We start from the raw sequence: 60,652 nt of genomic DNA on the forward strand, positions 1-60,652 counted from the left end.
GAGAAACTTGAGTATTCAATATAATGTGAAGGGCCAAAAGGGTTGGTAATAGGTTACCTTGATAAGTTGGAGAGTGCTCAACACAAAAAATATATATATTTCTAGAAAAATGGCAAATTTGTAATATTTTTTTGGGTTGCCCAATGCAATTTCATGAGTGTCCCCGAAAGTAAACTACCTTAAATATTAATAAATGCGGTTTTAGGGTTTTGGGTCCTCCTAATAATAGCATAATTAGGCTTTGGTCAAAACAATAATCGCTATTAGGTTTTTGGTCTTGATCGGAAGTTAACCGAAGTCGACTAACTATGGGCTAGTCAATCTCCTATGATTTTCCTATCATCCATAATACCTCCACGCGGCCTTACACGCCGTACCATGAATAAACATAAATTAGTTTTGGTCTTTCCTCGAAAATATCTTCGCTTAGGTTTTGGTCCTTCAAAATATCTTCATTTAGGTTTTGGTCCTTCCGGCAGCGAAAGTTGATCGTGCTCTTTGCCCCGCCGGGTTCTTGGGGAAAGTCAATGAGTTTTTTAAGTTGTTGGTTACCATTTTTAGTAATAATTTCTAAATGCCGATGTGCAGGCATCATATAGACACAAAATCGTAGTAAGGGCTAACCTTGATGTATATGCATAACAACAAAGGAAGAGGCTTCCCTTTGGCCGTAGATGTGCCCATGATATTATGGTCAAAAGTCAATGGTGGATCTCCACAAGATTGAGACGATGCTACACTTAAAGTGATTAAAGGCTTATATAGTAAGTGGCTATCATTGTATAAACGATGGGCATTTAATGTCCGGGATAGTGGGATCTCTAGACATTGTATATTCCACATACCCATTGGAAAAAATCCCGCCATATAAAAGGAAGCCTTATGGGTTATTGAAAGCTAAGTACAAATTAAAGCTTAATTATAGTTATAGTTTCCCAGCTTGAACCCGGGCTAAGTTGAGAGTATCATTTAGGGTCATCCACCGAACATATGATTTGGGTATAAAAAGAGGTGAAAATCAAGATTGCCTCTAAGTTATTTATCAACAACAAATGCTAAAATGTCGCCAAAAATTGTCTTCTCATTCCGTTGTAGGGTGTGTGGTATCGAGAGCAAAATGAAGTGCAAATAAATAATTATTTTGGGTTCGATATTAAAAAATCATGTGTGATCATCATACATGTGTTTCATTAATTGTATAAATGCCTTAACTTATTTTCCACAATTTATATTTAAAGAATTTCACTGACTTAAAGATTCTACAAAATATAGTGGTAGTGTTTTCTTTCGAAATAAATCCTCGAGTATGTGCTTCACATCTATTACATCTGCCAAGTATAGTCTCCCCATTCTTTTCTTTCGAAATGTTGGAACTATCTTCCTTATGCTTAGAATTACATCGTGACCCAGTAGTCTTGGCATCAACTTTTACCGCAGTATGACTAAAACCTAAATGAAGATATTTTCATATGACCAAAAACTAATTTATGCAACTTTTTTACCGCAGAAAAGACCAAAACCTAAACGAAGATATTTTTAGAAGGACCAAAACTAATTTATGTTTATTTCATGACTCAATGTAAGGCACGGGAGGGGTATTATGGGTAATAGGAAAATTATAGGAGATTGACTAAGGCCGGTCAACTCACAAATGAGGACCAAAACTTAATAAACGCATCATTGTTGACCAAAGCCTAATTATGCTATTATTAGGAGGACCAAAACCTAAAACCCCTAATAAATATTCTAATGTATTTGAGTATTTGACACCAAGGTTATCGAAAAAAAAAAAAGTATTTGACACCAAGATTTGATGCTAAATACAAAGAGACCTTTGGCACCGGGATGGTTAACCAAGATTTATTTTAAAGTGGAGTTGAATTCAATGATTTTGACCGTGTTTCCATTTTAAAGTGAACCAAACTGAATTTTTCCTTTCCAAGAAAATAAATACTTTCTTTTCCCTCACTTTCCTTGAATCAAACACAGCCTAGGAGAAGAGGGTCTTCTCATTTTAAATCCTCAAAAATCTTCTCGAACAAGGTACGTCATCACATACTTAAACCTTAGAATAATGCCTTGTTACCTGATCAAGTTAATTACAATTACAGGTCTTCATTTGTTACGTTTAGTTTGTTTACAATAGGTTTTTACAATTAAATTACAAACCTAGTTGGGATTTTGTTTTTTAATCCAAATTATTGTTTATTTTGAGAATGAGGTGGAAATTAATTAATGCTGGTTTTATCTGTTTAATTGAGTGTGCATTAGAACTCACAGAGGCTATAAACGAGATGGAGGATCAGCAGGTTCCACCGCCACAACAGAAACAAGACATGACTGAATATGTCGCTGCATTAGAAGCTGCTCTTCTTCCTTGCTTGCCAGCTCGTGAGCTCCAAGCTATCGATCGTTCTCCTCATCCTACTCACCAAAGTAAGTGTATCTACTTTTACATAACATTGTCCTTATGGTTCAATTCATTGTAGCATACCGGATTTGAATGTGCTTCCGCTCTTTTTATGGCTACTTGGTTTTTAAAAAGATACTGTAAGAGTTCTAGAAACAATTCTAAGAAGAATAGGGTTTAACAAAGCATAAGGAATTACATGTAAAATGAATAAAATTTAATTACGTAAGCAAAACTGAAAGCCAAAACTTCCAATTTTAATGTGATATTACATAAATAAATAAAAACGGCAAGAGTCACACAATGAAGACCTGCAGGGCTATCTTGAACTTGAGCATGAAAACTTCGTATGTGCTGCTGTCCATGTGCGTTTGTACATTTGGATGTTTAGTGATATGCCTAGTGTTGCAAGCAATTACCGCGAATCTCGCGAATCCCTAACTTATCTCTTGGCCTAGTACCTATGTGATACATCCCTTAGGTTTACCTCAATATGGCTACAATACATACCGGTAGTCTTCAGATTTATCTCAGAACCCATGTATCCCCTAATATGGCACAACTTCCCACCTTCCCCCTAGTGTGTTCCTTAGCCTCGTCGCATATTGAAGTACTTCTTCTAGATTTAGGCTCTTGCTCATATGCACATATAGCATGCTAATTCTTGTTTAGTCTTCAATCCTTGGTGCTTGGCGTTTGGTTGATTTTGCATGTGGAAAAGTGGTCTGGGATGAAAAACCTTTCTTGGTGCACGCACAAAATTTTCATCCCTAGTGCAATCATTCGCCCAATCACATCTAGAAGTACTTCTTTTGAACCTAAATTGTCCACACATATGCCTTGCAAATATGTGCTCTAGGATGTAGAAGCTTTCTTTGTTCGCACTCAAAATATTGTTATCTGTGCCAAACACCATTTCATCACGATTGGTTGGTCAACTTAACCTGCGAATTGTCATCTTTCAAAGTATTAACATTACATAAAAAGTTGTCCAAACTATTATGGTATAAAATCAAAGCATGTTCATTGCTAACTTAGGCGGCTGTTTACTTAGTGAAGCAATATGTATTTACATTGATACAAAGTGTGCTCATGCAAGTTCCAAACTGAGTTATTAAGTAGATATAGCATGAAATGAGATTGGGGAAAATAATGAGAACCGATACAGTGTTTACCAACCCGCAGAAATTTAAAAATTAAATAGGGTATTCAGTTCTCTGCGAACCTAATGATTTAAACGACTATGCGGTCTTGTCTGATGATGATGGAAAATACATCATCGGATATCCCATGTTGAGTAGGATGTGGAGATATAAGAAGTCAATAGACAAAGTATAATATGTTCTCTGAACCGAATAGTATAATTCTAAAGGATTGTACGTCATAATAACCAACTCTTTGGGCTAATCCCTATTATGTAAGACTGAATTCCCAATATTCATGAATACTTTTCTTGAGAAACAGAACAGAAATTATTGTTAAGGAACTTGTTTGACAGACCATGGCCAATCGTGTTGGTAAAAAAATATTGGGAGGCAAACCAGTCTGTTTTATCCAATCTATTTGTGCCTCTGTCAATGTTACTTTTCTATAAACATGGAGTTGATCATAAAAGAAAATATGAAAATAAAAGTATAATTAACACAACGTAGACGAGTATGATGTTCCTCTATTCTCAAAGATGCAATTGATACTCCTTGAAAAACTTTTACCTCTAGGGCAAGAGTCCCAACCCGAGTACTTAGTTCTTAACTTAACTATCTCCCCCCCCCCCCAGAAAAAAAGTGTGTTTCCTCTCCATCATTTAGTGTATCTGTCTTTTTTGTTCATCATAATATGCCTCTGCCTTTACAGTAAGAGAAAGATGTATTGCTAGGTATAGTGATCTTTTTGCTTCCAGTTGATGTAGAAAGGCACTAAGAGAATTCATGGAAGCTGCTAAAAAGCTTCAACTGTATTTTATTGGTTTGCAACAAGAAGAGAATCCAAGCGAGGTCGAGACACTCCGAAGGTAATCCAAGTCAAATGAATGCAATCGTTTTGTAGGAAGCAGCAACAGTTTTCCTGGTTGTGTAGGCAGCAGCAACATTTTTCTGGTTGGACCATCCTTTTCTCTTACAGAGTACCTTTAAGACGTTTTTATTGTATTTTCTTAGGAGATCTCAGCTATGGAAGAAGAGTTGAAGACTAAGAGTGAGCTGATCAAGAGGCATGAAAAATTAATTCAAGGTTGGAGAACGGAGTTGAAAGAACAGCTGGGTAAACACGTTACGGAGTTGGAGAGGGTTTAAAGTTGTCTTTGGTTAAACAAATCAAAATTTCTCGAAAATGAGAAAGACGAGGAGAAAACAAGCAGCAAAAAGAACAGAATAACCCAACTACTCCTTGTAAGGAAAATGAGTATTGCTTTCTACAACCCATCTACAGAAGAACAGAGATACCCTTTTTCAAAATGAGTATTGCTTTCCATGACTTCCTTACTGTTGAAAGAATGTGGATATCAGTTCCTTGTTCTCTCGGGCTCTCTCTACAATCTACTCATAATTTCACTTCTTTATTTTGTCTTTACGAAATTGCGGATGATATTCCAGGAACCTTAATTTGTTCAGTTTTCTAGCTTTACCCCCAAAAATTGTAGCAGCCATTGTAAGATACGCAATGAAGAGGAAGTTGATTTGTAGTGCTTCTTACGTGGTTCTTTTCTTTTTCTTTTCCTTCATTCAAAATTGTGCACTGCTTAGGTGATTGCTATAGTAACTTGTTTGGGGTTCTTCTTTCTCGTTGCCATGCATTGGAGTTGTTTTTAGCTCAAAAGAAATCTCCGAAACAAAAATGACCCATGCAAGCGTATCGTCCTGTACCACCACAACATCTCGTTTAATGGTACTGATGCTGCCAATGCAACATTTCAGTTCAGTGGCGGTGACAAATGCAATATGCAACTAGTCAAGGATTCTCCATTCCCGCCCCGTATGGGTACCGGGTCCCCATACCATCCCCATTCCCCATTAATCAATTTTGAAAAAAAAAAAAAATCATGCATGACTTGTACTCATTATACTCACCTAACTAACTAATTGTACTAAAAAAATGTTAGACATTTAATAAAAACTATTAAGTTTTTACATTAGTCTATGTAGTAAATTAAATTTGCAATTACAAAACCTATATTCTAGCTCAATAATATTTAAGTCTAAGTATCTAACCAATAATTAATATCTTTCATATAGTATAAAGTGGCTTTGGTCTAGTGGTTTGAGAGTTATTTTTCCATAAGAGGGTTCTTGTGTTTGACTTGAATACAAGTGAAAATAAATAATAAAAATAAATAAATAAATAATTGGGTTGGGTCAGGGACCCCATTTTCCATCCCTGCTCCATCGTTGCTTGAGACTAGTCGGGAATTCTCCATACCCGCCCCCATACCCATTTAGTGCCCCTCATACCCACCCCATTAGGGTCGGATCCTCATGAAACCCCGTACCCATGGGTAATATCTACTATCTATATACTAAAGCAGAGACCTTTAAAGAAAGATTTTCTCTCTCCTATGTGGCACTCTAATATGAGAGTTAGCTTTTTTTTCTATCTTATGTGGCACTCTAATATGAAAGATCTTTGAAGAGTTTGAGTGTATTTCTAATTCTTATATTTGGAGAGTTTGAGTGTATTTCCAATTCTTATATATTTGATCAAATAAATAAAAATTACTAAAAAAATAGGTGATTTGTAGAAATATGAATCAAACACTTTTAGTGTTCCAATTCTTATATATTTGATCAAATAAAAAAAATTGCTAAAAAATAGGTGATTAGTAAAAACTAATTTATATTTGATCAAATAAAAAAAAAAATGCTAAAAAATAGGTGATTTGTATAAACTAATTTCCTATTACAAATCATACAATTTTAGTATCTATGATAAAACACCGACTTATTTCGAATATATCCTTAACATGGCTTCAAAATATAGTTAAAAATAATTATACAAAATATATAATAGAAAATGAAAAAAAAATAATGGCAAAGCAATAATGACAAATATTTTAAAATATATATAATATTGAATGAAATTAACGACAAAAAACAATTAATGGGGAACTGGATGCAAATGCATCGAACTAACCTCAAATAATATTTAACGGAAATTCCGAACTAATGCAAATGCAAGCATTAAACTAATCTTAAAAAGTAATTAATAGAAAATCTCAAAATCAGAATATGGATACAACTGCATTAAACTAATCTCAAAGAATAATTAATGAAAAATCAAAACTTGGATACAAATACATCAAAAAATAAAAATAATTGTCGGAAAATCAAACCTGATGCAAATGCATTGAGCTAACCCTCAAAGATTAAATTAACGGGAAATCGAAAACTGGATGCAACTGTATTGAACTAACCTCAAAGAAAAATTAATTATAAATTGGGAACATAATGCAAATGCGTGGAACTAATCTTAAAAAATAATTAACGGAAAATCGAAAACTAGATGCAACTGCATTGAACTAATCTCAAAAAATATACTGGATGCAAAACCTCAAGAAATAATTAACGGGAAATCGGAAACTAGATGCAAATTCATTGAACTAACCTCAAACAATAATTAATGGAAAATCAGAAACTAGATGCAAATGCAACTTTATCAAATAATAAACACGAGAAATCGAAAACTTGATGCAAATGCAACTTTATCAAATAATAAACACGATAAATCGAAAACTTGATGCAAATACATCAAACTAATCTCACATAATAATTAACGGAAAATCAGAAACTGGATGCAAATGCATTGAACTGACCTCAAAAAACAATTAATAGAAAATTGGGAATTTGATGCAAATGTATTGAACTAACCGAAAAGAATAATTAATGATCAATCAGAAACTGGATGCAACTGCATTGAACTCATCTCAAAAATAAATAATGGGAATTGGAAATTGGATGCAAATGCATTGAACTAACCTCAAAATATAAATAACTTAAAAATTAGAAACTAGATGCAAATGCATTAAACTAACCTCAAAACATAGTTGGGTTATATGTTGTGGGAATGTCTCGATAAGTATAGTTTTGCATTTAAAATGATGTTTATCTTATCTCTTTCCGTATGATTGGGAACTCCTTGCTATTCAAGTAGCTTCAATATATATGAACTTCGCCTTATTAGGCAATCTCACAAAAATTCAATCAAATTTCTATTATTAAACAAAAAAATGAAGTTGAAGAATTTTATCAAAGGTGAGTTATTTTTTTTTTAATGGAGAGTGAGGTTTTCACGTTATAAGAAATTTGGTTGAGTGATCAATATAATATTAATATATAATAGTTATGCATATTTGCAAATATTTTTTTGAATAATTAATATAACAACACCCATTCATAGATAATCTTTGAAGATTCCACATAGTGAGTCATGCATAATTTAAAGAATAATTAACGAGAAATCGGAAACTAGATAATCTTCGATGATCCCACATAGTAAATTAAATATAATTTACTTTTTATGTTATATTTTCAATGACACTACAGATGGATCAGTAGAAGTTGGTATTACACACCACATTGGATAATTATATGGAAATTGGAAACTGGATTCAAATACATAATTGAGCTCAAGGAGTAATTAATGGGAAATCATAACCTTTATGCAAATTGCATTAAACTAATGACAAAAGAGTAACTAACGGATAATTAGAAATTGAATGCAAATCCTTGAAAAATATTTATTGGAAAATCGAAATGGTATGCAAATACATCAAACAAACCTCAAATAATAATTAATGCAAAACCGAAAACTGAATGCTAATGCATTGAACTTATCTCAAAAAATAATTAACATAAAATCAAAAACCGAATGCAACTGCATTGAACTAACCTCATAAAATAATTGGTGGGAAATTGAAAACTAAATGCAAATGCATTGAAATAACCTCAAAGAATAGCTAACGGAAAATCAAAAACTATATATAATTATATCGAACTAACCTCAAAGCATAAATAATGAGAAACTAGATGCAGATGTATTTAACTAACCTTAAAGAGTTATTAACAGGAAATCGGAAACTGGATCCAAATGCAATGAACTAATCTCAAAGACTAATTAATGAAACATTAAAAAATGGATAAAACTGCACTGAACTAACCTAAATGAATAATTAACGGAAAATTATAAATTTGATGTAACTGCATTGAACTAACCTCAAAAAATAATTAACCGGAAATCAGAAACTTGATGCAAATGCATTGAACTAACATCAAAGAACAATTAACATAAAATCTAAAATTATATGCAACTGCATTGAACTAACCTCAAATAATAATTAACGGAAAACTAAAAACTGGATGCAACTGCATTAAACTAAAATCAGATATTAACTAACGGGAAATCAAAAATTGGATGCAAATGCATTGAAATAACATAAAAAAATGGTTAACTAGAAATCGGAAGTCGGATGTAACTGCATCGCACTGACCTCAAGGCATAAATATTAACTTTTTTAGCCTTCTCATATGAGTAATTACAAGTAATTACGAACCCAAAACGAAAGTGAGTTTATAAAAATAGACTCTTACATGTATGCAAACTGTATAGAAATTGTAAACTATCGAACTAACTTAGAAAAACAATTAATGGAAAATCAAACCTGGATGCAAATATATTGAACTAACCTCAAAAGAGTAATTAACTTTAGATTTGAACCCGGATGCAAATGCAATGAACTAATCTCAAAAGACTAATTAACTAAAACATCAAAAATGGATGCAACCGTCTTGAATTAACTTTAATGAATAACTAACGGGAAATCATAAAGTGGATGTAATTGCAACCGTACTAACCTCAAATAATAATTAACGGAAAAAATCGAAAACTTGATGCAAATGCATTGTACTAACTTCAAAGAATAATTAATGAGAAATTAGAAACGGGATGCAACATACTATATTAAACTAACCTCAAAGAATAATTAATGAAAAATCATAAACTTGGTGCAAATGCATTGAACTAATAACCCTAAAACATATTTGTATTTTATGTAGGGGGAATAAATGTCTCAACAAATATAGTTTTGCATTTTAAGTATTGTTTATTATAATTCTTTTTTGATTGGGACTACCTTGCTATTCAAGTATCTTCAATATTATCTTCGCCGCATTGGACATTCTCACAAAACTTCAATTATTAAACCTAACAATAAAAAAAAAAGTCGATTAGTTTTATCAAGATTTGGTGCTTCCTTTTTATAGAGAGTGGTGCAAGAAATTTAAATGAGTAATTAATATAATTTTCATATCTCATATCTCAATTTGATCAAATAAAAAAAAATTGTTAAAAAATAGGTGATTTGTAAAAACTAATTTATATCTGATCAAATTAAAAAAAAATAAAAAATAGGTGATTTGTATAAACTAATTCCCTATTATAAATCATACAATTTTAGTATCTATGATAAAACACCGACTTATTTAGAATATATCCTTAACATGGCTTCAAAACATAGTTAAAAACAATTATACAAAATATATAATAGAAAATAAAAAAAAAAACGGCAAAACAATAATGACAAATATTTTAAAATATATATAATATTGAATGAAACTAACGACAAAAAACAATTAATGGGGAACGGAAAACTGGATGCAAATGCATCGAACTAACCTCAAATAATATTTAACGGAAAATCGGAAACTTGATGCAAAATCAAGCATTAAACTAATCTTAAAAAGTAATTAATAAAAAATCAGAATATAGATACAACTGCATTTGCACCAAGTTTATGATTTTCAATCGACAAATATAGTTTTGCATTTTAAGTAGTGTTTATTATAATTATTTTTATTGTGATTGGGAATACCTTGCTATTCAAGTATCTTCAATATTATCTTCGGCATTGGGCATTCTCACAAAACTTCAATTATTAAACCTAACAATAAAAAAAAAGTCGATTAGTTTTATCAATATTTGGTGCTTCCTTTTTATAGAGAGTGGTGCAAGAAATTTAAATGAGTAATTAATATAATTTTCATATCTCATAACTATGCATAGTTGCTAATATTTTTAGAATAATTTAATATAACGCACACGTTAAGTAGGACACGCTCATATGATAAATCTTTTCAAGTGGGAGTAGTGTATTATTTGAGAATATGGAAATAATCAATCTGTTTTAGTGATTTGTACACATTAGTACGTAAGTTTTAAGCGATGATGATTTACCGCTAAATCACCATAAATCTAATAAAACTATTATACAAGCTAGATCGAGTTTAAAATAATTTTATTTGAAAATTACAGATTAATATTCTAAACCACAAAGTGAATAGACTATCTCAATTTGATCCATTAGTTTCCAAGTACTTATGCACCATAATCGTTGCTCATTAACTTATTTCGGTTTATTTTCAATAAAAATATATTCGATTCAAAATTTGCCGCTAAATCACCATAAATCTAAGAAAACTATTATACAAGCTAGATCGAAGTTTAATATAATTCTATTTGAAAATTATAGATTAATATCCTAAACCACAAAGTAAATATAGGCTATCTCAATTTGATCCCTTAGTTTCCAAAGATTTATGCACCATAATCACCGCTCATTAACGTATTTCGGTTTATTTTTTAATAAAAATATATTCGATTCGAAAATTTGCCGCTAAATCACCATAAATATAATAAAACTATTATACAAGATAGATCGAGTTTAAGATGATTCTATTTGAAATTACGGATTAATATCCTAAACCACAAAAGTGATGAAGCTATCTCAATTTGATCTCTTAATTAGTTTCCAAAGACTTATTATACACCATAATCGTTGGTCATTAATGTATTTGGTTTATTTTCAATAAAAATATATTCGATTCGAAAATGTGTGTGAGACATTTTGTAAAAGCATTTTCAGCCCACAAAATATTTAATAGATCCCGGGCGTATGTCCGGGTCCAAAATCTAGTTTACATCCCTAAAAACGAGTGCATGCTAATAATTGGCATTTGGTATTACCTTTACCTTTGCGTGTTCAATATATGTCAAATTGTCAATGCTTCTGAGATCTCACTATCTCAGACTACTTTCAGTCCACCACAATCAGCCCAACTCGACCAATGGCCCCATGTCCGAAATTACGATCAAACAATTATCCAATACCCATCGTTAGATGAGTTAACACGTGTTACCGTTTCATACAACATGGGACCACATAGACTGCTGCTTCTTGCATTTAAAAAAATTTGCTGTTGGATTTCAAAATTTATTGTAAGAAGGCTCCGCTTGGTAGCTTGGAATGAGAAGTAAATTTGTAAATTTCTGTTTTGGAAACTTTTCTTTTGGAAAATTTTGCAAAACAAAATGTTCCACAAATTAAGAAGTGATTGGTGTAGTGGGAAAATATCGTGCTTCTTGGCATTTTATCTGATATTTTCAGAGCTTGAGATATCAACATAAGGGTCGATATCTCGGGATATTCTCTATATTTCAAATATTTGCAGGTAATAAACGGGAAAAGAAAAGAAATAAAATGGACACGTGTTGATCAATGACGGGAGATGGTGACACTATATAAAGAGAAGATCAAGAAGGAAACAAAATCTGAAATTCATGAACCACTTTTATTTTCTAAAAATATTAGAGTGAGTATCGAGAGCTAATTCATGAGTGTGTAACTGCTTCTTTACTCAATAAAATCATTCAATTCCAAAATCAATCTTCTTTGATCATTCAAATTATATTTCCATCATTCATCTTCAATCACAAGTATTAATTCGAGTGATCTTAGAACAATTAACAAAAATTGTTCTAAAACATCACATTGGCGCCGTTTATGCATCGAGAACAAGAAAATCTTAAATTTTCTTCTTATTCGATTTCGAATCTGTTGTTTTCTAAGTTTGGGTGAAAGAAGAGCGATTAGTGGATTGGAAATTGGATCACAATGGCTCTAAAGAAAAGAACAAACAACAAGTGAGTGGATAATGATAATCAATCACAGACAAAGAATACAAAAGCTTCAACAAGTAAGCGGTATCAAGAAGAAAACAATGAAACAGAAGTTTCACTTCAAAAAGTGTCGAAGAGGTTGAGGGAGGTTGAAAAACAAAATGCACTATTAATTAAAGAGAATCAAGAGATGAAGAATGCAAGTCCAAATTAGGTTTTAAAAGATCATAATGTTGGAAAGGAGGATGCGTGCATAAGCTTCGGGAGATAGACCATTCTGTAACTTCCATAAAGTCAAGAATCACGAGACAAACAAGTGTACGCAGTTGATTAGAGAGGTGAACAGATTAATGAGGGATGGAAAGCTTAAGGAGTTCAGAGCCGATGCTAGGCTTGAAATAACAGCTATGGTGAATGATAAGCCCCTAGGGGTAATCAACATGATATACAAAGGGGTCATCCCACAGAAAAAAATTATAAGAGACAAGATTCGGAAGGTCTCAACAGTCAAGGAAGTACTAGAAGTAAATGTCGAACCGATACCAGTGAACCCTACCCTAGTATCGGCAAGCATATCGAGAGCAATTATGTTTGTCCCTGATAATCTATCCAAGGTAATGTTTTCTCATGATAACGCTTTGTTAATTACTTTGAGGATATCATGATATGATGTACAAAGGGTGTTGGTTGACTGTGGAAGCTCGGTGAACATTCTTTTTTGGAAAGCTTTCACGGGTATCGAATTTGATAAGTCACATCTGAAATAACCACAATTTTATCTATTTGATTTCAATGGAAGCTCCACTAGGCCAGCTGGAGAAATTAAATTACTAGTGAGAGCTGGTCCGCAGACGATTATGACTAAATTTATAGTTATTAAGCATCATTCAGATCATAATGTCATTTTGGAAAGAAAGTGGATAATGCTATGAGAGCAGTTCCAAATACTTTCTACCAAGTTATTATATTTTTGAATGCTCATGGATTACATGAAAGAAGAGGTGATCAGTCATAATCCAAAAAATATAACTTTGTTACTGTCAAAGGTATGATGAGAGAGAAGCAAGTAAATACTGGGGGCGTCTCAGAGAGCACTAAATAGCAATTAACAATCTTCATCTCTAAAAGCCGATACAAGTAAACATCGAGAGGATTTTAGATTCACCTCAGAGATGAAGACAAGAAATAGAAATGGTTCCAAGCAAAGCAATTGAAAAAGTACAAAAAGTGAATATCGGATAGGACAATGAAAGTTGCTACACTTTCATTGGCACAGAGATGAATTCAAAGATCAAGCAAGATTTGATAGAGTTCACGATGACAAATAAAGATGTGTTTGCTTGGTCGATGGCCAATCTTCCTAGTATCGATTCTCTTATATGCCGATATATGAAAATGCGATGCAAGAAGAGATTTAGAAAATGATGATGCAAGAAGAGATTTAGAAAATGATGAAGAATGGGACCATTAGGCAATAATTCAGAATGGGTAGCAAATATTATTGTTGTCCCAAAAAAGAATGGAAAACTTTGAGTTTGCGTAATGTCAATAAGCAATATCCCAAGGACTACTATCCGATGGCAAAAATTGATGAATTAGTCGATCAAATAGAGTTCAAGTTGTTGAGCTTTTGGAGTAGACCAACTAAAAACAGTTTGTAGAAAGAGGTCTTTATTAGTGCCCTAATGAATTTGAATTTATAATTATAGCCTAATCTAAAACTTATAAATGCCCTAATAAATTTGAGTTTGTTTGCATGTTTTTATAAAATATGTCCCTCGAACACCTCTAAAAGAAATAAGGAAAAAAAATTGCTAAAAATAAATGATAAGCAATGTTTTCATGATTCCAGTTTAGAAAGTATTGAAAAGAAAATAGCCATTTTGTATCTTCTCATCCAATTCATTATAAAAAATCAATGTAACAAATATCAATTCAATCCTCATACATCCTTATCAGACAGTTATAAAAAGTCAAATTGAAAAAGACTATTAAGTAAACCACTTAGAGACCCGTTTTTGACAAGTTCACTCTTCAATTCAATCGAAGTATCAAACACGTCCAAGTTCCAAAAGCAATGGGTACTCTTATCAAATAAAGTAATTACTGATTATGGGAAAAAAAAATTCAAAACACATTAAACAGATAAACGAAAACAAACAGCAACTATGTACCAAGCAAATTGTCTTAAAATATCAAATGCAACAACCGAGACTTAAACAATTCAAAATGATTTATGACAAATTTCTTAGAATTTAAAAAACCTACACCAACAACCCTCAAGACTATGATGTAATAGATATCTATTACATCTTTATCTCAACAGCAAACACCTTACCACGCTCCACAAACCTGATCTATTTAATTTTTTTCTTTGGCCTCAACTGCAAATCAAATAAAGAAAAGATTGTAAATAGGGCAATCCACAAACAAGTAACAAGATAGGCTATATAGATCTGTAGCAATAAAAGTACCTGGTTGCTGTGCCCACACTTCTTTTTCCTGCAGTTCACTGCACGGGGATGAAGACGCGCATAACATCTGCCAAAAAACAATACATCGCTGTGTAAGAGAACTCATAACAGATTTTTTGCAGGCGAAAACAGAACAGGCATGGTCTGAAAATGTAAAAAAATAAAAGTGAGGAAGGTAGGTTTCCATTCGTTTTCAAGTGGTCAAAAACAGACTCCAAATTATTTACAGGTAATCTATCAGTGCAGTAAACTATGCGTAGCAAACAATACCCAAACCAAAATTGAGATTAATACTTAGTTACATACTGTTTCTAGAATATGGATGTACACAATTATGAATTTCAACCATCTAAAACTTGCTCAGACAGAACAAATTCTTCTCCCTGATCACAAAGGTCTCAACGAGCTGAGATAGGTTGTAACTCCTAATATAAAGGTAAATTACTCTATGTTTTAGCATTGTCTTAAATGTGGCAAGCTATAACAGCTTCGTTGAAAAATGCAGGTAAATTTATTCATTTTAATGGATTTCAACCACCAAAAATTTGCTCAGACATGGTACGAAATCTTCTCCCTGACCACAAAGGCCTCAACGAGCTGGGATTAGTATTTGTCATCATTGCGAAGATAACCAAGTATTTTTCATAGGACACTTGTGGGTGTAGTTACATGTGAGTTCCATAGAGCATCAAAACCACATTAAAAGAGACTACAACTGTATCAAAGACTAGGATCTCTTAATCAAAACACATCGTCTCCTCTCCTTACAAAAGAATGCCAAATTTGTTTTTCTACCCAACGAATTCATTTTAGCTGTTGCAAAATACATTTTTGCATTTTGGTCAACGGTTTAGAGTAGGATGATTCAACATTTTAACCAAATGCTGCCACAACATAAACTCCGGATGTCACAAAATGTCCAATCAGCCTTGAAGTTAATCCCAACAGATTCAAATAGGCTAATAGCACCTCAACAACAGAGCCACTTGGAGGCAATCAAAGTTGGGCATCCCAATACTCACAAAAGAAGCCTAGCAAAATTATAGACACCACTATCACTATCAGATCCTAACCTTAATACTCAACAAAGACATTTTGTAGGTGATGTCCACCTATCAAGAAACCAAACGTAGTCTCCTTCATGGTGCACATATACCAAATTCATATAGGTGCGCTTACTGACCAGTCACATATATAGAACCAATAAAGCCCTTATGTAATTGGCTAATTAGTCACCAAAAAAGAACCTAAATTTGGTTCAGATCTGGATGTAAAACACAACTAATCTCATTAGCATAGACTTCAATATCATTTTCAAGCACATCATAACTTCACTACAATTAAGCACACTTGTACAAAAACATTTTCCTTTCCTTAGTTATAAATGAATGGGACTAGACCATTCATCTGAAGAAACACACTTGCAAATCCAAAACATATAACTCTGTTTAAATTTCTCTAGGACTTCTAAAATTACTAACAATTGCATTGATAATATAAATGCAATTAAACCCAACTAGTATGATTGATTATCATAAGAGCAAGAAACCATTCTTATATATAACTGATTTACATATATAACATTTTAACAAAAAAAAAAACATAACCTATATTCTACCCAAACTCACGTACATAAAAAAAATATAAAAAATAAAATGGTAAAAGAAAATCATACTTGCGGCAGATCATTTTGTCTTGATTATACTTCCTAGCCAAAGCCATCAAAGACGGTTCAATAATTCCACCACGAAGCCTCAAAACAAGATGCAGTGTCGACTCTACACCAAACCAATCATAATTAATCAACACTTGATTACTCAATTAATAAAAAAACAAATCTTTATTCAACAAACCTTTCTGAATGTTGTAGTCAGCAAGAGTCCTTCCATCTTCCAACTGCTTCCCAGCAAATATCAATCTTTGCTGATCCGGAGGAATACCTACACAAATAACAACAACAAAAACAAATCAGAAATGAAAAAAAAAAAGGTTTAGGGTTTAACGAGAGAGAGTTTTAAAGGAAAGATATAAACCCTCTTTGTCTTGAATCTTGGCTTTGACATTGTCAATGGTATCACTTGATTCAACTTCAAGGGTTATTGTTTTCCCTGTTAGGGTTTTCACGAAGATCTGCATCTTTTCTGCTGCTGCTGCTCACTTTTTTTTTCTGTCTTCTGTTTTTGCATTTGATAATGAGATTTTATAGTGGTTTTTGGATTAGGGTTTTGGATGTTCATGGATATGGGCTTACACGACATTCAAAAAAAAGCCTGGTCCATTTACTATGTCAATCGAGCCCATAGTTTAAAACGTATCTCGAGATAGGGATGTCCAAACGGGTACCCGACTCTGCCCGAACCTGACTTTTTGGGTTTTGAACGGGTATCGGGTTATCTGAACCCGGATCGGTTTTCAGCGGGTCGGATTCGGAGTTGGGTATTTTGTTGAGAACTGTGATCAAACCCTACCCTAACCCTATATTTCGAATACCCATCGGGTTCGGGTTCGGATATGATAAAGCCCGATATAAATGAAAAAAAAATACAATAAAAAACTTTATTTGAAATATATATCTACATTTTATTCTTTATTCGGTTATCCACCAATCCTTCAAACAAAATAAAACTTGTAATGAACTTGGAAGTAATTATCACTTATATTCGGACATAATTATTTGATATGATTTAAAAAAAAAATAAACTTCGAATTTAACTATGTAATAAGATCAATCATAATTAACTATAAAAAAATCGAAATCACAACATAAAATATTTCATAATCCAATATATTAAATAACTCATTATTATAAACATGAATAAGATCATAATCAAAATACTTATCTAACTCATTCTTTTATATGAGATTAGTAGTATGCAATTGAAACTGGATTTGGGGTTCGATTTCGGTCTGGGTTCGATTTCGAATTTTTTAACCTTTTTAACGGGTTTAGGACTAAATTATCAGGTTAGGATCGGGTCGGTCTGGGTTTAGAGAGTGTGACCAAACCCTACCCTATGTATTTCGATTTGGGTTCGGGTTCGGGTTTTGTCAGGTTCGGTGCAGAGTTCGGTGTGGGTATTTTGTTTGGGTTTGGGCGGGTTCGGGCAAGATAGACATCCCTATCTCGAGATATTATGCAATTAAAGCTATCAGAAATGAGTACAACAACAACAAGATTGATTGATGATCTCTGTTATTTGCTTTCACTTGCGTCAAAATGTTGTTTAGATAGAGTATAATCACAGCTTAGAAATAGCCCACTTGCACAGCAAGGAATGAATTGAATCTTCTACTTCCTAAAGTATTCGTTTACCCCCAATGTACAAATAAAATTACAATGGAACGAGAAAACTAAAATACATAATGAGTTAATGGCAATAGTTTTTATGATCTTGGTTTCACAACGCCACCAGCTGCTGCAATCTTTATCCTCTGTTGATGCTCTGCAACTTTAAAATTTACGATTTCCATGAATAGATGGGAATCTAGTACGCAGTCATGGGTTCCGTAGACGGATGCTTGGACACTTGCCACAAGCTTTGCTATCTCTCGACCAGAGAACCCTTCTGTCTTTCGAGCAGCCACGCAAATTACTTCTTGAGGCAAATCCTTTACGATTTTCTTTGATTTCTTGCCCTTGAATGGTCGCCACCAAGACTTGGGATCATCTTTCTCAGATAGGTATTTGTCCAAGTAGAGAGTCAACAACTTCGCCCGTTCCTCGGCCCCTGGAAGAGGGAACTCAATCACCTCGTCTATACGGTCTGTGACAGCACTATCAAGATCACCTGGCCTGTTGGTTGCGAGCACAAGAGCTACATCTCGTGATTGGTCTCCTGTTCGAAAGAGCAATGCATTGAGAGCACTCCGTTGAGCTTCACTCATATGGATGCTGTTACGCCTGGCATTGAAATTCAATACAAAAAAGTATAAGAGTATAAAACTATTGTAACTGGAATGTTCTGTGGAGAACTAGCTCCGAAGTACAAACTGTCAATCACTTTTGAAGGAATACTTCATAATAATAGGAGGTAGAACATCACAAGCTATACTCAAGCCTCAAAGTACACTGACTAATGGTCCATTATGCCACTGAATCGTCTAAATATGCTCTTCAAAATTTTCGGACTTTACAGCCTACAATTGGTCATTTTCAACTGGTTGTCAGTTGTCACAATCAACAACCAAATCAAATATATTTACTTCATATCTGGTTACTAAAAATTTTGTATAACTAATATGTAAACACTGCAAAGTAAGTGTCAAATAAAGTAAATATGACACACAATTAATTAAGACGCTACAACCATGCAAGAACAATCTGAGGTTGAGTGTAGGTTTCGAATAAATCTTTTCTACTTCACGTGTGTGCCAAGGATTCTGCATATGCTGTGGTAAGGATCTTGGTTGAGAGGGAAGGTGGCTTGAGGATCAATTAGAGTGAGTGTTGAGTGCCTAGCAAGGTCGAATGCAAGTCCATAGCACGGTGCACTATTAAAAATTCTATATTGAAGTCTATTACACAACAGGAAAATGAAATGAAAGGTAACTGACTCAAATCCTTATAAAAAAAACTCAGTCAACCATAATGCACCTCTGTGTTCATAGCAGTTTAGATCAACCTAGGCAAAGCTCATCCTCAGATTATGGTGCACTCTTTCATAATTACACTGGTAAATACAAGTCAGGTGAATAGAAACTTACTCGCATAAGAAAGCATCGGCCTCGTCAATAAAGAGTAGTAGGCCTTCCTTTGATTTCTTAGCCCAGTCGAATATCTGATGAATCTTGGTAACAGCCTCTGCACCCAGGGGTGCAACATCTCCACCCGTCATCATGGCATAATCTAAACCCTTTTAACAACAACAACAAAAAATTAAAAACAGTAAGTGAAGATTGTTGAAATATTAACAAATGTATCCCACATCAGAAATAAATGATAGAAGACTGAAAGCTTTAATGATAGGGAACATCATAAATTATAAACAGTGTTTTCAATATAGGGACGTGATAAAAAATTAAACACAAACTCAAGTACGAAAATATATATCATAGTTTGTGACAGATACTATTATAAAAATAAATCCAAGAAACAAAAGATAATGAGATACCGATTTCCGCGCTATCTCCTTTGCAACCATAGTTTTGCCAGTCCCAGGAGGCCCATAGTATAGCATGTTAAGAAATGGCGCCTGATGAGCCTTGGTATTTGCAGTAGCTCCAGCAAGTTGCTCTATCCTCCTACGTAAAGAAGGGTGGAGCACAATATTTTCCAAACTTGGTTTACTTTCTGTTTTTCCACTACCAGAAATAGTTTTCAACCCCTTATTGTAAGCACGAGAGAGTGGCCCTAACAAGGGATACTTGCCAATTGATGATTCTCTAATTAAGGAAGGCTGGCCCAGTATCCGGTTTATGTAACCCCACATTACTCTTGCACCTTCTCTGAAAATAGAAAGGAAAATTCATCGTATATTAGGCAGTGTGAAGCTATTAGAAGGTACATTAAAAGGAGACAATTTTAGCCAGGAGGAGAGGATAAACATGGCGTGTAAAAATATGATTACAGCCAAAATCTTTCATATTTTTACCCTTTTCCTATCAAAATAGATAAAGGGAAAATTAAAAACTTGTGTCAATATATTCCCCTCATTACACAATTTAATTGGTGTTTTATGCGACAACACCAGAGAAAGACCCTGGGAAACTGCCTTCCTAACTCCCTCGGCCTCAAAACATAATGTCCGAGAGTTCGAATCATGTCCATACAGATCGACTAGAAATTTATGTAAAAAAGCATGTGATTCCGATAACAATGAATTAATCTAAAGCAAGTAAAAATGTTACTAGTTACAATAATGGCACGTGACATAAAATCACGACAGTTACAATCCGTTCCTCGCAAGATTTTGGAAGCAATAAAATCAAGTCAAACAGAAGATAATGATAATATATAACTCACACCTAGTCGTGTAAACTCCAGCAGCTACCGCAGTAACTCCTCCGACAGCCATGATTAATTTAGTACGGTCTGTCAATAACACCCACACACCATCTGCAAATTGTTGTTCAATGATCAATAAATTCTCATGTTCCAACAAAATTACTAATATTGGAGAGAGCAACAAAAATGCATGTCCATTTTGTTCACTAAACATTTCATATCAAGAGCATGGAATAACTATTCTTCTCTGCATCGAAACAATATTATGGAACATGTAACTTCAGGAAGATACCAGAATCAAAATTGAATGCCAAGTAGCAGAGAACACAATTTAGTGCTTAAAAGTAAAACCTGTGAGTATATATAGCTACCAAAACGAATACAATTACACTTTTAAACAGCTTATAGAGCCGCCTGGACAATATCTGCTGGCTCAGCTAATTTCCATGACTCTGATTAACATACTATCCATATGGTAAAATAAGATCAAACAGAGGACAGAATAATAATTTCACACCTTCAATGTGCTTGAAAGTTGTGTGAATAGCAGCAAGCCACTTATCTTTTTCCCCTTTCAATTCTTCTTCAAGTGTTCTCATTTTCTGTTCTTCAGTTAACTTCTTCTCAAGAGCCCGTGCTTCAGCTTCAGCCATAGTGTTAACCCTAATTGTTTCTTGTTCTATTTCAGCTTTCACTTTCTCCGTATGGCGCTTCTGAGCTTGGATTTGTTCTTCTGAAGTACGCCTAGCTTTTTCTGTTCGTTCAGAGGACAACTCTTGCATCTTAACGAATTCAGCGTTTTGTGACCTTTGGGTTTCATGCTCGGTCTACAAAAAGAAAAAATGCATGAATGCAGCAAGCCATTAGCAAAACCAAAAGAAAACACACGAGGCAAGACTTCCATAGTTATAATTTGAAGGATTTGATTTGTCATTGTTATTTTGAAGGACAGGACATTGCTATTTTGAAGAATTTACATTAATTTACACCTTTTTTGAGTCACATTTCCACTACAATAAAGTCTAGACCTAAAAGCAGCCATTCATCATATTTAAGAGACCCAATCAAACCCGATTTTTATCTTTTTGCCTTTGAGTTCAGAAAACATCCCTCCCCCACCCTTATCATATAGATTTTTGTTCCAATGACATTACTCAATCAAAATGTGACTCCTGATACCTGCATTCTCTTTCTGTCAAACTCATCTTTTTGGCGTAAATGTTGTGCTTTTGCTTGCGCTTGTTGTGCTAGCAAATTTCTTTGTTCTTCAGCCATTTTCCGTTGCCGCTCCTGCCATTGCAATATAGCTCATTGTCATGAAATAATAAAAAATCCATAAATCAGCAGAAATCAGCAAATAATAAAGAATACCAAGCCCTCATCCACCCTTCAACCCTGACCTGAAGGCTTAAGGGTTGAGAGGACTATTTGATTTTTTTGAACTTCTACTAAAGATTTATAACAATGTAATCCATATGTGAAGAGCCAGCTTCACTTCAATAGTTTATTCCAAATTCAATGTGAATAACATACTGCAGACCTAACCAAAAACAAAGCCACACTCCCATATTAGACTTAAGAGAAATAACAATGTTTGACCCCTTTGTTAAAAAAAAAATGTGTAGCCCAGACGCCTAGTAAGCAGAGCTCCCGCCATTGCAGGCTCTGGGGAAGTCCAAATGAGCGCAGCCTTACCCCCACATGAGGAGAGACTGTTTCTGTGGTTTAAAGTCATGACACCCAGGTCAGTGGAGCAACTTTACCTTTGTGCCAAACCACACTTTCGTTTGACCCTTTTGATACACTTGTACCATTTAGTGTGTTACAGAAGATAGCAACAACGACACACATGGCAGATACAGTAGAAACTTTGTCACGGTATTTGAAACTGAAATCTCAAAGATCTTCATGTGAAAATAAGGAAAAAAGTCAAGCATATCCACTTGTTAGCATTTATCTAGTTTGAGCATGCGGCTGTAGTTTGTAGTGGAGGCCAAGTATGTGGGTTTTGTAAGTACTTGGATGCAACTAATACCGCCAAGTGAACATACATATAATTGAGGTGCAACCTAGGGTTTTCAACATTGCAGTCACTTTTCACATTCTCTCTTCTGTCACAATCCTGAAACCATGATGGCTGAACCATGGGTTCCTAAGTCCTATTTAGGTATTAGTTTAGTAATTACTAAACATGTTTCTATTCTAGTAGTTTTTATTTGTATGAAATAGGATTATTAATAAGTTTCGAATTTGTTGTCCTATTCTATTTAGAAGTAGGTGGTATTATTTAAAGGCATCCTAGGCCTTTAGTGTTAGATGGTTTTTATTGAATAATTGTTTTAAATAATTGTTATTCTAGTTGAACAATTAAACCATAGATTTACGTGTTTATCTCAATCAAATCTAATATGTATTTATTATTGATTTATTGTTGTTTGCTTCCGCCGACGTGCTACACCATAGGCATATTGATGGAGGGGCCCTAATGAGGGGACTTGTGAGGGCCTAAATCCATGGTGTACAAGTTATGAGTTTGGGCAGGCCCACTCCAAACCAACCGAAAGAAAACCGTAAAAAGAAATGAAAATAAAATGGGAAGGGACTAAGATGCTTAGAAAGAAAATAGTAAGAAGTGATGTAATGAAATAGGAAGAGATTTTAGCGCTCTAAGTAAACAAATATAGCAAAGAGGAAAAGAGAAGTTAATAGGGGTCAATCTAACCCACTAGATGGCAACCAACTCTTCCGCATTGCGAAGCTTTTCCTAAACTGCTCAATCATGGATACCCATGTAGCCATATATTTCTAGTCTACTTCTATAGGAAGGCCCACATACAAAGACGAAAAAAAAACATGCCGAGAAACCATTAAAATAAGCAAGTCCTTCCACCACAAACATTTGACTCGAGAGCATATTAAAATGAAATCTAGACACCCAGACTTGTCAAATAAAAAAAAAATTGCCTCTCAACATCCTAAAGTGAATAGGAAGGAAAAGTTTCACATCGTTCACAATGAGAAATAACCAATCCTTCCTAAAGCATTTTGAAGTATGAAACCTTCTATCGCACCTAAGTATTCCTAAAACTACAAGGCCTCCGTCCCATTTTTTTTTCTTTTGCACAGTGGCTTCGCCCGTAAGTTACTACGCTGTTAAATGAAACTCCATACATATTTCTCTACCACGCACAAACTCCTTGTTCTTGTGTTTTCTCCATCACTCATTCTATCACTATTCTCATCAAGCAACTATTTTGTTACTAATACTTTCACTGACTTTCATAATGAAAATGAGCCCATAGCAAATTCTATTATCCCCACTCAAGTTTGTTTTTACTACTTCAAAGTCTCTAAAACTATTAAATTTCTGCATCCAACTCAAAACCAATTGGCAATTAGTATTGCACCGCCAGCCGCATGATCTCAACAACTAGAAAACCACTAAAAAAATTTACTCACAATGTCTTGCTCAGCTTGATGTTCTCGATACTGCGCTTTCTCAAAATCCAACTCCGCAAGACGAGTCGCTTCTTGCAGATTCATAACTTCAAAAATCTAACAAACAGAAAAACAAAAAAATAATTTAACACTTCAAATTTTATTTTAAAAAAAACAATAAATAAAAGAAAACAGTTAGTAAAGACCTGTTTTTTAAGCCGACTGTTATTAATATTCCGACTAGCTTTAGCAGCTCTTTCTAATGAGTCAGCATCCAAACCAGACATAGTTGGTTGGGGCTCAACAGTGGGTGAGTTATCAGCGTAAGCTCGATTGTGTAATACGGAGTATGAAGTGGCTGCAGCTGTGATGGCTGCATACGAAGCTTTTTTTAATGCAGAAGCAGCCATTGCCTAATAATAATAATAGTAACAACTGTGGTTTATTATGTGGTGAACATTTTCTTTTGTTTTCTTGGGGAAGTGTTAAACCTCCCAGTAGGGTTTAACACAGAGTTGGTATTGGGCTTTTTCTGTTTTATTTTTCTTGTATGGGCCCATTAGTAAGCTTAGGAGGCCCAATAGGTTGGGCTGGCATGGTCCATTAATATGCACAAGTCTACAACGTCTAGCGCCTGGGCCTTCTAGACGCTAGGCGGTTTTATTTAATTATTTAAATGTATATATAATAGTGTACTACTTGATATATGTAAATTTACTACCTAACTTAAATCTATTATGTCCAAAATTTAAACAATAGCAGGTAATATATTCTTGGAGTGATACTGTTTATAATTTATTTATAATTGATTTGCTTTTTTTTTCCTTTACAAAAAAAAAATGGAAGATTAAGAAAGAAAAAAAAATTACCTAAGTGGATAGATGAAGAGTGCAGCAATCCATTTTAGCGAAGAAGAAGACCACAATCTATTTTAGCCTGCCCAATTGGACCTTTTATGTTAGCATGTTCTATTGGGCTTTTTATGTTTTTTGTGTGGGGCTTGTAATATGATTGTTTAAAACTTAAGTTCCTTTTTATTTTGATTGGATTTTATAAATTTTACTTAACAAAGCCCAACTAATCTGTCCAGTCCTAGGCTGATTTATCAGCGGCCTAGGCCTGCCTAATCGGCTCACCGATTACTTCAACGATTAGATACTAAATCAGTTCCGCTATACACCGCCTAGCCACTGCCTAGCCCAATTTTTAGAACATTGTTTGCAATTTTGCATACCCTACTCTAACTCTAAACAACTTGACTAATAAATGACGCAATTTCTATCTTATTTTGGGGCGAAAATAGCACCAATCAATTTGGCCAATTGGGGAACAAATGAACAATGCAAATAGCATGGGGATTATCACTTAGGCCATTAATTGGATTCATTCCAAAACACATGAAACTAATATTTGTCGATGTTGGGTCCAGGTGTAACCATGAAACCAGAGCTATTTGATTGATTTGAGTGTTAATAGAGACTAGAGAGAGTGTTGAAGCTTCACATAACTTTGTTTGTAGAATGAGTCAATAACACTTCAAAAATACTTCAGAAAGTGTTGGATCCCAAATATCATTCCCTCACACCTTGCGAAATTATATATTCATGTGTAATTTTATTTGAAAAAAAATAGCTTTGTTTCATAATGAATGAATAATGAAGCCAATACGCTATCCTACAGGTCGGACTATTAGAAGCCTGTTGACGAGATCATTGTGTGACCAGACGCACTAGAAGATTCTAAATCCTTTGTTCTTCCGCTCTCAAGATGCTCTAGAAATTCCATTACTAGAGTATCAGTCCAAGGAGCTCCTAATGGAGCTTCATCCCCTGCCACCCATCCCAGATGACCACCTTTTGGAGTAACTACTAATACACAATTGGGGTTATCCTGAAAAAGGTTTCAAAAAAGAATAAGAGTGAATTAAATCTCCAGATGAATATATATTAGAAGAAGATACTGAGAAGATGAAAAATAAATGGGTATAATCAACATAGTGACACACAAGGTGAAGTCTAACTGCGAAGGTGTAGGACTAAGTGTCAGAAGCAGAAGTAGCCAGTGTGACTTGGATAAACATGTACCTTGATATCATCATGAGGAATACCCCGAGCTGGTGCAATTGGATCATTTGCAGCCTGTGAGCCAAGGAATTAGTATTACTCTCTTATTTTTGGTCGTCTGAACACTAATGTCGAATATAATGGTCCACATTTTCACTTTGAGCAATTGAAATATCATACAGATAGATATCTTAGCAATGCGACTTGTCTACTTTTGGTTCTTATCACATCATTACTTATAGAGTTATGAACAATAACATGTGAAGGTTGTATTAATGTCCATTTTCCAATACACCACTTTTTTTCTTTTTTCTTTTTTGAGAAACCACTTCAATACTCCCTTTTACATCCGCTTGTTAACATGTGATTCTATAGCAGTGAGATATGATTACTGTTGAGAACTACTTGCTCTAAACGCTCAAACTTAGAGAGTGAGCTTCCGCATTATATACCAACACATGGTAGGCACATACCATACCACAAAGATGGAGTGGACTCAGATAACACTCCCACAAACATGGAGTGGACTAGCTAACACTCCCACAACGGGAACGCAGGTCGCACACATACGACAACAATTACACATTCACATATCATATCTAATATTGAAGTGCATTAAATATTTGCCTCTCAAACTTCTAGAGCCAAGTAAATTTGTCCCGTGCGTGTGCATGGCCGTTTGCTTTGTCTGTGATGTCTAATTGGTTTCAAGCGGTTAGACAACTTTCGTTCTCAAAATCTTGGAATTAAAAATTAAGAAACAATCCCATTCTTGTTACACAATATATAAAACAGTTGCAGCATATGAATCAGAACATAATGAGTTGAAAGGGATATGAAATTAAAGTAGTATGGAAAGGAACAGAACACATAATCTAGTCATCCTTTTTCCTAGTGAATCTAGCTTTCACTACAGCAGGAGAAAATCATGGTTTCTCAGAATATGCTATTAGTTCAAATGATTGGAAGCTGAATAGCATGGATTTTTATGCTTCGGTCTTATAAAACAAACGAACGTAGAGTCAAGGTGTAACTCTAAGATCATTTCAATTTTTGTGCTGTACCCCTCTTATTATTTTATAATACTTACTTGTGTCCCAAAAAGTGACATGAAGATTTTGTTTCAGCAAAACAATGTTACAGAGTAGAATTTAAAATCCTGTTAAGAGGTTCTAAATCATTTGCTTATCTTAATGAGATGCAACAAGGTATTACCTGGACACAAAGCAAAGGTATACGCACATCCTTTATAGATTTTGAGCTGCTTGAGTTATAGTAGTAGTCATCCACTGACTTGAAACCAAATGAAACTGCAGGGAGTGATAGATTTTGCCCTAAGCATAGATGTGTGCAACTATATGGCTAAAGATAAGTATTTTTTAAAATGTACATATACCCCGTGTTATTCCTTCATCGAAATCCCTGACAGACTTGGCATTGGCAGCAAGCTGAATGTTGTATTCACCTCCTATGCCTTCAAATAGAAGAGCATGCCTGTGAATCCCGTGTTGTATAATGTTAGAGCAGTATTTATGAGCATTTTAAAAGCATCTCTGTATTATACATTTATACCTAACGTATGACTTCATGTTTAGCATATAATTTGAACTGAAACAAAGTTACCTCATAATTACCTCTTGAAAATTTTGGCGAGTGATCTAGCAAGAGCTTTGTCATATATGTTGTTGAATCCTTTATGAAAATCCTCATCTGCAATGACCAGGTTAAAAGGGTTGCACAAGGATACTGCGCCACGGAGAGAACAATTATCGGATTCCTGAAAAAACACGGTAAAACTAAAAACCGTGCATGACCAACGTGAATATGATGAGGCTGTGTATTTAAAAAATAAAAGCTTAATGAGCAACATTAACTATCCAAACTTGTTAGGACTAGGTGCAGCAGGTCAGAACTCTAACAGAGAGTGGTTGAATATGATGAGAAGAGCAAGAGCTAATACTACAGAATCAGATATCATCAGGAGCATGGTGTGTGTAGTAGGATGCACTGTGGAATGAAAGGAACTGCAGAAGATTCAAGGGTAAGAAACACACTCAACATGTCACTAGGATTTGCTCAAGAAATTGAAGATGTATATGAAGTAAGTTCTTAAGAAAGCTCCTGACTCACTGTTTCTAGGTGTATCCTTGATCAGATGGGATCCAAACCTATAGTGCCAACTTTTTGCAGCTTGAACGGGCCACAAGAAGGGACAATCATAATCAACACAGATGGTTTCTGCAAGCAAACTCATTCAGTTTTGGAGGACTATTATGGAACGCTGTACTCATGACGTTCAAAGGCACATCTAGGGAAGAGGTAAGTACTTATGTGGGAACTACAAGGCCTAGAGGAAGGATTGCAGCCTGCTGCATCACTGAACATCAAGAAGGCACTCATCAACACTGACTCTTTAAGAGCTAACATTTTAAAGGATAAGGAGACTTGTCCTTGGTATTGTCAGAATGTGATACAGTCTACTAAGACTAAGTTGTTATAACAGAGCTGCTGACCACATCGCCTAGTCAAATTAGTATTATGTATAGTACATTAGTACCCCTCCACTAGATGAAAAGTTATATGTACTAGGGGAGGATAAATACTAGGGGTGTCATGTATGCAAGATTTTGAATTCAATACAATTTGGGGTCTGCCTAACCCCTACAGGTACAAATAAATAAATAAATAAAAACTATCCAAATTTGCTGGTTATTGCAAAAGCATAAGAGATGTCATATTCACAAAACTATAGTACTTGTTTAGTTAGTAAATGTGCAGCCACACAAAAAACACTCTTGGCGCTAGCTAATAAAACTAATCATGAAGAGGAATAGGTGGAATATAAAGAAGTTTTAGCAATCTGCAAGGACCTCCTGGAAGCCATGAGATGAAAACAATAGCAACAGAAATATTTTTACCTCACCCAAATACCGGACAAGAATATTTGCTCCAAGAGACCAACCAATGGCATATAAGTTTGAACTTGGGAAACGACTTTTGACGTGATTAACTACCTCACGAAGATCTTCTGTAAATGAAGCTGAATAAAACTGCATGTCACAGATCAGTCATCACATGATTCTTGCTATGCATCTAATTAGTGAAGAAATTATCAAAGTTTAAGCATTGAAATGGTAGACTCTGCAAATTTTTATCAGCACTGTACTAGCAACATTTGTTTTATCAATTTAAAAGAGACAAAAGAAATGCTGAGTTCAATCTCTTCTACTCTACTATATCTTTACTAGAATTCTCCTCTTAAATTGAAAAAACCTCCAAACACTATGAAACTCAAAAAAAAAAGAGTTTGCAGCAGTTTCTTTCTAGTTTGTTAATTGTTACTTGCAAATTAACAAAAGAAATAACTTAATCAATCGGAATGCATGAGTTTTACAGAGACTGAGCATTTAGTCCATGAACTTAATGAAGACTGAACACATTAAGTAACAGGGCAGTAAAGACTGCTTGGCCTTTGTTGAGCCTTTGATAATTAGAATTTAGGCTGTGCGCGAATAGCATATGAAAATCTTCATGGTGAGTTTCAATTCTTTTTGTTTTTATTTATTTTACTTTCCATGTGAACCATCAAATTTCTATACACCCCCCCCCCCCCCCCTCGAACACACGCACACATAAGTTTTGATTCCTTCACTTCCACTGTGATCTCAAAAAAAATATTTCGTGGTACACTTTCCATAGGGAGTGCGAAGGGATATTGTGTTGCCTCAAGGCATGAAATTTGCATGTGCCAAACAGAACTTTCCTGTTTTCTGCGTATTTAAGAGAGGCTTTCATGAACAGATATAGGCAAAAGAGGAAACAGTAAACTAAAGTTTGTTGGGCTGATCACGCAAAACACAAGAGTAGATTGTTAGCAATTTTTAAGTTTGTTGGGCTGATTAAACAAAACATGAGTTTGCTTATTTCTCAATCTATCAAAATCAAGTACCTGACATGTAGTAACAGGACTATTCCCACAGCCACGGCTATTGAACACCACGACACGCCATTTGTTACTTCTTGCTCGAACAAGCATATGCTGAACATAAGTATCACCGCTCCCTCCCGTTAGACCTGGCTGCAATAATATACATTAGTGATCTCTAACTAGTATAAAAGAACATCAAAACATGGGGATTGATAAAAAAAAAAAGATAACAAATTGCAGCTAAAGTGGCATTCCACCAGGCTTCCAGAGTTGAAGTCCTCATTTGATTGGAGTATTGGACCACTGTATCAACACTGACCTAATCCTTTTTGTTAGTACTATGCCCAAACATACATACCAAGCCATTTAAAACTAGCCTAATCGCCCCTTCCAAGGTTCTAACCTAGGATGGGAGGGTTGACCCTGATACCAATGTTAACCATCCAATACTTGTTTATTGCTTATATACCACCTCAAGAAGAGACAAGGACTTATTTTAACTTAAATAATCTCAACTCATAATCTCATGATATTACACTATTAGACATGTCACTTTGGTTATGAAATGACATTCTTTTGTTTCATTTCATAATGCGCACCATCTACAGACCATCCAATAATAAAACCAAGCCGGCCTACCTCACAATATCAGTTTAATAATAATAAAAAAAAAAACTTTGTCACTTGGTGAAGTAGTTTCAAATAAATAAACTCCATAAAGTATTAGCAAATATTTAATTTAAAAAAAAAATGAATTCTTGGACTAACCAGTAGAATAAGAACTGGAGACTCAGCCGGCAAAGCAGAATCATCACCAACAACCCAATCAAGAGAAACAGAACCATCATCAGCAGTTCTAAGACACTCTCTACGCAACTTAACACCCGGTAAAGACCGGTAAAACGATGCAAATATTGTCTCCAAGTGCCGGTTCCAACAGATAATAGGAAAAGGATTGTATGGAAGGTTGAGTGACTTGAAAACGGACAAGTAAGTATCACGAGCTCCACCAGTTAGTTCGAGAGTTTGTGACATGGTTGTGAAGGTGTTGGTTATGTGAAGAGAAGGGTGATGTTTTTTTGAGGAATGGAGTTGAAAAGAGGGGGAGTTTTGAGGATGGGAATGGTGAGAGTGAGAGTGAGAGTGAGAGTGGAGAAGGCGGGAGTTGATAGATGTGGGTCTCGCCATTGGTTGGTTGGGTGGAGCCTTTTTATGAAATTGAGTGGGTGTGATAATACAGCCAATTCAGTCTTTGTTTAATCAATTAAACAGTGCGACTCGGGTAGGTTTTGAGTCCAACCCGAACCCAATAACAGTTAGTAGTGTGGGAGACCTACCAAACTATATTTTGGAAGACATACCCCCACCTCTCCCAAAAAAATTCGCTTTGCTCACTTGACTATAACAAATGCCAAGTACAAGCTTGAGAATGGGTTTTGCCAGAGGCAACATGATGTATACGACACCAAAATAAACAAAACTGGTCACAGCAAATACAGCAGATGTCAGGAAACCACTGACAACTACTGCTGCAGCAACCATTAGAGTTGTAAGTGTCCCAAGCTCCACCATCATTTTGCTAGATATCGAAGCTGGGTGGGGATAGTGAGGAAACTTCCCCACCACATAAGACTGCACGACAAGATCCCATTTGTCAAATAGAAGTTACTCAACTTTACTAGAAAGCTTTAGCATGATAACGATTTTATCAAGGCTGAAGATGGTGCATAAGATGTGTGTAAGGCCGGAGAAGGCTTAACTCGTGCATAAGAGGATTACCAACGGGTTTATACAGCCATGTAGGCTCCATATGTACGTTTAAAAGAGATTTACGTAATTAGTTGGGTAAAAAAACACTCAGGAGTAAACCAACGACATCTTCTTACAAAATAAAATGTGCAAAAACAAATGGTGTTGGTTTCCATTAATGAGAATTAAAACTTTTAGAGTCCCACTTTTTGAGGTAGTGGATAGTTAGAACTAATTGAGTTTGAAAATGTGTAAAACTATGTTCATGTTTAAACAATCATTTAAACACTTTTAAATTAAGTCATTCAATTGATAGAGATTTTTAAGTAAAAATTGTGTAAATTTACACTAAAGTGTTTTCGGACTAAAGTGTTTTCCGCAATCCCATTGGTGATGCTATGAGACAGCAAGACAAGATTCAATTGTCAAATATAACTATAGAAGTGTCACATCCCACTTTGGAGCATCGTGGGACGGACTCGGTGACTTGAAATCAAAAGTACTCAAGTTAATAGTTAAAAAATACGCTCCTAAATGTCATCCTGTTTTAGATAGGATGTTTGAACAATCAAAGACCATTAATACTGAGTAGTTGAGAATGCTCCCAGTGACCCACGTCAGCCCTCCTTTTTTCTCTCAGACTGACACATCAGATTTTATATAAAAAAATGAATTCTACGCCCTATTTCAATTGTTCGTAGCCCAAAATAGTTAAAAACCTATCTCTATACTCTTTTTTCAATTATACAAAACACTCCCAACTCTAAAAAAAATAAAAAATAAAATCATCTATTCAAACTCTCTCTTATTCTTCTTCCAAAATTAAACTAGGAAATTTAACTCTCAAAAAATAAAAAAAATCGTCTCTTCAAACTCTCTCAAGATGACGCCTTTCTCAGAATATCCTCCTCTGAAGTGTTGTTAATGACCCTGGTAGATGAACCACCGCATTTAGAAGATGCAAAAGACAAAAAGTTCTCAAAGCATTTCAAACAGATGACTGCGATGTGTTTAGTAAAAGATCCATCAAAACAACCTTCTGCAAAGACGCTTTTGAAGCATGCTTTTCAGGAACTGCAAGTCCAACAGCGAGCACTTTTGAAGAAGCTTCCTTCTACTACTCTTGGGGAAAGTATGAAAGCATTATTGAAGGTGAAAAAAGTTGAAGATATGCTCGCACATGATAAGCTTTCTGAGGTGCAAGTACATAAGAGGAATATGTGACTGGAACTTCAATATTGAAGGTATTAAGTTACAGGCGGCACTAATTGAAGAAGTTAGAGAGGAAACTGTTTCAGCTGAGATTCTTCCAGAAATGGACGACGATTTTGGAGGAAGAGCTGACGGCAAATTCTTCAGCAAAGGGGAAGGTTCAAACTTCAAAGTGACATCAGAGAAGGAATTTCCTTTTCCTACCTTGGGCTGCAAAAGAGTTACAGTGATCTGTTAGAGGAATCATATAGAAGTACATGTCTTTTGTTATTTCACATTGTTTTTAATTGAAAAAAAAAATACGCGGCAGAAGTTACTTGGGTGCAGCGGCAAAAAAAAAGAAAAAAATAAAGAATGTTTTCTTTTTTGTGACTTAGTGAATTTTTTGGATTTTTCCGGATGAATCCTGATCTGTATCTACAAGAAGAATCTACACTGCTAAAGATAGATATCCGTTGTCGTGTTCAAGGAGATGTGGTTCTCGAATGCATCCACTTAGATGAAGATCTCATATGTGAGGAAATGATGTTCAGAGTTATGTTTAACACTTTTTTTATACGATCAAATATTCGTGAGGAGATTTATGCACTGTGGGATGCTAAGGACCAGTTACCAAAGGACTTCAAAGCAGAGGTACATGACAATCATTTAATGGGAGTATCTATTGTTGAAATTGGGAATTGGGTGTTTATCTCTTAATCATGTACTATTTTCGAACTTCGATTCTATTGCGTCAACACTGAAGTGGTAAGTGAAAGGGAAGATGAAACATAAGGTGCAACAGAGGAGTTCTTTGAGGCGGAGGAGATCTTTAGCAATATAACCGTAGCCAGGTACATTTCCTTTTATTCCCATTCAATTCATATATTCATATGACGTGGTATTTGCTTAGGCTACTTCGTTCTATGCAGTCAAAATAGAGTAGATTAAGTTTTCCATTGGCTTTTCTTCATGGTGCTAGAATTTTATTCAATTCTTTGTGCTGAAAAATTCACGATTTACTTCTGTATATTGATGTCTACAATGATTTTGGAGTTAATGCAGGAGAGAGGCCTGAAAATGCAAGATGGCGTGCATTATTGTTGTCTAATCAATGATCGAAAGTAGCGTCGTCAACCTCAAGTGTATGGTATTGGTATGTCTATAGTGTTACGAACTTACGATCTATCTTTTGGTGGTCTATGTCTTTGAATCTTTGATTTCTGCAATTGATTTATTTACAACCCACCCCCCTCATACACATATTGTTATTGATTTAAATTGTTTAGGATGATAGAATGATATCAAAATTACAAAAGATGTTGTTCTCTGGCAACACCTCTTAAATACCTCTGTACCGAATTTCATTTTTGTTTTCTGATATTAGAACTCATACTTCAAATTTATCTTCTTCTTATTCGGTGGCATCATCATCTTCCTGGATTCATTTGAGATCTTTAAGGTATTGTTAACTCATTCGTCTTCATTGCATGATATATTTGATGTGACCGGAAAGAAATTGTGAAATTGAGGATCAATGTCAAGTAATTGGAGAAGAACAGTTGGAAATATAAGGTCATTCATTGGTAATTCAACAGGTGGATTAAGAGGTGGAAGTAATTTAGCTTCTTGGTCTGTTGCTGGTACTTTAGCTTATTTCCTTTGGGTTAAACCTTCTCAAAATCTCAAAAGAGAACAACAGGTTTAAACTTTTCTCAATTTCTCAACTTGGCTCACCTCTTTTTTTATATAATTGATAGCAATTTTAAATGATTTTGTGGATTTGTTTGCAGTTAGATCCTAATCGATACATTGAAAAGAGAAAACCCATTCCTGATCCTCAAGTAATGTATTGTTCTATTACTTGAACTATTTATGTGTGTTCAGTTTATGGATTTGTTGACATTTGAAGTGGTTGTTTTTGGTTGTTAAGGAAACAGGTTTGATATATGGGAAGAAGAACAAAGGAAAGAAACCCGAGGAGTGATTAAAGTATATTTTAGCTAATTGCGAGTTAATTCTATCATTTTAGCATTATAGATGCTCCTATGTTTAATTCTATAAGGTTTAAGGCATTGTCGATTCTCAAGTTGAGAATCTTTAAACTGAGATTCTAGACTAAATATTTGGTTGAAATAGCTCCACATGCGTTCCCATAATTTATATTCACCACGCGCTCTAGCTAAGAGCTGTGAGCTATGAGGAGTTCATGCACAATTCACATGTAGAAAACCATCGGAACATGGGCCTTTTTCACCTCCCAGCTCCTCAAAAGACTTCAGGGGTCTCCTCCTCCCAAATGCTTAGAGATGACGGAGCTAGAAGAATAATAAGTTCAAATTCAAATGTTTTCATCCTTTTCACTTATCATGTTCTGTTAAGAGTCCAGAACCCTCATGACTTTTTGTATGCGAATCAAGGAGTGGTAATTGTTGAATATTGTTCTTAGTTAATTCTGCCGAAACAAAAACAAACTCACGCCCGATTTTAGGAACTGTTCGCGTAACAATAAGAAAAAATAAAAAAACCTTTCGGTCAAAACTCAAAACCCCACCCCCGACCTTTACCAAAAAAAATTATTTCTCTTCTCTCCCTCTACTCTCCTCCTGACTCAAAAACCCCTTGATTTCAAATTACACGCTCTGGATTTCAGTGGATCGCGGTGAAGAACTCATATTCATATTAGGAGGGTATGACAGGAATTCATTTCTATCTGCTGTGGATTGTTATTCACCTTCTAAAGACATTGTCAGATCTCTTCAGCCAATGAGCGCTATCCGTTCGCAGGCCGCAGTAGCGGCGTTGGATGGTCACATTTACATTTTTGGTGGTGGAAATCGTGATCTTTGGTATGACACAGGTATTAGTTAGTTATATCATTTTCACAATGTATATTCGAAATTCTTTTTTCAGGAGGCATTGACTTCTGTTTTTGCTCCTTTTATGAAGTTGAATGTTACATAACAAAATATGAAAACTGAACTTGACTTGCTTCTTCTGTATTATGTACCATATTTATCGTGATTAAATTCTATGGTGAGCACTGAATTCAGAAAAAGGTGAACCATGCTTTGAACAACAACAGGATGAAGAAGACTGCAGGCATCTTACAGATAATAATGTTAATCCAGAAAAGGGTCATGTAAGTATTTTCATGCAGTTGAATTATTTGAGTAAAGTAATTTCTTATTTATAATTGAAAAACTTTTTACCTTTGCAGGGGGGTGAGGAAAAGGAAGAGGAAGAGGAAGAGGAAGAAGAGGCTAAAAGAATCAGCAACATAATAAATCATAATTAGCTTTTCATTCACAAACAAGATTAGCTGAAAAAGAAGGAACCCCCTCATTACTTAACTTCACTTCCATTTCTTTCTCTCTTTAAATTTAATCATCTCTCTCTGTGGAAAAACTCATCAAGTAGTCTTCTTCTTCTTCTTCTACACTGTAGGCAGTAAGTTTTGTTCTCTTACACTCTTGCAGTATCTATTTTTTGTGTTTGTTTTTTTTTATAATGTTTTTTTATTTATTTGTTTATTTATTATGTTTGTGCTTAGAAAAATAATCTTTACTGTTTAGTAAGCTGAAAAAATAAGTTCATTTAGTTTTAGTGGTAATAGTTGTTAAATTACTGAGCTTTGTATGTGTAAATTTGTGTTAGTTGGTGTTTTGAAATAGGCTAAAAAGAGGGTTATTGAAATTTGTTGTGTTTGGGGATATAGTTAACTGAGTAGACAAGTTTAGGATCATAAAGTTAACACCATGTTGTTTGTGGTGATTGAAGTCTTCATGGTGCTTTAGAATATAAAATATTAATTATTACACCCAAGTTAACACCATGTTGTTTGTGTATAGTTTAGGATCATAAAGTTAACACCATGTTGTCTGCATGTGGCTATAGGTAACTCATAAGTTTACAATCTTTTTAGAAGCGTTGGAATTGTTGTGTATATGGCCATTTTTTTAGTTCATGAATCACGATAGGAAGGAAGGTGGTGGTATTTGAGTGGGGGGAATAACATGCCCATTGCAAAACCAATTAGACTTGAAGCTGATTTTACACCCCACCACCACGCATACATCAAATTGCGTCTTAATACTGTTCATTCTGTATTTTTTGTTAGTACGTCTTTTAAGTTTCTATGTATAGTGTCAGTAGGCCAGTACAGTATGGTGATGATTTATTTGGATTGCGTTATTTGCTCAATGCGTGGTTTTCTTTTTTCGTGTTCATCTCACATGGTGAGCACATGTTTATAGTTCATTTAGTGTATTACTGTTCACATATTACTCAAAAATGAGGTTATCATATTTGTTCTGCTGTTTTAGGTCAAGTGGGTAATAACCTTTTTATATTGTTACACTAGCCTCATACCACGTGCGCCTAGGCACGTGGAACAATCTCAATGTGGTTAAGCCCCACCACTATTTCTCTTTTTAAATTTTTTTTTACAATAGAAGTGAATTTACTATTTTACCCCATGTGCAAACTTTGTTCCCAACATTGAAACCCACCGTGCCGACATAAACAAATTTTGAAATTGCGCAATTATGGTTTTGCTCCAAAAAAAAAAAACTGTCAAATTTTGAGAATGCCTTTGAGGCAGACGTAGAATTTACTGTTCACTCACCTACATATTTTTCTATAATAGTAGTGATATGATGTCAGCGATTCTTCAAGACAGTGAAAAAGTGACCAGCTCCTAATTGGGGAACACGTCTTTTCAGGACACTGACATCATTGAAGGGGTTTTTGTATAATTACAACTATTCCAGCCGATATTTTAATTATTTTTGGATGGGTCATTTTGATGGAGGTAAATAGATGAAGAACTTATACTGAATTAGGCTTTATATATTGGTTTCTATGATGGATTCATAATATATGTCCCATATCTTGGTTGTAGTTTACTGCCTACAGAGTAAACTGATGTAAGACTGTAATTAAGAGGAAGAATATATGACATTTCACAGAGTATCATTTATGGGTCTGCCCAAGGTTGCAATAAGTTGCATTCAGTTGCATCAGATTGTAATCAAGTTCACATTGATTTCATCACTCTTGGCTAATCTATATTATAAATAGTTGCACATGTAAATTTGATTACAAATTAAATTAACATCAATCAACTCCATAGTAGATCATTTTAATTACGTACATTTCATGGTCCCATGATTTAGTCAAAGTGTTAATCAACTTCATAGTAGATCATTTTAATTACATTTCATGGTTCCATGATTTAGTCGAAGTAGTCAAGTAGCTTGAAATTTTTGGCAATGTAAACCATATGTAGGCATGCAACGTTGGTCTTAAGGAAATTGGTCATAAAGAAAGTGATTTCCAAGATGGTGGTATTGCCTATAGTTGTTGATGTGTTATTTGATTTTAAAACTTTGAAAGAGTTCTACCAGAAAGTGATGACATGCTCTTGCTCCCGCAATCCAAGACAACATGCCTCCCTATTCTTAGTTAAATTCTGAATATATGCTAACGACGTACCATTAATATAGGTTTATTTACTCATGCATGTAATCCATTATTCTCTTTGTTGGTGTTTCTTTGCATGCTAAGTGAGGACGAGATATTTTATTCTTTAATCAGAATTTTTTCATCTATACAAGTATTGTGTGTGTATAGTATTTTGATTGCAATTTAAAAAAAAAAAATAGAAAAATGTAAACCCTTCAAACAAAGTATGTAGTGAATTATTAGCTATCAATATACATATATTATTTATTCAAGTGGATTTTAAGCTTTTGAGTCATTAGCTATCTATGTAGCAAGTCCAGCCATAGGTCGGGCCAAATGGCTAGTATCATCTAAGTAATTGACATGTAAATATACAAAGAAAATATTTGACTTCCACATTAATTAATTATACATAGTTGTCCAAAATAAACATATCATGATATTGATATCACATCCAAAAAAAATATGGATATACAACTCAAACATGATATGAACGGAAAAATATATACAAGGCTTAAAGGCCTGATGTGATTTAGGATTTATTATTATTATTTAGGATACTTTCTCTTTAGGATATTTCTAATTATGCATTTAGGTATTATTGTTAGTTTCCTTTTCCATTGGTTTCTAAATTGTTAGCCTTTGAATGCTATAAATACTCATGTAGGCCTTTGGTCAAGTTAGTTTTTGAGATTAAATTGAATTGGTTTTATTGAGAATTCGTGGAATTCGTTTAATTACAATTGCAATTGCATCAAATTGGTACTTAGTTTACTACTGATTTAAAAGAAGTTATATTATGTATAAGCTAGGCACATGTAAGATGTATATTTGAAATAGTGGTATTATATGATCCTTAATTCCGTATCATATAGTAACAAAGTATTTAATTAACCTCTACTAATCAAACACAACAAATTCACAACACTGCATGTCATATATAGTTGGTTGAAATAAGTGAACATATATAACTCTACACACAAATTTTAGAAATCTATTACCTTACAAATATAGTGGAAAATATTAATTTAGTACATTGGGCCAAGTCAGGACTAATAAAAGCTACTATTTAATTAAGTGTAATAATTAGTTAATTATGTATCAATTTCACGAGGTTCTACTGTATTGTTCACAATTAAATAAAAATTATATTCTTGTTGTTTAAAAATTTAACCAATACAAATAAGAGAGAACTATTTTCTTAGGGGGTAGCTTCAATAATTTCTCAATCAAATGAAACAATGGCACACCTCAAGTAATCCAGTGAATCAAGCATCCACGTCAGCTCAACAGACTCAACATAATCTGTTATCATAACATAATTAGTTATGTAGTTGTAATAGAGTATGACACTTGTCATTATCTTAGCAATTGTAAGAATACTATAAATACATGTAAGGAGTAGAAAATCATAAGAAAATAAATCATTTCATTCTAAATTTTGTCATGGTATCGGAGCCATCAGCTCAAAAGCTAAAAAGTGATTATGAAACTCCATTAAAATGTTAATAAAGCTTCAACAAGCTAAGTTTTCCTTCTTCCTCACTCTCATTATTCAAGTTGTTCAATCTATTCTCTATTTGTTTATCTCATTTCTCTTTTCAATTTTAATCTGAATCGATAAAATTGATCATTATTCATCTTTCAATCTTCAACCAAAACAATGAATTCAACAACATCTTCAATGACTTCTGTTAACATCAATAACTTCATTTCAATTAAACTTACAAAAGACAATTTTCTACTTTGGAAATCTCTCTTCATGCCAGTGTTGAAAAGCAATAATCTTCTTCACTTTGTTGATGGATCAATACCAATTCCAAAATTTAGAATGTCATCAACATAGACTAGAATATAGGTGATTGAGTCTGTTGCAACTCTTATAAACAATGAAGGATCTGCTTTGGTCGAATAAAACCATACTCAAGTAAGGCACCCATCAATTTTTCAAACCATGACCTTGGTGCCTATTTAAGACCATATAAGGACTTATAAAGTTTACACACATAGTCGGTTTACTTGGATTAACAAAGCTAGGCGTTGCTTCATGTACACGCTTTGAGATCACCATGAAGAAAAGCATTGGATACATCCAATTGCCTAACTCTCCAATTATTCTGGACTGCAATAGTAAGAATCAACCTGATGGTGGTTGACTTTGCAACAGGACTGAAAGTTTCTGAAAAATTAACTCTTGCTATTTGATGAAACCCCTTGGCAACCAGTCGAGCCTTAAACTTGCCTATAGTACCATCAAATTTCTCTTTCAGCCTGAACACCCACTTATTATCCACTAAATGTTGAGACAAATGAAATGGTACTAGTGTCCATGTATTGTTGTGAAGTAAATCATTATATTATGTTGTCATTGCTTGCCTCCAATTGAGATCCTTTACAGCTTGAGTATAGCATGTAGGAACTATAACTTGAGGATTAGACTGTGATATGTAAGCTGCAATAGGATGTTTAGATGCAGTGAAGTTTTTCTTTTTGGAAATTCCCATTTTTGATCTTGTATTCATAGAATGCAACCAAGGAAGGTGAGCTTGTTTGGATGATATGGATCGAGTTGGCTTAGTTTGAACTTGATGAGATGTATTTGAAAGTGTATGATCTGTTGAAATGAGAGGTGTTGGCAGAAGTGGTGGTTGAGAAAGTGATGTGTCAAAAGATGTTACATGTGTAGTAGTGATATCAGCAGAGGATGAAGACATGTCAGAGTGTATGAAAGAAAGGACAAGAATTTTAGTAGCAGATGGAATATAAGGGATTGATGTTGGTGTTGAATTTCGAAAAGTAAATGAATTTTCATTAAAATAACATGTCTACTAGTATAGATTCTTCCAGTGGAGGGATCAAGACATTGATAACCTTTATGATGAGGGCTATACCCAATAAAGCACACTCTTTGTTTCTAGCTTGAAGTTTGTTTGTTGTATAAGGCCTTAGCGATGGAAAGCATGAGCACCCATAAACTTTTAAGAAAGTGTAATTAGGAGTCATTTTGAAAAGTTTTTGAAGTGGAGAGAGATATGATAAGGAAAGTGTAGGAGTTCTGTTAATAAGGTAAACACAAGTTTGAAAGACATGAACCCAAAATTTTGGTGGAATGTTGCTTTGAGCAATGAGAGTTCTTGACATTTCAGTGATATGAAGATGTTTTCTCTCTGCTAAGCCATTTTGTTGTGGTGTATGAGGGCGTGAATATTGAGTGGAGATTCCATGGTGTTGAAGAAAAATCTTGAATACTTTACTAATGTACTCACCCCCTCCATCAGATCGAAGAGTTTTGATATTATAATCAGTTAGATTCTCAACATTGGTTTTAAATAATTGAAACATAGTAAGAAGATCATACTTTTTAAACAAAGGAAAAATACAAGTGAATTTAGAGAAATCATCTATAAAAGAAACATAATACACATGACCAAGAGTAGATGGTATGGAAGAAAGTCCCCATAGATCAGTAAGTACCAACTCTAAAGGTTTAGTATAACTTTATTCAAAGGCATTAAAAAGGGAAGTCTTGCACTCTTTCCAACTTTACAAGTGTTGATCGAAGTATGTAAAGTATCCCACGTTTCTTTCTATAAGTGTGGATACCTAATTAGTAGCTGCTGTTTTGAATAGCTTGACACCCAAGTAAGTCAAGTATAAATATATAAACTAAGGTGTAGAGAAAAACAACTCTTTAACCTTATTATTCTAGCCTCCACTATTTTCCATTCTTCTTCTTCTTGGTTTCTCTATTACAATTATGTTTAAACTCTCCTAGCATCACCACTAACATGTATCGGAGAAGCAGGTTCAAATCTAAATTTAGTGGTATGCTAGGAGAGGTAACCCCCAAAATAAGTATACAAGAAAAAAAAAATCAATTCTTTTTCAGTTTTCAGTATAGTATTCAATTAAAGTTTTAATTTTTCTCACAAGAAGTTTCCATTGGTGTTTAAAGTTTGTTTGAAGAATGCTAGGAGAGAGATCCGAAGTTTCTCAGTATTGGTTTCTTAGTATTGTTTCGCTTCCGCATGTCTCCTTCTTCCGTAATCTTTCTGTCTTAGTATTGATAAGAGGGGCACAACCTCTCTGTATCTCACAGTCTCTGAAGTTAGTATTGGACGAGGCGCGCATGCGCTTGGTTTAGCCTTCTGCTAGGGGCTCACGCGCTCTAGGCTTTGTATATTGCAGTTTCTAGTGGAAGGTGCTCACGCGCTCGGTTTAGCATTTTGCTAGGCATGCACAGGCTCTAGGCTGTTCGTATAGCATACTCTCTTCATATCCATACAATATCCATACAGAGAATAGGCTCCTATTATGATGTTGGACCTTCGTTATTTTCATGAGCTACATATAAACCTGTTCGTTTATTGAAATCGTTGGGTTTCTTGATTGAAAGTATTGGTTCGCTTCAGCAGTTGGTGTATGGTGAAAATATGGAGATATGAGCTCGTTGAGTAATTTTGAATATTGTTGGTATGTCAAATTTGAGGAATATAAAGTTTGATGTCAGTCTTGTTATGGATGTTTGAGTTTCTAGCTTACGCGTAATTGGTATTAATGACCAAAGTATTTGTTATATGTTTCAAGTTGTTTGCTTGAAGTATTATAGGGGCACAATATCTCTATCTCGCGAAGAATTATTCTTTCTATCTTCCTTTGTTTCCAAAACTGTTCCAGAAGAACACAGTCAAAAGAAGGAGCGCGACCCGCCCTCCACCCTCTATAGTGAGTATTGTTTGATACATGTTGATAAGAGCCCAAAACTGTAGTTTCAACCCCTTAATAGTATTATATTTAGGTCATTTATGTTTATAATAAATAAGAGTTAGTAATGTTTACGTGTGTTTGTGTATTTCAAGTTTTGGAATCAATTATGTGAAGAAATGCGTCACTTTTGCAAGAGAAATGAGTCAAATTGCTTGCTAGAGAAATTATATGATTAAAACAATAAAACAAAATAAAAAATAAAATCAGCCTACCTATCTAGATAAGTTTGAGAAATAGGATGAGTGAAGAAAATAGAAGAAGAAAAACCCGGTAAACAAAAAATTAGTTAGTTGCTTCGAAAGAAAAAGAGAAAGAGAAAGAAATAGAAAAAGGAAAGAAAAGAAAACTTCCAAAAGGAAAGAAAAATAAAAGTTAGAACTCCAAAAATAGAATCAAAATGAGTCAGAAGCCAAAACAAAAGGGCTAAGGTTGGAAACAAAGTGTAGAAGCAAAATAAGAACAATGTTTTATCTAGTTACATAATATGAAGACCCTATTTTATCAGATTTGTCTTTTTGAATATCCATTTCCTTTATTCTTTAACCAATACCTACGCCTCGTATTACCTAATAAAGACATCTAGCTCAATTAGGAATAGGTTGGTGTGATAGTAAGTGGTAGATGTGTTTGATCGACCTCGGTTTCCTTGGATTGTCATTAAGATTGTGAGGAAACGTGTGCTCATTTCATACTGGAGTTAGCAAACTTGAGTGGAAAAACCAGAGTGTTATTTGTCTTGACGCATTTCTTGTGAGAACCTACTTAAGCACGCTACCCAAAAGTTTCAGAAAAAGACCTTCCACTGCATTTCATATCATAGTTCATTGTATAGTTGTTTATCTTAAGATGATTTGATTATTATGCATGTATTAATTTAGGAGTTAGATTGATGATCCTTGTTTAAATGCTAGTTAGATGTATAGATATCTGAGATAAATTAGGAGACAATTACTTTTATTTCTTAGTCATTGCAGTATAAATGAAGTTTGTGCGTACCTTATCTAGAAAACTCTCATGAGGTTATAACTCGTCCACTAGGGAATTTTTTGTGGTTTAAGGCATTATTGCATATGGTCAATGCAATCGCACTCAGCGAAACGAGAGTAGTTAGGAATATATTTTTGGTCACTTATTTTAATTTCACATATTTGCTTGAGGACAAGCAAAATGCTATTTGGGGGTGGTTTGATAAGAGCCCAAAACTGTAGTTTCAACCCCTTAATAGTATTATATTTAAGTCATTTATGTTTATAATAAATAAGAGTTAGTAATGTTTATATGTTTTTATATATTTCAGGTCTTGGAATCAATTATGTGAAGAAATACGTCACTTTTGCAAGAGAAATGAGTCAAATTGCTTTCTAGAGAAATTATATGATTAAAGTCCAAGTTTCAAAAAGAAAAAACATTTTTAAAGCCTAGTCAAAGCTGAAAAGTCAAAGTCAACGCGGGTAGAAAAAGAGTAAAAAAGTCAACAAAACTTCCACAGGTCGTATCTTTGGACTCAGACCTCGGAATTTAGCCTATTATATGTCAAAACGACTGGCTCGGAAAGAGATTTCTAATGGTCCAAGCCTTGACCTGATCAAAGTAGTAAAAGTGGACAAAAAGGATATTTCAGTAAATTCCCACAGAGAAACCCTTTTTGGACTTAAGTAATTAGGTTTTGGGCTTGATTTAGTAGCCTAAAACATAGCTCCAAAGCCCATGCATGAAATTGTAAATTTAACCCTCTCCTATATAAAAAGGGTTAAGGCTAAACAAAATTTGGCTACGCCTCTCTCTCTCTCTCTCTCTCTCTCTCTCTCTCCTTTCTTTAGTTTAGTATAGTTTAAGTAATTAGAGTTTATAATTGTAGCCTCCATAAAACCTCCATTAAAATACCTTCAAGTTATTATTATTATTTAATTCAATTGTTTCTCTTTCTATTATGTCTTCTTTTCATTCTTTTTAAAGCTGATAGTTCCATGAATCAAAGCTAAACTCCCATTAGAAGGAGTTTGAATGAAGCTTTGAGATGATTTGATTTGTTAGTATAGATTTGTTGTTTAGGATTTCAAGTTTAGGTTTTTCTTGACTTAGAGATAAGAAGAGTTTAACCTAAATTAGATAATAGTGAATTTGACATGAGAATGGGAACAAGCTAGCTTTCTCTCATGCTAATTAGTTTATGACTAGAGATAGTATAAACCCTAGTTAGGGGTCATTAAAGGTCTAGTATTTATATTTTAATCTTGTGTGAGAATATCTAGACTAGGGTTTTCTATATAAATCTATGCTAGCATGTTAAGAAATTAAAAAGTGAATTTCAATCTCTCTCTATTCTTCTCTATATTTTATTCAAGTCATATTAAATTGCTTTAATTAAATTAGTATAAATTAAATTCATATATTTAGTTTTAAGTAGTATAAATTCACATCCATAAATATTGCTCTCACCAATCGCTTTTCTTGTGTTTGATTAGTTGAATTCGTTTAAGTCTAGAGAGTTAAGAGTAGAATGATTTTGTACTCTATATATTGTATGGATATACATGTGAGAGTAGAAAATAAATAATTGATAACGTAAGAATAAGTTAGAGAGATTTAGTAGTTATGGTTTTACGGTTTATCACATGTTCTGTTAGAATTTTTTTGTGTATTGGAGTATGAAGTATTGTTTTTTGGAGTGGGAGTTGGTTGATCTTTGGTCGTATAAGTTCATCTTTGCTTTGTTATTTGAAGTGGGTATTGGTTGGTTGTATAATTTCAAGTTTTAAGTTTAGTATGGTGGGGTGGTCAGTTTATTTATTGGGTTGGTATTTGGTCTCCTCTATTTTAAGTTCAAGTCGGAATAGACAAGTCTTTGTATGTTTCAACTTAGCCTTGTATATTCCAACTTGAGGAAGAGAATATGGAGATATGAGGAAGAGTACTCATGTCTCCATATCCCATATTGCCTTGGCGAACCCACTTCATGAGGGCGTGTATACCCCTCATACCAGGCATATCAGCACTCAAGTATTCGTAGCGATCCACGCCTAAACTGCACGACGAGTTTCGGGTAGCATCAAGCCTAAACTTCACTCATCAAGATTCGTAGCAGATCCACCCTAAACTGCACGTATGTTTCAGGTAGTAGTCAAGCCTAAATTGCACGTATGCTTTAGGTAGCAGTCACGCCTAAACTACACGTATGTTTCAGGTAGCAATCAAGCCTAAACTGCACTCACTAGTATTCAGTTAGTAGTCAAGCCTAAATTGCACGTATGTTTCAGGTAGCAGTCAAGCTTAAACTGCACTCATCAGTATTCATGTAGCAGTCAAACCTACACTGCACTATTCAGTATATATCCAGGTAGCAGTCAAGCCTAAACTGCACCAGTGTTCAGTATTCAGAAGTACCCATAATAGTATTTTGTTGACGTCAACAGTGATATTGATAGTAGCAACCAAGAAGCGCACATCAAATCAGTGTTATTACAAAAATCAACACTAGTACATGATGGTAAAAGATGATGATGGTAAAGGAAGCTCCTCTCATGAAAGAGTTTTCTTAATTATGTGTTTATTTCACTTTTCTTGGTTCTAGTCCTATCTCCTGGAGAACAAAGAAATAGAGCACTGTATCCCGTTCTTCTGCTGAAGCCGAATATCGATCCATGGCTACCATTGCGTGTGAACTTCAATGATTGAAGTATCTTATGCATGATTTAGGCATCTCCCACCCCTCTCCAATGACCATGTTCTGTGATAATTAGGCTGCACTTCATATTTCTCAGAATCCAATTTTTCATGAACGAACGAAGCACATCGAATTGGACTGTCATTTCTTACGTGACAAGATACAGGCCAAGTTATTATCTCCTACGTTCGTTCCATCCTCAGATCAGGTGGCTAACACTTTCACTAAACCTCTCGGCAAGGACACCTTTATGAGATTAATTCGCAAGTTGGGAGTTCTTGATATTTACTCTCCAACTTGAGGGGGAGTATTAGAAGTAAGAGTGCGCACGTGCTCTGACATAGTATAACTCAAAGTCCCAGCTTTGATTCCGCAAACACGACAAGCGACCGGCTCCGTTTCTAAAGTTGTATAGATCTTTGTTATTTGTTTATATATTTTTGTTCACGTGTATAGTGAGGTTTGACACCAATCTTAGAGCATCTCTAGGTGGTGGTAGTATACTCTTCAAATTTGTAGAAAAAAATTGGAGAATCTGGTCGCAAATTTGGACCAACTCTAGGTGGTCGCAAATTCCATTAGCAAAAAACAACTCACGTGACATTACCACTGTCGCGCGACAGTTGGAGTGTTACATGTACAATTCCAAAACAACCCACGCGACATTAGGAGTGATGTGCAACTATTCCAAAAGGAAAAAAAAAACCCCCCACGCGACATTAGTAGTGGCGCGCGACAGTACCACTAGTGCGTAGTGCTGGTTAAAGTCAAAAAAAAATTGAGCCGACATTTGCAATGACGCGTGACATTACCAATGTCGCTTCGCATCAGCATCCAAATTGCCAAATTTGCGAACAAGAATGCAAACAAGCAGGTGATGCGACCGAATTTGAGGCCACGTAGAGATGGAATTCCGAGAAATTTTGAAATTTTTCTTCAAATTTGAAGAATTTGACAGATTATACTACCATCTAGAGATGCACTTAGGAACTTGTAATCTCTATATAAACTATTGATGAGACCTAAAAATCAATCAAGTAAATATTTTCTCAAATCAATCTCTCTCTAATTTATCAGAATCCAAGAGAATACAAGATGGCGATATTCAAATGTATTTGATTGGTGTTGGTATTTAGAATATTTGGCTTGCTCGGAATGACACAAAAGGAAACGCCACTAACAAGTCCCAGAAAATTTGTTATCAGAGACTTTTTAATGTTTTTATGAAACTATCACAAGAGGAAAATTTGTTATTCAATAACTTCATGCGTGGGATTTTTTTTTGAAATTTTGATTTTAAGTTTGCAAACAAAAACAACAATTCGTAAGGCGCAATATTAAGTAGCTAATGATGCCAAGTTGCCAAGTACATGTTTTCTTTTTCCTCTAAACTAGCAACCCGCGTTAAGTTTGTCCTCGGAATCCATGTGCTAGTCTCGAGTCTTTCTCTGTTTTTTTTTTTGGAAAAGTTGAAATACAGTGTCCATAGACTTTGTCATCTCAAATTGCGTTTTGAGAAACACGATCTGTGGAGCACTTCGTATTACCCTATACTTTTTCAACATTAATCATCAAATCAGTGCAACTACTTACCATATAGTCATCCAAAAACATAGCAATACTAACTTCCGAGATTCTCACATGAAAATAAAATCCATTGAGGTGGATCATAATTCATTTGTTCAGTGAATATTTGAGACTACATGTGTTAACCAAAAGTATGTATTCTACCTATAGCCTTAATCAGGCCCATTTCGCTAATAGAGACATCAAACCCGTTCCTAGTAATAGACAAACGTACACATGTAACTGAAGCTTTCCATTGTTTTGGATCTTTGCACTCATGAAATCAGCTGCCAATAAATCTACTAATGCCATATATATTAGTATACCAGCTGAAGCTGCGTTTAGAACACCTTCAACAACTAGAGCAGTTTGGGAGTTTTCTTTGTAAACATTTGTGATTCCTATACCAATTGCTATCCCAATTGGAGTTGTAAGAGCAAAAAATGCTGCCATGACAGCAATGGATCGAACTTTAAATTTTGCCTATAAAACCCATCAAAAAATGTCAATATATAAATGTATTCATTTGTACAAATTCATAAGAGCATGTGTGAACTGTTAGAAAAATGATTTGCTCAAATCCATTTAAATATGAATGAGTAGTTTGTCTCCCCAGTTACCCCACTTAAAATGAAATGGGTTTTTTGAAACAAGACGTAATGTGAGAAAAACCTTTTCAAAATGATGCATTTGTTTGAAACAAATTGCATTATGCCGAAAGTCGCGACCTTTCGAAATGTGCACCGGTTTGAAACAGGTATCATGCCGAAAAGGTGCAACCTTTTCGAAATAGGCAATCGGTTCAAAACAAAGGCTATATGTCGAAATGGTGTGTCCTTTCAAACATGTGACTTTTCAAAGAGTTGCTTACTTTTTCCCAAGAGTCACCGTGTTGTTTTCGAAAGGCACCACTCACCTATAAATAGTGGATGAATTTGGAGAGAAAGATACACCGTATCATCACCGAGAGTTCGATCTTTCTCTTCTCCCTCGTTCTTAGTCAAATACTATATTGTGTTATTTGAGTCTATAGAATTGAAGTGCTAGCTTTCTATAGAAGGAAATCCGCTCTATCTTGGGAGATAGTTTCCCATCAACCTTCAAGCACCGCGGAGGGGAAAATCTGTCTTAAGGACATAGTGTATCTACACCGGGGCTCGGATTTAATTAAGAAGTACAAGACACGCATAAGACAAAAGGTTTGTATAGGTTGGTAATTGGTAAAGAGTAAAAATCTACAATTAAGTTGTATATTCCTAACAACTTAAGACATATTTCTTTTCTTCTTTTTCTTTACCGAACAGAATTTGTTTCTATTTTCTTTTCTTTTTTGGTTTAAGGAAATAGCAAAGGTGTGTTTCTATTTTAGAATAGAAATGACAACACCACTAGGTTCTCCTATTCATGTTGTTCCTATTTCATTTGCTAGACCTACTAGTTCGTTGAATGGTATGAACATTTTGGTCCCCGATGGCGACCTTTTATGTTCGTAGAAGTGGAACTCAATAACTACTGTGTATACTAGCAATGGTAGATACCGGTTCAACTCATAATGCTAATCTCTCGAGTATGTATAATGAGGCTATTGGATTGAAACTTCATGAGAATGTACAGGCTCTATGAGAGGCTTGAACCAAGAAGCCGAACCGGGTGAAAGGACTCGCTTTGGAAGTTGACATTAAGATGCAATAACCGGGCGAGGAAAGGTGGACCTGATGGTAGCTCGCTTAGACCATTTTCAAGTCATTCTTGGAATGGACTTCTTGAAAGCAAACAAGGTGGTGGTAATGCCATACTTGGAGGGAATTATGATCCAAGATTCCGAGAATCCTTGCTTCATTCCAGATGTTAGGAATGGCTGGTGCTAAAAGGGTTCTAAAAATATTGTATTATTTGTAAGATATATGTGTTTTACTATTGCGCCAAAGAGTATCAATAAAGAAGATTGCTTAAGATATTGTTTTGTAAACATACTTGTAAGGAAAATTGAGGTCTTAGAAGTGTTTTCGACACTATATGAATGATATGTGACATTCTTTAAGAAGAAGTCTCACTTGAAAAACATATATCTACATGGTTTTCCAATTTATTGACTTTGTCATGAGAAATTGGAAAAATGTGGGGGATTATGTATCTTCTTGAATTAATCAATTCAAAATTGGAAATTTGTTGAAGCATTACTCAAAAGACATCAAATGTGGTGTTTTGCTCTAGGAGAGATGCATAAATTTCAAAGAAATCCTTATAGCAAACGTGCATAGCAAGGTCCACTATATATAGAATCAGAATTCATAGCGTTGACGAGGTCAGTAGACGCCGGTGAGTGACTTGAAATTTCTTAGAGGATATTCCAAACTGGGCTAAACCTCGTGCCCGGAAGTGTGTATACATTGTGACCTAATCTGCTATTGGTAGAGCCGAGTAGCATGTATAACGGAAGTCTCGACATATACGCCGTAGACATAATACCGTTAGACAATTACTTCTCAAATGGAGTTATCTCAATCGACTATGTAAGGTCAAAGATAACATTGGGATCCGCTTACAAAAGGTTTAACAAGAGAGCAAGTAGAAAGATTATCAAGGGGGAATGGGCTTAAAAGCTTTGAGATAATCAACCAAGAGTCATCATAATGGAAAACCAACCTAGTTGACTGGAGATCCCAAGATCTAGGTTCAATGGGCCAACCTAATTATGTTAGTGACTCAGGTTAAGACCGGAGAGTAATATTATACTCTAACCCATTCCTATATAAGGCAAAGCATATCCGCCATGAGAACCGGGATAAGTCAAGCTTTTAATGATTTACTATATCTTGGAAAGTTATGTTATCCAAGTGGAGTATTGCAGATACTCTTTATAGAAATCACCTATGTTAGTGCGAGAAGTGGGGCCGCTTCTGAAATTTTAAAGACAAATGTCTCAAAAGCACTATCTCGAAACCAAGAAGTGTTCAAGGCCAAAATGAACACAAACGCGTGAGAACCAACAAGATTCGAGACGGGTGATCGGCGTGAAGATGATTGTCTAGGTTTATACAAACGGTGACATTTCAAAGGACATTAATTGAAGTCACCGATCGTCCAATTAAACCGATCGTCTTTCACTAAGGCAAGTTCAAGGCCTCCCATGCTACTTGACTGATCGCGGTATCTTTTCATTTGTAAAAAACGTAAACTGGATGTTTATGATAGAAGAAGCCAAATTTTCATTCATGTGGGGATTGTTAGAAAAATGATTTGCTCAAATCCATTTAAATATGAATGAGTAGTTTGTCTCCCAAGTTACCCCACTTAAAATGAAATGGGTTTTTCTTGAAACAAGACGTAATGTGAGAAAACCTTTTCAAAATGATACATTTGTTTGAAACAAATTGATTATTATGCCGAAAAGGTGCGACCTTTTCGAAATGTGCACCGGTTTGAAACAATTGTATCATGCGAAAAGGTGCAACCTTTCCTTTTCAAATAGGCAATTTGGTTCAAAAAATCTTATATGCCGAAATGGTGTGTCCTTTCAAAACATGTGACTTTTCAAAGAGTTCTTTACTTTTTCCCAAGAGTCACCATGTTGTTTTCGAAAAGGCACCACTCACCTATAAATAGTGGATGAATTTGGAGAGAAAGATACACCGATCATCACGAGTTCCTCGATCTTTCTCTTCTCCTCCGCTCTTAGTCAAATACTATATTGTGTTATTTGAGTCTATAGAATTGAAGTCTTTCATAGAAGGAAATCCGCTCTATCTTGGGAGATAGTTTCCCATCAACCTTCAAGACCGCGGAGGGGGAAAATCTGTCTTAAGGACATAGTGTATCTACACTGGGCTCGGATTTAATTAAGAAGTACAAGACACGTACAAGACAAAAGGTTTGTATAGGTTGGTAATTGGTAAAGAGTAAGTACAATTAAGTTGTATATTCCTAACATGAACTAATTAAAAAATGGGACAAATAACAGATTACTGGTGAATCAAATGACTTCTCAGTGATCTGATTTCTCATTGACTTTGATAATCATTTTATATTATTTCTGCACTACGTAGTTGAGGAACCAACTTCAGTAACAAATATCCATGGTAAAAGTTAAACAATAATGACAACCGATTATAAGGTGGGTAATTGGCAATCATAACTCATTCTGCTGAAGTCGAATAAGAAACTAGTAAAACCTATTAATCTTTTATGTAAAAAGATGAAATTACTACCTCAGAGATGCATCCACCAAGTCCCATTCCCTCAAAAAACTGATGAAAACACAATGCTATAAGCAGAGGCTTCATGGTAGAAGAGCTTTCAGAAGCACCCAGTGAAATTCCAATAATCACTGAATGTACTACAATTCCCAACTCCAAAACCTAAAACAACACCAACGCATCAGATAGAAGATAAAAATTTAAAGAGACTACAATGAAACAAAATTATTATCAAAGAATTTGGAAAACAATTAAACACGACACTAGAAAGCCTAATATAATTATTACCTGTGCTATCACACGATGTCTAATTAGATTACCTCCACCAGATTCATTTGATTCACCAACACGCCCATGGGCATGACCATCTGTGACATGGGTATGAACATGAACTTGGCTACAAAGTTCTCCATTCTTTTCTTCATCTGCATTCACTAATTTAGACTTATTTGAACTTAACCTTTGAAAGTAACTTGTAGCTACGTTCTCCACCATCAGTATTGCTATCGCAGCCATCATGGCAATAAATCCAGTAAAAGGGAAGTTACCCCATGGATTATCTTTATCTTTATCTTTATCTTTATTTTTAAGACACGGGGATGTTAACTTACGGAATGCGTCAGGCAAAACGTGAATGAACCCGGTTGCTAAAATCACACCAGCAGCAAAGGCCTTCATCATGAAAAAGAAATTGCTTCCAGGTTTAAATGTAGAAATTTTTTTCGATAGTATTGGAATACATACTCCTATAGCACCACCAGATAAGATTGAAGCAATTGCAATGATCTTAAACGTGAGCGCCTTGCTTTTGTTCGCGTCATCAGTCTCTTCATTGTCACAAGTGCACTCTCCATGGGCCAGTAGTGGGAGTAATAGAAGCAACAACAAAGTGAATGTGGTAAAAAGCTTAGAGGAAGGACGAAATAGCTCGATCATGTTTGTAGAAAATTGAAAACTACAACTAAGGTATGAAGAATGGTGAACAATACAACTAACCAAACCCTGTTTTAGTTATTTATAGGGAGTACTCTTTGAATTATTATGAGGACATGTTATTTAAATAGATGATTCAAATATGACGACATATTATTTCAATAGATGGACTCATTGCCATTTTTTTTTCTAATTTAACATTAAACAAAACTAGCTCTAGTATTGTTTTCTTGGAAGGATGATAGTCATGAATATACACATATGGTAACACAGTGTTGTCATTTCCTTGTCATTCCCTCTTGAGAGTCTTGAGTCTGATAGTTGAGAGAGAAATTCTACCTTCTAGCTTCCACTAGATTTGACTAGTGGTACCCTTCTCTATGGTGTATTAGGCCTCCACATTGTGTTAATAGTTTACTTTTCAATGACTTAACTGCTATTTGTACATTTCGTAATTTCACATAAATAAAATTGCAGTTACCAAAAAAAAAAATAGTTGTATGTCTTGTGGACTTGAGGTCATGTCCACAGTAAATAGTTGTATGCCTTGTGGACATAAACTCTTGTGGACCCACAAAATTATTCTCTTTCTTCTTACTTATGTTGCAATTGAAACTCTTGGTCTTGATTTCCACAATACGTGGTATCTTGAGAATTTTTTTTCTATTTTTTTCAAGGCCCAAAATATCAAATTCGGTGAATATTTCGGTATATCTAAAAATCGATATATATATATATATATATATCGGAAATATTGGATATATCTATTTTTTTGTGAAAAGTCCAAACTATCTAAAATATTAATAAATCTAGTAAAAGGGAAGTTACCCCATGGATTATCTTTAAGACACGGGGATGTTAACTTATCGAATGCGTCAGGCAAAACGTGAATGAACCCGGTTGCTAAAATCACACCAATAGCAAAGGCCTTCATCATGAAAAAGAAATTGCTTCCAGGTTTAAATGCAGAATTTTTTTTCAATAGTATTGGAATACATACTCCTATAGCACCACCAGATAAGATTGAAGCAATTGCAATGATCTTAAACGTGAGCGCCTTGCTTTTGTTCGCGTTATCAGTCTCTTCATTGTCACAAGTGCACTCTCCATGGGCCAGTAGTGGGAGTAATAGAAGCAACAGCAAAGTGAATGTGATAAAAAGCTTAGAGGAAGGATGAAATAGCTCGATCATGTTTGTAGAAAATTGAAAACTACAACTAAGGTATGAAGAATGGTGAACAATACAACTAAGTAAACCCTATTTTAGTTATTTATAGGGAGTACGAGAACTGTACTGTATTGATCTTTGAATTATTATGAGGACATGTTATTTAAATAGATGATTCAAATATGACCGACATGTTATTTCAATAGATGGACTCATTGCCATTTTTTTCTAATTTAACATTAAACAAAACTAGCTCTAGTATTGTTTTCTTGGAAGGAAGATAGTCATAAATATACACATATGGTAACACAGTGTTGTCATTTCCTCTTGAGAGTCTTGGGTCTGATAGTTGAGAGTGAAAATCTACCTTCTAGCTTACTAGATTTGACTAGTGGTACCACTTCTCTATGGTGTATTATGCCTCTACATTGTGTTAATAGTTTACTTTTCAATGACTTAACTGCTATTTGTACATTTCGTAATTTCACATAAATAAAATTGCAGTTACCAAAAAAAAAAAAATAGTTGTATGTCTTGTGGACTTGAGGTCATGTGGACAGCAAATAGTTGTATGCCTTGTGGACATAAGCTCTTGTGGACCCACAAAATTATTCTCTTTCTTCTTACTTATGTTGCAATTGAAACTCTTGGTCTTGATTTCCACAATACATGGTATCTTGAGAATTTTTTTTCTATTTTTTTCGAGGCCCAAAATATCAAATTCGGTAAATATTTCGGTGTATCTAAAAATCGATATATATATATATCGGAAATATTGGATATATCCATTTTTTTGTGAACAGTCCAAACTATCTAAAATATCAGAAATATTGGTAAAAAAATATCATAAAATATCAAAAATATCGGATATTTATATTTAAAAATGGTCAAAAAGTCAAATGATATATCGTAAATATCACATATATCGGTTATATCGGCAATATAAAGTTTTATATTGGAAATTCTGATATATATCGGAAAAAAAAATTCAATATTCGGTGAATATATATCGGATATATCGATGTCGGTGACAAAAAAAAAATATATATATATGTGATATTTTGGGCCTTGATTTTTTTTTTTTTTTGTCTAAGAAAAGCCCAGATAACTATTCAATTACTGTTACTTAAAAACTAGGTAACTGCCCAAGACCTACACCAACTTCTCAGGTTCTTTTGTGGCTCATTGATTTACTGCACATGGCAAGTTGCATTGACCACAGCTAATTGTTATTGTTAATAGTGTATTAATATTAGAGATTAAGACAAACGTACTAACTAAGAGAGGGGAATGCCATTATCATGGACTTGGAGGATCGCTTTCTTCATTTGAGAGGATATACCGTTATAACAGCGCAGATTTATTAAACGACTAAAAAAAATCAAATAAAATAGAAAAGTCAACTAGTTAAGATTGCATTGGGGAGCTCAGGCAAACTGTACTCTGTGTTTCTTTTATTATTAGAGAGGGAGTAGGCAGTAGGCACATACCACACCAGCAATGCTCTCACTTTGTACAAGTAGGTAAGGTATCATTTGCTTGTGCCTTGTGGGAGGACAGTAGGCGACTAGGCTGGCACACAACACCACTAACGCTCATACTAAGTGTTTGGTTGATTTTGCTTTAATAGAATCTTAATCCTATGGAACTAGAGCGTTAAGATTTTATGAGTTTATCGATGTGATGGCTGATCAATTGATTATGATCCATACACTTTTGGAGGCAAACCAATATATGTTTCATACGACCTCCATTTACCTACTAGTCTGATTTGAAACAACCAATCGAATTGAAGAACAACCAAGATAATTAAGATTGAAACTAATTACAATGATAGATGTGTGAGATGTACAATCCGTCTAGACTTTCTCACATTAACAGAGTGGTTTTCAAAGTGCAATTCGCACCCGTACGTACTTCCATAGTTCCATTCACTGATATAGTAATTAAGCTATAATTAAGGCTCTAAATGATCGAAGACAATTAGCAGGAGATTGGAGAACGAATAGAGGTGTTGAGAGATTTCACTAGGAAGTCATACCACAACCTAGTTATTTTCAATCCCAAATAATTTCAACTTGGAGATCACACCAAGAAAATCACCCACCCAAGACTTTGGTAGTTATCACAACAAACTCAACAAAGCAAAACCACTAATTTATCATCACACATAATAAGCAAACAATAAATAAGAAAGTAAATGCAAAGAGACACAAAGATTTAAAGTGGTTCGGTAAATGTTACCTACGTCCACACAAGAGCCGAGTTTCCTTTATAGTAAAGATTAGAGAGTTTATAAGAGGTATATAGAATCAAGAACAAGAGGCATCACTCAAACCCTAGCTCAATAAAGCTCCCACTATTCCCATGAAATGAATCTCTCAAAGTTGTCTCAAAACCCTACTCTATTTCCTTTATATAGGTACACATAGAAAAAGGTGAGAAAATGGGCTTTGGGCCGAAATATCATAAATCAGTGAAAATTTCGGAAGGCATGAGCATGGGGTGCGCCCTGGATAAGGCGTAGTCGAGCGCAGGTCGCGCCCCCTTCGTTACCAACTTCCAGTAACTTTCGCAAGCATGAGCGCGGGGCACGCCTTCTACAAGGCCAACTCGAGCGCAGGTCGTGCCCCCTTCTCCAAACAGAAAAATCGTGAACGCAGTATCGGACACCGGAGTAAAGCTCGATGGTTCCACAAACCCAACAATCTTCCACTTGGAACCTTCGAGATTCTACATGCACATTACATCTTAATTGTAACAACTCAATCCAAATCCAATTTACTAATGAAACACTCGGCTCATCCATCATGGTCTTCAAGCTAGAAGACCACGGAAGTTGATCACAACTTCAACTTCTCAGTAGGCACGGTCTTGGTCAACATATCCGCCGGATTTTCACTCCCCTGGATCTTCTCAAGTGCCAAAACCCCATCCTCCAACAGAGATCGGATAAAATGATACCGGAGACCAATGTGTTTGGTCCTAGAATGAAAGGCGGAATTCTTAGCAAGATGTATAGCACTCTGACTCACTGTGTAACATACTCCTCTCTTACTTCATCCCAAGCTCTTCCATCAATCCCTGTAACCAAATCATCTCCTTGCTTGACGGCCACATACTCTGCTTCTGTGGTAGACAAAGCAACAATCTTCTGTAACTGAGAAATCCAACTCACTGCAGTAGCACCTACTGTAAAGACATAACCAGTAGTGTTTCTTCTGCGATCTACCTCACCTACAAATTTGGCATCCACATACCCTTGCAAGTTCATAACACCCCTTCCATAACATAGGCATTTCTCAGTAGTACCTCTCAGATATCTCAATATCCACTTCACGGCTTCCCAATGTTGCTTGCCAGGATTAGACATAAATTGACTGACAGCTTCCACTGCTTGGGCTATATCCGGACGCGTGCAAACCATGTCATACATAAGACTTCCAATGGCAGAGGCGTATGATACCTTAGCCATGAAGTTTCTTTCCTCAACAATCTTGGGAGAGTGTTTCTTGGATAACTTGAAGTGGACTGCCAAAGGTGTGCAAACTGGTTTCGCACCACCCATGTTGAACCTCTTCAATATCTTTTCAATATACTCAGCCTGAGACAACTCCAGAATACCTTTCTGACTATCTCTTCTAATCCTCATCCCTAGAATCTGTTTCGTTGTACCCAAGTCCTTCATAGAGAACTCACTTGCCAACTTCTCTTTCAATCTCCCAATTTCTAACATATCAGAACTTGCTATTAACATACCATCAACATATAGCAACAGGATGACGTAGCTAGAGTCGAACCTCTTGAAGTAGCAACAATGGTCAGCGTTGCACTTATAGTAGCCATTTCCTTGTATGAAGTTATCGAACTTCATGTACCACTACTGCCTAGGGGCTTGTTTCAAACCATACAAGCTCTTTCTGAGCATGCATACCATATTCTCCTTACCCTTCTTGATGAAACCCTTCGGTTGCTGCATGTAAATTTCCTCAACTAGGTCACCATAGAGGAAGACAGTTTTAACATCCAACTGCTCTGATACTAGTTGTTAGGACCTAGGCAAACCCCGCCAGGCCTGGGCCTCCGCACCCATGGGATAACTAGTACCGATATTGTCCCCCACTTAACCACCCATTGGGATTGGGCCACATCTTGGCCATGGGTGTGGGGTTTTATCCTAAAAGGCCTCGGTACTAGTTAGTGAACTTTCCACTTTATCAACCCATGATGAACTCCTTTCTTGTTCAATGTGGGACTATTCCTCTTTTCGGTCCACACACTCTAACAAGAGGAGCCACCTTTTGTTTCAAGTTTGAGGTTTCCAGCTTCAATCCCACTTGAACATCCAAAATGGTTGGCCTTCAAACAGATAACGACTTCAAACAGATAGCGATTGAAGTCACTATCGACTGACCTTTTCAAAAGGGTGTGGGGGCAAGGCTCTATTAGCTTTCTGGAGTTGATGTAGTGTATTTCATTTTGAATTCAAGAGCATGGTCTTCATTTATACTAAATCTTCCGCCAAACCAATCAGCTTAAAATGAGTGGTAGAAAATTTTCAAGGCGGAAACATTATCTACACTAGTATACGTGTACACGCTCTGCGTGTGTACTATTCATATTCCACTAGATTTTTGGACCCGTTCAACGAACGGGGACCATTTTTATATAATTTTTTTTCATTTTATTATTATGTATAAAATATCTGACTTCCAAATTATATTGAAACTTATACAATAAATTAATTGAACAAAGTTCTCAGTGCCAATAATTTAGCGCTGAGCAAAATCCATTAAAAGGTAAAAACTTGCGTTGTTGGTCATCAATGTGGGGAAGATTGGCACGAAGGAGCTCCACTAGCATTTCTTTATAGCATTTGCTGCTTCTAACCCCAATTACTGCAACATTTAGACCCACTAAAGAAAACAATTAATTATATTTCTTTGCTTCCATTTATACTTGTAAACGACATATTAAAATGAGATTTTCATATATGAGAAGCCACAATTGATTTTAATCTAAGGGTTCAATCTAAGTTTGTCTTTCCCTTATTCCAAAAACCTACAAAAGAGAACCAACCTTAGAATACTCATTTTTTAGTATTTAACCTCAAAATACTCATATCGTCAAATAAAATTAAGCACAAAACAAAATTTGTTGAAATCTTACATGTAGCTAGTAGATCTTATGCATCAAAATCGATTAAACAAATATATGGAAAGAAAACCCGATAAAGAAATTAAAGCAATTAATTAGTCCAAAATTTGTGGTGTCTTTTCATTTTTTGTTTTTTAATTCTTAGCCCATTAGTATACCTAACATGTGTTGTCACTTTAACCACTTGCATCTCTAATTTCCACACGTATATTCTCGCTCTGATTTTTTTAAGATATCAAATGGGTTAACCTATCTCTTGAGCATCTATTTTCAGTTGACTTTAGCGAAGAAGTAAATTCAATAGCTTTTAATATTTAGTCCTACTGTTAATCACAATATTTTTGTTTGGTCCTAAAAAAATGGATGTTAATTAGAAAACGGTCAACTCGCAATCAACGCTAAGTCAACTCAGTCAAGCGTCAATTTTAATAAACGAACAATTGTAAACCAACACAATTTGCTATTATAATTAGGACTAAAAGCTAAATCGTTTTGCGGTTTCGGCAGGGCAGCTCTAGGGCAGGCTATCTAGGCAGCCGCCAAGGGCCCCCACGTTTTAGTGCAATAAAAGGCCCCGAACAACTGTCTAGAAATAA

At 34.9% G+C, this 60,652-nt stretch overlaps 5 protein-coding genes, 2 long non-coding RNA genes and 1 other non-coding gene across 13 annotated transcripts; 2 read left to right on the forward strand and 6 right to left on the reverse strand.

Moving 5' to 3' along the window:
• The first annotated feature begins 2,049 nt into the window (after positions 1 to 2,049).
• LOC147495839 (uncharacterized) lies at positions 2,050 to 5,097 on the forward strand. Its single transcript, XR_015197773.1, has 3 exons — positions 2,050 to 2,436; positions 4,311 to 4,421; positions 4,567 to 5,097. It is a non-coding gene; the product is annotated as an uncharacterized LOC147495839 (long non-coding RNA).
• Positions 5,098 to 14,521: 9,424 nt separating this feature from the next.
• Positions 14,522 to 17,018, reverse strand: LOC147495840 (ubiquitin-ribosomal protein eL40 fusion protein). 2 transcript variants are annotated; one of them, XM_086564568.1, is made up of 5 exons: positions 16,860 to 17,018; positions 16,680 to 16,766; positions 16,502 to 16,604; positions 14,827 to 14,893; positions 14,522 to 14,736 (listed from the first exon to the last, which is right to left on the reverse strand). In XM_086564568.1, the coding sequence occupies exons 1-5, from the start codon at positions 16,960 to 16,962 to the stop codon at positions 14,710 to 14,712; spliced, it is 387 nt and encodes a 128-aa protein (XP_086420694.1). In that variant the 5' UTR covers positions 16,963 to 17,018; the 3' UTR covers positions 14,522 to 14,709. The 2 variants fall into 2 exon arrangements, with proteins under 2 accessions (XP_086420694.1, XP_086420693.1); XM_086564567.1 differs by having other exon boundaries at positions 14,827 to 14,970.
• Positions 15,369 to 15,456, reverse strand: LOC147495841 (small nucleolar RNA snoR69Y). Its single transcript, XR_015200545.1, has one exon. It is a non-coding gene; the product is annotated as a small nucleolar RNA snoR69Y (small nucleolar RNA).
• Positions 17,019 to 18,002: 984 nt separating the features above from the next.
• LOC147495842 (uncharacterized) lies at positions 18,003 to 24,695 on the reverse strand. Its single transcript, XM_086564569.1, has 8 exons — positions 24,415 to 24,695; positions 24,230 to 24,325; positions 21,950 to 22,060; positions 21,288 to 21,597; positions 20,791 to 20,881; positions 19,938 to 20,271; positions 19,531 to 19,679; positions 18,003 to 18,727 (listed from the first exon to the last, which is right to left on the reverse strand). The coding sequence occupies exons 1-8, from the start codon at positions 24,616 to 24,618 to the stop codon at positions 18,211 to 18,213; spliced, it is 1,812 nt and encodes a 603-aa protein (XP_086420695.1). The 5' UTR covers positions 24,619 to 24,695; the 3' UTR covers positions 18,003 to 18,210.
• A 1,008-nt stretch (positions 24,696 to 25,703) lies between these two features.
• LOC147495843 (embryogenesis-associated protein EMB8-like) lies at positions 25,704 to 31,402 on the reverse strand. The gene is made up of 8 exons (XM_086564570.1): positions 30,968 to 31,402; positions 30,221 to 30,349; positions 29,190 to 29,321; positions 27,906 to 28,048; positions 27,668 to 27,765; positions 27,487 to 27,581; positions 26,293 to 26,346; positions 25,704 to 26,098 (listed from the first exon to the last, which is right to left on the reverse strand). The coding sequence occupies exons 1-8, from the start codon at positions 31,385 to 31,387 to the stop codon at positions 25,898 to 25,900; spliced, it is 1,272 nt and encodes a 423-aa protein (XP_086420696.1). The 5' UTR covers positions 31,388 to 31,402; the 3' UTR covers positions 25,704 to 25,897.
• A 1,299-nt stretch (positions 31,403 to 32,701) lies between these two features.
• LOC147495844 (uncharacterized) lies at positions 32,702 to 40,416 on the reverse strand. Its single transcript, XR_015197793.1, has 2 exons — positions 39,856 to 40,416; positions 32,702 to 33,370 (listed from the first exon to the last, which is right to left on the reverse strand). It is a non-coding gene; the product is annotated as an uncharacterized LOC147495844 (long non-coding RNA).
• On the forward strand, positions 33,366 to 36,679 carry LOC147495845 (uncharacterized). 5 transcript variants are annotated; one of them, XR_015197791.1, is made up of 7 exons: positions 33,366 to 33,993; positions 34,205 to 34,601; positions 34,738 to 34,841; positions 34,933 to 34,988; positions 35,793 to 35,999; positions 36,193 to 36,281; positions 36,360 to 36,679. XR_015197791.1 is itself a non-coding variant. In XM_086564574.1 (7 exons), coding segments are annotated over exons 4-7 (375 nt in total). In that variant the 5' UTR covers positions 33,366 to 33,993; positions 34,205 to 34,295; positions 34,738 to 34,841; positions 34,933 to 35,130; the 3' UTR covers positions 36,438 to 36,679. The 5 variants fall into 5 exon arrangements, 2 of the variants coding, with proteins under 2 accessions (XP_086420700.1, XP_086420701.1); XM_086564574.1 differs by having other exon boundaries at positions 34,205 to 34,295; positions 34,933 to 35,131; XR_015197790.1 differs by having other exon boundaries at positions 34,738 to 34,983; positions 35,073 to 35,999.
• An 8,254-nt stretch (positions 40,417 to 48,670) lies between the features above and the next one.
• On the reverse strand, positions 48,671 to 53,846 carry LOC147495846 (zinc transporter 5-like). Its single transcript, XM_086564576.1, has 3 exons — positions 53,087 to 53,846; positions 52,811 to 52,960; positions 48,671 to 49,085 (listed from the first exon to the last, which is right to left on the reverse strand). The coding sequence occupies exons 1-3, from the start codon at positions 53,732 to 53,734 to the stop codon at positions 48,780 to 48,782; spliced, it is 1,104 nt and encodes a 367-aa protein (XP_086420702.1). The 5' UTR covers positions 53,735 to 53,846; the 3' UTR covers positions 48,671 to 48,779.
• Between the last annotated feature and the right edge of the window lie 6,806 nt (positions 53,847 to 60,652).

This window comes from Coptis chinensis, chromosome 6 (assembly GCF_015680905.1).
Source record: "Coptis chinensis isolate HL-2020 chromosome 6, ASM1568090v1, whole genome shotgun sequence".
Classification (NCBI taxonomy): Eukaryota; Viridiplantae; Streptophyta; class Magnoliopsida; order Ranunculales; family Ranunculaceae; genus Coptis; species Coptis chinensis.

What these genes read in the sequence shown, in the direction of transcription:
- LOC147495843 (XM_086564570.1), bottom strand. Translation starts at nt 31,387, where the DNA reads ATGGCGAGACCCACATCTATCAACTCCCGCCTTCTCCACTCTCACTCT. An exon ending in CTCGCCAAAATTTTCAAGAG is followed by an intron (nt 27,766 to 27,905) that starts GTAATTATGAGG and finishes CGGGATTCACAG; the next exon opens with GCATGCTCTTCTATTTGAAG. An exon ending in TTCCTCATGATGATATCAAG is followed by an intron (nt 26,099 to 26,292) that starts GTACATGTTTAT and finishes AACCTTTTTCAG; the next exon opens with GATAACCCCAATTGTGTATT.
- LOC147495845 (XM_086564574.1), top strand. An exon ending in TGATCTTTGGTATGACACAG is followed by an intron (nt 36,000 to 36,192) that starts GTATTAGTTAGT and finishes CACTGAATTCAG; the next exon opens with AAAAAGGTGAACCATGCTTT. An exon ending in TTAATCCAGAAAAGGGTCAT is followed by an intron (nt 36,282 to 36,359) that starts GTAAGTATTTTC and finishes TTACCTTTGCAG; the next exon opens with GGGGGTGAGGAAAAGGAAGA.
- LOC147495842 (XM_086564569.1), bottom strand. Translation starts at nt 24,618, where the DNA reads ATGGCTGCTTCTGCATTAAAAAAAGCTTCGTATGCAGCCATCACAGCT. An exon ending in TTGACAGAAAGAGAATGCAG is followed by an intron (nt 21,598 to 21,949) that starts GTATCAGGAGTC and finishes TTCTTTTTGTAG; the next exon opens with ACCGAGCATGAAACCCAAAG. An exon ending in GCCGATGCTTTCTTATGCGA is followed by an intron (nt 18,728 to 19,530) that starts GTAAGTTTCTAT and finishes TTTCAATGCCAG; the next exon opens with GCGTAACAGCATCCATATGA.
- LOC147495846 (XM_086564576.1), bottom strand. Translation starts at nt 53,734, where the DNA reads ATGATCGAGCTATTTCGTCCTTCCTCTAAGCTTTTTACCACATTCACT. An exon ending in GACATCGTGTGATAGCACAG is followed by an intron (nt 52,961 to 53,086) that starts GTAATAATTATA and finishes GTGTTGTTTTAG; the next exon opens with GTTTTGGAGTTGGGAATTGT. An exon ending in TTGGTGGATGCATCTCTGAG is followed by an intron (nt 49,086 to 52,810) that starts GTAGTAATTTCA and finishes TGGGTTTTATAG; the next exon opens with GCAAAATTTAAAGTTCGATC.
- LOC147495840 (XM_086564567.1), bottom strand. Translation starts at nt 16,962, where the DNA reads ATGCAGATCTTCGTGAAAACCCTAACAGGGAAAACAATAACCCTTGAA. An exon ending in TGACTACAACATTCAGAAAG is followed by an intron (nt 16,605 to 16,679) that starts GTTTGTTGAATA and finishes GGTTTGGTGTAG; the next exon opens with AGTCGACACTGCATCTTGTT. An exon ending in GACAAAATGATCTGCCGCAA is followed by an intron (nt 14,971 to 16,501) that starts GTATGATTTTCT and finishes TTACATTTTCAG; the next exon opens with ACCATGCCTGTTCTGTTTTC.